Consider the following 72,089-nt stretch of genomic DNA (forward strand, 5'->3'; position numbering starts at 1 on the left):
GATATCAATTGCTTGGCTCCCAACTGACCGTAGCATAGTTAACACAAACCTTATGTCACTAACCAAGTCCATTGTTTTGTCCAGTATCATGAATAATTCCCATTGCACTGCATTACAGATGATTTTGCACAAAGCATGTTTCATTAATCTTTGCCTGAACATGAGGCCAATCTTGTCCTACACAGATCCATGAGAGACTGAATCACAGTATTAAGTGTAGGACTACACAGACGTTTTCGACACGATCCGGCACGCTGCAACAAAACACCAGCGTCAAATCGCATGCGACCAAAATAAGGTAAGTGAATGCATTGTCAGATGAAGCTGCAGCTTTGATCCGCTGCGACACGACTGTTGGATGCAGACACAACGTGTAGCGTCTGCATCCGACAGTCGCAACGCATTTCTATCTCTTACCTGATTTCCGTTGCATGCGATTTGACGCTGACGTTCTGTTGCTGGGCGTCGGATCACGCCGAAAACGTCTGTGTAGTCCAATATTCATAGAAAATCAGATGGCACACACAAAAGCATTCGTGCTAAATAGTTGTAGTTTTATTGAGATCCCCTCAACGTTTCGGAGGCACAGCCTACTTTCTTAAGTGCTCTCAAACAAGTAAATTGATACACAGGTATATATAGGTGCACCTGGAGGAAAGACTCCTCCCTTCAAACAAGTGACATCACTACAACAATTTTATACAAAACGTTAAAACATTTGCTATTGTGACATAATAAATATTATTATACTACCTGTGCAGTGACAAAGAGTGCTTATTGCTTTATTACACGATAGTATCAGTGTCCTAAAACACCCAGTGAGTATTATGTAATTTCTTTATTAAAACTGTGAAAAGATAAAAGTAAAAAATATATTATTATAAAATCACCACTAGGGGTCACACAATGTCACTTTACTTCCAATTTACTAAAAGAAAAAGTATCACTTTTCTAAAAAAAGCATGAGTAATTCAGGTACTCATTTAATCCCATAGGGTCCATGGTATTCAACCTGTCAATCCTCATAGTTTCCTTTTGTAATAATAACCGATTGAAATCCCCTCCTCTAGGGGGTGCATTGACTACCTGCAGTACCAGCCATCTCAATTGATTGCTATTATGGCCTTGCAAACGAAAATGCCTACTCACCGGGGTAACGTTTTTCTGCTTATCTAAGTCACAATTGGCAATTGACTGTGTAGTCCTACTCTAAAAAGGCAGTTATCCTACCCTAAAGAGGCAGGATAACCAGTGTTGTGGTTTTCGAAGTAAATGCTGACAGCTAGACATGGTGGGTCAGGGTGGACTTGCCCCAGACTTTCAGCAGAGGGAGTATGCACAAGCCTAAGGGTCAGGGCACATGTTCAGATTTGGGGATATTAGTCGCTCGGCGACAAATCTCCTCTTCTTTGGGGCGACTAACCTCCCCGAACTTCCTCCCGCCAGCTAGAACATAGCTGGCGGATTGGCACTCGGATCGCTTTGTTTTCCGAAGTTGTCTCACAAGAAGAGATTTGTCGCCGAGCCACTAATCTCCCCGAATCTGAGCGCTGTGTGCCCTGACCCTAAGGCTTTTGTTTTAATTACTATTGAAAATAAATGTGTAATCTTTTAAACATTAACCTTAACATTAAAGCCCCTGGTTTTCAACTACATGTGGTCCGTTATATGCCAGCCTGCATTGATGTTTTACTGTGCAGACTGAATAACAGCACCACTGGTATGTGTGGAGTATACACAGCAGAGATAAGGAATTAAAATAGAGTCAAGGTGCATAGGACAAGATAGTAAAGTGACGTTACGCTTAGCTCATAGCATCTTCTAACCCCAGATTTGCTCCTTCCCTAAATCTACAAATACCCTGGCCCATCCATTCACTGCATTTTCAGTGTAAAGTAATAGTTTCAAAGTCCCTTAAAGGGGAAGGAAACCCCCCACCCCCCTCCCGTTTGTTGCCCACCCTCCCTCCTCCCCCCTGGCCTACCCGTCCCGCTGGGCAAATGCCCCTAACTTGTTACTTACCCTTCTGCGCAGGTCCAGTCCAGGGAGTTCACAGACGACATCTTCTTCCACGCGATCTTCTTCCTGCTGTGACCGGCGCATGCATTTCGCCGGTACGATCTACTGCGCATGCGTGTGACTTTTGGCGCATGCGCAGTAGATCCGTACCGGCGAAATGCTCCTACTGCGCATGCGCCAAAACGCCGTTCACAGCAGGAAGAAGATCACGTGGAAGAAGATGTCGTCTGTGAACTCCCTGGACTGGACCTGCGCAGAAGGGTAAGTAACAAGTTAGGGGAATTTGCCCAGCGGGACGGGTAGGCCAGGGGGGAGGAGGGAGGGTGGGCAACACACGGGAGGGGGGGAGGGTTTTTGCACCACCTAGGTTTCCTTCCCCTTTAAGAATGGCACAATTCCCATTCCAGTAAACAGTTGATCTTGCAATCCCAAATCATCTACTTCTTCAAACCTTATTTATACTGTACCAGGTATTCATGAACCTTTATGTGCTTTTTATAATATGGAAGATACTCACCAGTCCATCCCATGCTGGAACTGACTAATATTGTTTGGGGTCAGGGGTGGGAGCAGATTCACATTTTCTGCAAATACTAAGGTGTGAAGTATAGGATGTATGAGGATAGGATTCTCACACTGGTGATTATTATGTCTAAGGGGGTGTTTACACAGACACAGGGGTTGCTGCAGGCAACCAGGGACCAGTTATCCAAAATGCCTGGGACCTGGGGTTTTCTAGATAAAGGATCTTTCCATACTAAATCTAAAAAAAAAAAAATTTAAACATTAATTAAACCCAATAGGATTGTTTTGCCTCCAATAAGCATTAATTATATCTCAGTTGGGATCAAGTACAAAGTACTGTTTTATTATTATAGAGAAAATGGAAATAAACATTTTGAATTATTACATTAAAATGGAGTCTATGGGAGATGGGCTTCCTGCAATTCATATAAAGGATATCTGCATAAAAATTAGATTTAAAATATTGGTATTATAAAGTAAAGGCAATGAAAGGACACAGGCTCAGAATCGTTTTTCGCAGATATGGTGGTAGAATATTTCTTACAGAACTGGATTGTAAAGAGCTCATTCAGGGGCAGAAAGTGGTCCATTAGCAGGAGATAAGATGACATTGTATACAAACAGCTATCATGTGAATTCTTTTTATGATAAGAATTAAATATGCAGGGCACGGGCATTGTAATTAGCACGTAGTAAATATATTATTCTGTTTTTATAACTGTAATTTAAAGCGGAACATTCACTTCATGTTTATAACGATCGTTTCTATGTCCCAACTCAGGAAGCTAATGATTGTGACTCAGTTCCATCTAAACATGATTAGGTAATTTAATGCTCACATTAAAATCGTTGTACATTAAAATGCATAGAAATCTCTGAAGATAATACACGGTATCATAACATGCAAACTCAAGACAAACACATTGATACAGGTAGTTCATCACAGATTTAGTGATATAACAACCAGCAAATCTTAATAAACTTTATTATATACTCTTAGGGCAGAGACACGCGTGGAGATTTGGGGAGATTTAGTCGCCTGGCCACAAATCGCACATATCACCTCTTCTTCAGGTGACTAATCTCCCCGAACTGCCTTCCCACCGGCTAGAATCTAAATCGCCAGTGGGATGGCACTCGGAGAGCTTTGATTTCCAAAGTCGCCCAAAGTTTCCTCGCCGGGCGACTAATCTCCCCGAATCTCCACATGTGTCTCTGCCTTTACTCTATTGAGCACATTATCTTGGCACAGAGATTATCATTGTCACCATTGACATTAAGTCCCTTTACTCATCTTGTTATGTTTTGGGTGGCCCAGGATGAGTAGAGTATAACAGTGCTTTATTAGCAGACTCATGCAGCCATCACACAACAGTAACTTTCACTTTTAAGTTGACAGGAAGTATGCACAGTATAAGTCTGGCACAACACCACATATTCCCCCTATAGTAGTAAAGCATTTGGACAACTATAATAAACATCAACAATTAAACAGTATGCATTTTAAAACAATATTATGTATCATTCACATCACATAGTCCTGGGTCCATGCAGGTAGTTTTCTGATTCTCTCAGTAGGCCTTATAGGTTCACTTTCTTCAGGCCTATTGCAGTTGACATCAGGACTAGTAAAATGTCCTTCATCAAATGGAGCCTCTCTAAAGTCATATCTAACAGGATCAAGACGACTTGCATTCCATATGCGACCATCAGACATATGTGTATGGTCCTCGCTGGCGTCTCACTTCAAGTGGTGTAGTAAATTTAGATTGTCCTTGTTTCAGTATTCCTGGTTTTTTAATTCAGACTAAAGATCCAGGCTGAAAGTGTACTTTTCTTGCACCATGTTTTCTGTCAGTATAAGCCTTGCATTTGGCTTGTTGACTTTTCACAATGTCAGCAGTAGATGATTTTGTAGGCACAGTATTTTGTGGAAGTTGTTTTGAGCTTTATCCACAATTAATACTGTGAAATTTGTAGTAGTGACTTCATGAACATCTTTAGCAGAACTACGGCAGATCTTAGCAAAATGTCCTACTTTTGTGCATTTGCGGCACCGTTTAGCTTTTGCAGGACATGTAACATGATTTGCAGTGTCTTGTGTTGAACCACAGCTGAAGCAGTATTTTCTATTTGTATTTGCTGCACGGTTTTGCAGTGTAGGTGAATCCCTTTTCTTAGCACTGTATTTTGCCTGTGACTGTGCATTATTAGGCCACAGTGCTGAATTCATAGTCTGTACATTCCCAGCAGTTCCCTGACTGAGAGTTTTAGCCTCTGCCACTGCTGTTTCAATTTGGCTAACAACTGTAATAGCCTTTGCAAGGGTTAAATCCTGCTCTAGGAGCAGTCTCTCTCTCTAATGCGAGGTGAGCACTTAGCAATGCAGGTGTTGAAGAGCAGTTATCTGGTCACCAGCCCATCATTCTGTTGCTAGGCTATGGAGGGAGAATGGGAGGGGGTAAACTCACTCCAACTTGCAATGCAGCAGTAAAGAGTAACTGGCATTTATTAGACCACAAGTCACATGACTGATAGCACCTGGGAAACTATGTCTAGCCACATGTCAGATTTCAAAATTAAATATTAAAAAATCTGGGTTTTTTTTATAAATGGATTTCAGTAAAGAATTATGCTGCTGCTGCACTATTAAATGATGCGTTTTGAAGAAAAACATGTTTTCCCATGGTAGAATCCCTTTAAGACCACTAGGTGGAGGGTCAAATGGGGATGAATGGTTTCTTTAAATACTATACTGAAAATGTAGGCTTCTAGGGCTTAAAGGGACATTTCTGCAACCTTTACAATACATTTTGTTGGTGAAATATATGGTAAGATATCTATAGTGAAGCAGTAGATAAAAACGAAACATTGTTTACAACTTTATGGATCAAATAATTAGAAATAGCTGAAATTAAATGCTCATCATTTTTGTCAGTACCTGGATTTGAAATGATACTTTCACTGGCCCTAGTCTGATTACATTATATTTTATTATATATTCCCTCATTGCAGATATTTGCTTGGCACAAGTCTGCTTTTGACACAATGCTCTGTGGGAACATTTAATATACCTCCATGATGTTCCCTAACATTCACAATTCCTCCCTGCATACTGGATGGGCGCAATGGTGCTCATCACAACCAGTGCAAGAAGTTTAGGTGCAAGCATCTTTTATGAATGGCATCAATACAAGCACATCTGTCTGCACATTTCTACTCTTTTAAGCCTTTATATGAATATGTATATTTATATGTAGAGTTTTTTATTTTCAACCCACTTGATTTGATATCCATCGTCACACTTATATGCTTTAACTAAACGTTTGTAGTTTCATGTTACTGAATGATCTCTTCAACTGGAGCAGGAGAAGCCCTAGTGATTAAATAAAGCTCCCCATAGACGCGATGATTCTTCTTGCCGAACTACCGATTTTAGTCCGACCAATCCTTTCGAAATTATTGTGCGGTTAGTGGGATTCGAACAATCGTACATCTTACGATTTTTCAGCTGACATCTGTCAGGAAATTGACCGGCCAGGTCAGAAAATCTTTGTCGGTCCCAGTGCAATCTATCTATGTTTGCAGGGCCAAACAGGCAGCTCCCCTTTGTTTTCCTGGCAAATTGGTCTTTTTAGTTGATGGACAATTCGTTCCGAGAAAATCGTGGTCTCACGATGAGGATTGGATCATTTAAAAATCTCAACATCTATGGCCAGCTTAAGAGTGGAAGTGCCAGGGAAAAGCAATGCGGGACACTATACAAGAGGTTAATTATGTTAAAGTGTAAATACAAAGGTTAGGGGCTTGATGCAAACAGGTTTTTACAGCATGAAAATACAGTAAATAGGTCTCTATAATAAAAATAGAAGATACTGAGATAGCTCTTGGCCAGTTACAGAACAGTTTTAGCTTGCACTTCTCAAAGTGATCCGAACAATCTGTATTTCTCTCTCCCTCAAAAAGGTTTATATCAAAAACGATATAAGTCCCAAGGCCTCTTCAAATAAAAAATATTAATTTATTGTAATTCACATTAAAACAGTAGCTAGTACATACAACCCCACATACCCCACCTTACGCGTTTCGCACCCTCCGGCTCTTAGTCATAGGTGTATCTGTCAGTAAGGGGTCAGGCACAGAATTTAAACCCAAGTAATCCCGCCCCTTTTTTGTTTAAAACCAATCAAGGGTCACAGGCAGTTATCCCTGCTTCGTATTTGTTAACCCATAAAGCTTTATACAGGGTGTATGTACCATTTCAGTTACATAATAGTTTAAAGTTATACATGTACATTGTATTCAAATTATTCACTAGCCACACAATCTATAAAATTAGTTATTGCACAACATTGTATTTTAGCAGTATATAAACGTTTACACATCAATTCGTTAATCTCTAACCTTGCACAAACTCCATTATTACCACAATTATCTCGAATGTATATACTGTCATTATTATCGCTGCATTCCGTTATTAGTATTATATAAGTATATTCCTTTGTCTTTATAAACATTCAGGTGTAACACGTCACGTCAAATTCATAGTTAAGTCCCAATGGCAATCGCGTTCCCAAATGAAAAATCCAATAAACCTCTCTCTTTTCTAGTAGTTTCTGATGATCCCCTCCCCTTATTCCTAATCTCACCCTCTCTATCCCCTGTATGGAGAATTGATTTACATCCCCTCCGCTACATATCGCAAAGTGCTTGGTGACATTACTTTTCTCCATCATTTTGGGGTTCTTAATTTGACTCAAATGTTCCCTCGCTCTCTCCTTCAGTTTTCTACCAGTACACCCGACATATTGCTTGCAGCACTTCAAGCAAGTGATCAAATAGATCACAAATGCAGTGTTGCAATTAATGTATCCTTTGATTACAAATTCTTTTCCTGTCACTGTGGATTTAAACTTCTTAGACACTTTCATATGCGTACAGGTAACACATCTGCGACTACCACATCTGTAATTACCCACAGACTTAAGTGGTCCCATATCCTGTTTCTTGACTTCCATTTTAAACAAACTAGGTGATAACATGTCCTTTAAGGTGGGAGCTCTTTTAGGGATAATGTTGATTCACGGGCTCAACACCTCAAAGAAGTGTTCATCACCATAGAGGATAGGCAGAAATCTCTTTATGATTTTAGATATCTCGAAAAATTGTTTACTATATCCAGTTGTAAGTGCCACCTTTTCCGACCAAACCTGGCTTTTCTCTTTAATCCCAGTCCCTTTAAGTAGGTCCCCCCTATCACTACTTCTTGCTCTCTGTAGGGCTTTTTGTACAATTTTCTGCTTATATCCTCTTTCCAAAAACCTCTTCTGCATATCCCGTGCCTGCCATCCAAATTCTCCATCTGTTGAGCAGTTCCTTCGGAGTCTCAGGAACTGGCCAACAGGTATACCTTCTATCAGTCTTTTAGGGTGGCATGATGAAGCATGCAGAAGAGTGTTTCCACTGCACGGTTTACGAAATATGCTTGTTGTTATTGCCTCACCCTCTATTCGCAGTGTCACATCCAAAAATTCTATTTTCTTTGAACTGAACTCACTAGTGAATCTTAGGTTCAGCTCATTTCTAATAATGTCCCTCACAAATTTGTCAAATTTCTCTAGAGAGCCTTGCCATATACACAACAGATCGTCAATATAGCGCAGGTACAGCCTTAGGAGCCTCCTTTGTTCCAAGGTGATGTATGTCTCCTCCCACCACCCCATATACAAATTTGCATATGAGGGGGCGAATTTGGCACCCATGGCTGTACCCCGCCTTTGCAGAAAAAAACAGGCATCAAATACAAAGTAATTGTGTTCCAAAAGGAACTTGACGGCACTCAAGAGAAATTGTATCATCTTCTCCGAGTAATCACTGTATTTGATCAAATGATACTGGATTGCATTTATACCCTCAGTATGAGGTATTGAGGAGTATAGGGAAACTACATCGAGCGTACCCCATGCACAATTCCTTGCCCATCCAGTGTCATTTAATCGCTGTAATACATGCGTGGTATCCCTAGTATAACTGTCCAGGCGTCCTACCAAGGGCTGTAAATGTGCATCAATCCATTCTGAGAGATGCTCATTTAGAGAGCCAATTCCAGAAATAATTGGCCTACCCACGGGAGGTCTCTCTTTTTTGTGAACCTTGGGTAGGTGATAGAAGGTGGGAATAGTAATCGACCGCGGGAGTAAATAATCTCGCAATAACGCATATATCACCCCATCTTCTACCCCTCTTTCGATCAAACCCTCTAGTTCCGACTGGAACCTTTTCGTAGGGTCCCCTTTTAGTCTCGCATATGCTTCTTTATCACTAAGTTGTCTAAGGGCTTCTGCTCTATACGTCATGGAGTCTTGTACAACCACCATGCCGCCCTTATCCGCATTTTTGATTGTTATGCTTTGATCTTTTTTTAAAACATTCAATGCTTGTTTCTCTTTCTCACTCAAGTTAGTTAACCTACCTCCCTGTCTCCTTACCCTGGTATCTAGTTCCCATAGGCTCTCCTCAACTTTTTTCTGAAATTGTTCTATCAGAGGGCCCCTCAGTTGAATTGGGTAAAAATCACTTTTATTTTTATTTATTTTTTTATTATACTGCTAAAATACAATGTTGTGCAATAACTAATTTTATAGATTGTGTGGCTAGTGAATAATTTGAATACAATGTATAACTTTAAACTATTATGTAACTGAAATGGTGCATACACCCTGTATAAAGCTTTATGGGTTAACAAATACGAAGCAGGGATAACTGCCTGTGACCCTTGATTGGTTTTAAACAAAAAAGGGGCAGGATTACTTGGGTTTAAATTCTGTGCCTGACCCCTTACTGACAGATACACCTATGACTAAGCGCCGGAGGGTGCGAAACGCGTAAGGTGGGGTATGTGGGGTTGTATGTACTAGCTACTGTTTTAATGTGAATTACAATAAATTAATATTTTTTATTTGAAGAGGCCTTGGGACTTATATCGTTTTTGATATAAACCTTTTTGTAGTTGAATGCCTTTCTGAACTGGGGCGAGTCCCTGGGGCCTGGCTGATTAACGATATGGACTCCTGATCTTGAATTGAAATTTCTCTCTCCCTCGCCATGCATTCGGGAGAAGGCAGCCCAGCAAATCCAGAATATTCTGCAGTTGTGCAAGGAACTGACTCACTAGTTATATGGAGTAGCTGCTTTGTTGTTCATTTCCAGGGGAAAGGGGAAATTTGGGTTATGGCAGGTCACAAGATGAACAGTAGAGGTACCCTAAGGACAACTTTTGTATGGATAGTTAGGGTTGACTTTATACCACTGCAAATGCCATATGTGTGCTTACAGCCTGTGCAGAGAGACACTATGAAGATATGGAAGCAATGCAAACTATCCCTTGTATTTAGCACAACCCAGCAGGAAATTATAAATGAATTCTCAGACAGACATCTCTTTAAAAATCCCACTGGGTCGAATGCCACATCGGCCTGTCAATGCAGTTTTCCCACAGCAGGTATCCATGGCTCTATTATAATCTGATCATTGGTTCAAATTAACTAATGCTCATTATTCACACCATGTGGGTGACCATATCAAGCACCCACCCATCTAGTGAACTCACCAAACAATGTTTTCATATACAGATATGCTATCCCTTATCCAGAAAACTCCAAATTATGGGAAGGCCATTTCTCATAGAGTCCATTATATAGTGAATAATGTACCCCCTCTTGTAAAATATGAGGATATTATAAGTTACCGAGGAGTTTCATGACCATATAAAAACACGAGGCCGAAGGCCGAGTGTTTTTATACAGGTCATGGAACTCCGAGGTAACTTATAATATCCTCATATTTTACAACTGGGGGCACTTTATTTATTATAATACACAAATTTTAGTGAGTCATTTGACAGAAATTACATCACTACTCACCGTTTATAACTGATGACATCACTACTCACCGTTTATAAGGATATCATTTACAGGATATTCATGGCTTTTGTGTATTATAAGTAAATAAGTGTAATGTTAGAAAATAAGTTCCTTTGTCTCTGTATGAATACAACAGTGCCTTTTAATTGATGGTACAGGTATGGGACCTGTTATCCAGAATGCTTGGGACCTGAGTATTTCTGAATAATGGATCTTTCCGTAATTTGGATCTCCATACCTTAAGTCTACTATAAAATCATGTAAACATTAAATAAACCCAATAGGCTGATTCTGCTTCCAATAAGGATTAATTATATCTTAGTTGGGATCAAATACAATTACAGAGAAAAGGAAATTTGGATTATTTGATTAGAATGGAGTCTATGGGAGACAACCTTTCTGTAATTGGGAGCTATCTGCATAATGGGCTTCCGTATAAAGGATCCCATTTCTGTAAATAAACTGCAGGGATCAAAATTGGTGACAAAACAATCCTATTGGGTTTATTTCATGATTTTTAGCAGAGCAGAAGGTATGAAGATCCAAATTATGGAGAGATTCCTAAACTAGGAAACCCCAGATCCCAAGCATTCTGGATGATAGATCCTATACCTATATATATTTATAGATTATTTATTTATATGAAGCCAACTTTACTACTACAGTTCTGTACAACTGTGGCCAAACAAGTTCCCTGATGCTGAAGCCTGTTATTCTTAAGTTGCAGATCTGCCACATCTGGAAAAAATTGACAGTGGCATCCTTTGAATGCAATAACCATTGCATCAGTAACCATTATGCTTTTAATAACTACAATTGTAGGTGTTTTCCATTTAAATGTGGCACTATTGAAATTGACTTAAATAGCAAGTAATGACTTCTAATAAAGTATGTGAACTCTGAACAGGGCAAAACTTGTTTTGCAGCCCTTGCTGCTCATTTCTCAGACCTATGAAGTATGTCAGTGATCCTGAGACTTAAAGAATAAATATTGACACAGCTAAAGATGAAAGTAATACCTGCCAAGTTATGATATACAATGACAAGGTCCAACACCTGTGCTGATTTGTTATTTACCTTGGGAGAAATGGTCTTATTCAGTTGTAACCGCAATATTTTACCTTTTCAGACTATAATATTTTATGGGCAGGGATAGCCCCCATCCAGTGTCATAAGCATATTCATAGTGGTGGACTAAAATGCCAATCAGATCATTAGAATCTTCACTTTTGTGGACAGTAATTTCAAGGTAAACATCAGACCTCTGAATCCTTGCAGTTGAATGGTTGAACAAAATCTTACAAGTGACCTTTAATACCATTGGAACCCCCTGCAACAGGTAATTTGACCCATAATTCATGTCATAACAAGTATTAATACTTTTAATTCACAATTATTTATTCATTTCAAACTGGGTAGGACAGAAAGGCCATTTGACTGAATAAGGCCACTTGGAGAGAATGTCTAAACAAAAGTACCAAGGACACATCATATTGTTTAATCAATTTTAAATACCATGTACAGCTGTCTGGGGGATGCTGTGAGTTGTATATCAACAACAGTTGGAGAGTCACAGCCTGGACATCTACGCATGTTTTATGTAAGCTCCCTACCCCCTAACGCAGTGTGCTTCCTGAATTGTTGGGGGGGGGGAACAAGGGGGCCCGGAATGCGGGGTCGGCTTCCTTTAAAGCTATGTGAAAATCTCCCTTCCCCAGGCACTATCCAAATCGAGGAAACGTCTTTAGCACAGAGGACCAGCAGGACGCAGTTTCTTAAAAATAATCCTTTATTGATTTCATTAAAATCAAGGAGAATTCAGGAACATATCAAAGCTTGACGTGTTTCATAGCTACCAGCCACTTTCTCAAAATCTGTCTTAATTGAGAGCTGGAAGGGAGCAATGAAAGCTGTCAGGTAGGTGGGAGGAGAGATGGTGGTTGCACATGTCGGGCCCCTATTAAGATTTTCAAGTGGGGGGCCCGTTGGCCCATTGTTATGCTACTAGTGATTGTTAATTAAACAGCATTAATGTGTGTTTCTTTAGGCACAAGTCTGTTGCTCCTCTTGATGGAGGCCACTGTGGTAAGCCTGGAAGTAACCCATATTCAGTGTGGCGGAAGCTCCAGGTTCCAGAAGCTCCAGGTTCCAGCATGGTGAACGGACAGACGCACGTTCAGTGCAAGTACGCTAAATGCAGGCAGAACTGAGGTCATGGTGGAAGCTCAGGTCTTGGCTCTGCAGGATAGGTGCTAATTGCCAGGCAGGGGTACAAATGTGTGTCCATTTTTTTGCCCTATGAATAAGCCCTCAAATATAATTTCCAACAGCCAGGTGGCATCTGTCCTTAAAGAAGAAGGAAAGTTTGTTTGCACTTGGGGTGCCAAATGTTAGGCAACCCCAAGTGAATGTATTTACTTACCTGAAACCAGCAGAAAACTGCACCGGCCTAGGGTTATACCAGCAATCACCACGGAGCGATCCACTTCCTGCTTCCTCTTACTTTGAGCGGATGCACAGTAGAATGCAAAGCTGAAATTTAACTAAAAAGTCGGCTATTTCGTTCTACTGCGTATTTGTTTGCTAGAGGAAATTTAAAGAAAGAAGAAGCCCCAGGGTTTTTTCTGCTGATAGGAGCACCGGCCCGGGGGTTTCAGGTAAGTATATACAATCACTTGGAGGTGCCTAACATTTGGCACCCCCAAGTGTCAACAGACTTTCCTTCTCCTTTAACCAAGAATCTAGTGCAACCATTGTGCTGTTCCCTTTCTCACTTCCTCCCCCTTCCCTCCCCGAGGGCCTGTCACTACCAGGAAGTCGTGTGTCAGAGCTCAGGCAGCTGTTGTAGTGCAAAGGTGTGTGGCAGCAACTCTCAGCAATGACTGACTGTCACACTGCAACTCATTCCGTGGGATGTTGCACGCATTTCTCAATTTTCTTTGAATGCCAGGCTTTTTTTCTAGAAAGTCTGTAGGTGGAAGAACTGGAACTTCTGCTTTTCTTTTCTTTCACTTTCACCGAGTGGAAAAGGCCACTGCAGCAGACACAGGCTGGGGAGGCGGCTGCCCTTCCTGCAATAGAAAACAGACTTTTTATACTCTTTGCTGTACTCGTTTTGCCAACCATCCACCCTCCCCGGGAGAGAGAGAGAATGAGCAACAGCGATGGCAGCAGGCGATCCACGTCCAATTGTTCATCAGGCAGTGGCTACTCTCTAAACCTGGAAGAAGATGTAAGCGTTCAGACTGCCAGTATCAGCAGTTCCCTGCAGTGTATCCCCTATCAGAAACTCACAGACCTGAAGTTCATTAATAAAGGAGCATATGGGACCGTACACAGTGCTTGCCATTCTGATTGGAGGGTCAGAGTCGCTGTGAAGTTCTTTCCAACAGAGCGCCACCTGGTGGAGAGGTGAGAGATTTTTAACAGGGAGCTTGTTGAGGGCACCAATATTCCCTTCACTTATCTTCTAGCGCTACACTGAAGTCGTCATGCCATATGGGCAGATTTATTAAGGGTCAAATAGTAAATTCAAATTTTCGAATTGTTTTTTTTTTATGTCAAAATTCACACATTCGAATGTTAATCCCCCAATTTGAATGTGAGATTTATCAGACCTCGACAATAGAAACTGTTCTAATTTGCATATTCGCCAAGTTCATTTACAAGTCAGAGGTCCGTTGAACCATTTGAATTTGTTAATTGCCATTACTGACATTCAAGTTTTTTTTCAGAGGGAAATTCTAATTAAAATTTTTAGGTCGGGACTATAAGACGTTTCAGTTTTTTCTTAATAACCTCCCGTTCGAGTTGTGAGTATATTCGAATTTGTTGTATTAAAGAAGAATTCACATAACTTCTAAATTTGACCTTTGATGAATCTGCCCAATAGGAAATCAAACCTATGTATGGAAATTTCACTCTTTGCAATGTCATTCTTTGGTTGTATGTGTGTGTGTGTTTAAGAGCCCACCAAGGCCCTTGCTGTTTATAAAGGGGTATATATTGCCAGAACACACAGAACAGTTAGACACTTGTAATCAGTGATGTATTCTGGTCCAGATGTGATGTCACAACATACAGCACATGCTCATGACATCACTCCAGCTACAAAATGGACCCAACACCCCCTACCCTCCACCTCTGCCTCCAGATTTCATGAAAATATATCAGGCGGCAGGGGAAAGAGTATTTTTTTCCAATATTTACCATATAAGCATCCAAGGGCAGCCTCCTTAAAGCTGTTCCCTGATCACAGGCCCTCAAGTGCTTATATGGTGAATACTGCCCTGCTTGTAATCACTTGTAATCACGTGTCTGGCCTAATGTAGCCTGCCCCCCCCTTGTGTGGCCCACCAGATGAAGGTCTGCCTGGTGTCTGTTTACCTTGTATAAAATTTAATATGTATCACTACAGAGGGATTGTTTGCATTGTTTAAACCTCAAATTCAGATTTTAATCCCTTGTATTGTTCACACATGTAATCCTCCCTGCATTGTTCACACCTGTGACACCTCTAAAACCCTGTATTGTTCACACCTGAGACCCAGACTGAAACTGCCCACACTGTTCACCTGTTAACACTCATACAAACTGCTGAAGGGGCACCAGCACTGTGTCACTGTATGTAGTACATGTTTGAGTGGTCCTGATAAGTTTTCCTGTCTCTTGCTCTGTTCTGCCCTATGCTCCCTGTGTTTCCATACTCTGTCTTCCCCATGCTCCCTGTGTGTGCCATGCTCTGCCTGCCCTATACTCCCTGTGTGTGGCATGCTTTGCCTGCCCTATGATCCCTATGTGTGTCTGCCCTATGCTCCCTGTGTGTGCCATACTCTGTCTGCCCTATGCTCCCTGTGTGTGCCATACTCTGTCTGCCCCATTCTCTATGCGTGTGTGCCATACTCTGCCTGCCCTATGCTCCTTGTGTGTGCCATACTCTGCCTGCCCTATGCTCCTTGTGTGTGCCATGTTCTGCCTGCAACATGCTCCCTGGGTATGCCATAATTTTCCTGCCCTATTTTCCTTGGGAGTGCCAAACTCTGTCTGTGTGTGCCCTGCTCTGCCTGTTACACAAGCCTGGTATTTCTTCTGGGGGTTTGTTAGCATTCGAAAATTATTGTTAGGGGCCCCTAAGGTGTTTAATCATGCTGGGGGTGCTGTGTTATCCACAGGGGAGGAGGAGCATATGGATTTAAGTGTATGTGTTAATATGACTTCGCAAATGAGTGATATCTGTGCAGTGAGCACCAACCATTTGTTTTTTTGGTGTGCTTTTAATGTGGACATGGTTTTGTGGTAACGTGCGTGTGTGGTTTAAAATGAGTGTGGTCGTGTGGTCTAAAACAGGGAGTGGCTAACACTGTCTTCATTATCGGCCCTCCATCACGTATACCAGAAAAAATCCGGCCCTCGGTAGCACAGAAGTTGGGCAGCACTGACTTATCTGATACCCTGGGCTGGTGCTTTTGTTAGGAAAAAACTTCACTGGCCTTGGGTACTTTTCAGTGAGAACCAGTGATCTTGTACCTGCTTGTTTTTTTTCCTTTGTGCGGGTGCATATGCACAGTACAGCAAAACTGAAAAAAACATGGCTTTCTCACTGTATTGTGCATGCTTTAGCCTGGGAGCATTGAGGGAAGAAGAGGTGGAAGAGGAGGATCTCTCTGTGATGCCTACCTGCAGTATCAGGTATCACCCCAAATTTTGGACTGTCACTCAACAACCATGGGCTCTTTTAAGTGAAGATCTGAAATTGAAGCTGATGGCCAGAAAGCTGGGAGAGGCTATAAAAAGATTGTGAAAGAATTCCATCTCACAATTTCCACTGTCCGGAGTGTCATGAATGCAGAATTTGGGGATTAAGTACACAAACTAAATATAAACTACGGTAAACATAATATAAACTGAAAAGGGATTTTCCAGCATTTGGCAACTTAAAATATTTTAATGCTATATTTTCACTTGCTTTTCTGTCTTCTGTCTTTTCTGTCACGGTCTAGTCTAAAAGACATTGGGGCAGCAGGATTGTTTGTTTTCCCCACACTGGTGACAACAGTGATTGTATGGAAACAGTTCTCTTTATGTGTCAATCTTCATTGCTTAGCACAACATTCCTTTAGGCTGGTTATCACCAGTCTTGTTTTGTGAAACGCTGACTGTCACATTTCTGTGCCTTGCCCACGTGTTCAACCACAGGTTCAAGGAAATCTGTTGAAATCTGTAGGGAGCAGGTCCAAGTGATATATCCCCCCCACTAGCTATTTAAAGGGGACCCATCACCAAAAAAAATTATTCAAAATCCTATTTTATCACATTAGTCAAGCAATATGAACTTTAATTACACTATATAAATTATTTGAATCTTGTTTCCTTCAGTCTGGGATTTCAAAATTATAGCAAGCAGGCAGGAGCCATTTTGTGGGCATTGTTATTAAGACAAGCCTTGCATAATCTCAGAATCTTGTTTATGCACCAGAATGGGGGACCTTATGTCCATCCCCATGCCCTGGCTACAGATTTAAACGGTAAAGAGAACGGGGGAATATGTGGAGAGCAGTGACATCTAGGAAGTGCTGAATGGAAAGTGAAAGTAATTGTTTGCCCCGCCTCTATGCCCGTGGCATAGAGGAGTGGCAGACAATATTTGATTGACAGCTGAGATTTTTAAATGAGCTTATAACAGCTATGAATGCTTTAATAAAAAATAGAAATTGGATTTCATGTTTAATTTGAAAAGGACTTTTATTATACAGATTTTTGTGGCTGGGTGACAGGTCCACTTTAAATACTTGGATGGAAAAATAGATTGTCTAAATATCTTTTGCATGGCCCACTGCACAACACATTCAAGATGTCTAGACATCCATGCAGTTTACTAAAGGCAGCATAGTTTATTTTCATGGAGAAAAGCTGTATTGGGGAAACATGGTTAATTGTATCTTGCTCTCCCCCTCTGTAGTTAAAGAGGTTGCTCACCTTTAAATTAGCTTTTAGTATAATGTAGAGAGTGATAATTAGAGACAATTTGCAATTGGTTTTGATTTTTTATTAGTTGTGTTTTTTTTTAGTTATTTAACTTTATATTCAGCAGGTCTCCAGTTTGCAGTTTCAGAAATCTGGTGACTAGGGTCCAAATTACCCTAGCAACCATGCATTGATTTGAATAAGAAACTGGAATATGAATAGGAGAGGCCTGAATAAAAAGATTAATAGTAAAAAGTAGCAAAAACAATAAATCTGTAGTCTTACAGGGCATTTGTTGTTTAGATGGGGTCAGTGAACCCCATAAGAAACATAACAAGGTGGCAGCACACTCTGCTAATTGAAGTTTACCGTGCCTTATTATTCAGGCGGTGCGTGAGATTGTCTTAAATTACTAGAAACAATAAATTAGGAATCTCTTCTATCGCACACAGTAAATTACTTCTTATTATTATATGATTCAATAATTAATTATCGGGGTAAACTAATTATAGTAGATTAATTGAGGTTTTTTATTCATCATAGGAAAAATATTAAAAACGTATGTGCAATCATTAATCAAATTTCATGTAAATAGTTAATAAATAATATACGTTACCACCACAGCATCAGTTCATGTAGCGGCAGTATCGGTTAGTGATGGGCGAATTTATTTGCCAGGCATGAATTTGTGGCGAATTCCCGTGATTTGCGGCCGGCGTCGGTTTTTTTGGACACCGCCGCAATTTCACCAAAAACGGATGCCGGCGCCCAAAAAAACAGATGCCGGCGTCAAAAACGGACGCCAGCGCAAAAAAATAGAAGCCTGCGCAGTTTTGCGAATTTCGCAGGAAATTTTCGCATTTTCCGGAGAAACATCCGAAATTTGCCCATTACTAGTGTCGGTAGGACAGTTTAGCGGTTCTCTGGAACGTCCATGTTTCCTTGCTTTCTCATCGCCAAAACAAATGCTGAATCTCCAGAGCTTTTTTTCTTCCACATGGCCTGGCTAACGCACGTTTCCCCTCGAGCGGCTTCATCAGGGCTTGAAAGCTGGAAAGCGCCAGAAGAAGATAAAAACACTAAAAATTAAAAAATAAATTTCAGATAAGGTTGCTTAGAATAAGCCATTTTGTAACATACTAAAAGTTAACTGAAAGTGAATCACCCCTGACTGACATATGGAATGATTGGACAAGAGTGAGTGCATATATGAGCATGGAGTTGAAGTATGGGTGCATTAATATGTATGTACTTTCTTTCAGCCATTCCGGACACTTATACTAATAACCTGTGGGTAATGAGTGAAATACTTTTGCATTTTTTGTATATCTGGCGTGCATTTAGGCATAGCGTGTTTACTATTTACAGGGCCGACATCAGGGGGCACAGGGGGTATTGTTTGTGCTCCATTTTTCAAAATAGTCGGGCCCCCTTGACAGCGCAAAAGTCGTGCTGAACCGATAAAGTCCCGAATAGCTGAAGTCCCGAAAAGCCAAAGTCCCGAAAAGCCGGAGTGCCGAAATCCTGAAGTCCCGAAGTGCTGATGACCCGAAGCCATGAACGGAGCTGAAGCCGTGAAAAAACAGAAGTTGAAGTGCTGAAGCCACCATTGTGCCATCAGTCATGCCATCAATAGTACTGATGAAAGGAAGAGATGGGCTAGGTTTGGGTGGAAAGACCATGAGCTCAGTCTTGGCCAAGTTGAGCTTGAGGTGGCGTTGGTTCATCCAGAAGGAGATAGCTATCAGGCAGTCTGCGATGAGGGTTTGAACATCAGAGGCTGGGACAAAAAGTGAGGGAAAGAGGTGTCAAAAGATGGCAGGGATGATCGGGCGACGGCAAGTCTAAGGGGAACAGATTCTTTCCTTATTCCACAAAAGGGTTGAATAAGGTAACAAATCTTCCCCTGTGAGTTTGTGCTGAACAAGGAAGAGATAATAACAAATTAGGCGTGGTTCACTTTATTAGAAAATGAGTTTCCCAACAGTAATTAAAGAAATTTCTCTGTTATTGCTTTGTTACATGCAAAAAAAAAAAAAATATATATATATAGTGGATAATGCACCCCCTACTGTAATTTATACAGATATTATAAGTTACCGAAGAGTTACATGCTTTTATACAGGTCACGTAACTCTGAGGTAACTTCCAATATTTGTATAAATTTTGGGAGGGGGTGCATTATTCATTATAATCTATAATTATAATTCAACTGCGCAACATTGCTCGAATACGACACTATCTCAGTTCAGAATCAACTAAAACACTGATTCAGTCTCTCATCATCTCCCGCCTTGATTACTGCAACTTACTCCTCCTCTCCAAATACACTCCTTCACGAAACCTACGCTCTGCTTCTGATCTTCGCCTCACTTCTCCTCTGGTCACTTCTGCCCATTCTCGTCTACAAGACTTCTCTCGGGCTTCTGCTTTTCTCTGGAACTCTCTGCCACAAGCTGTCAGACTTTCTCCTTCCTTCCAAACTTTCAAGCTCTCCTTAAAGACCCATCTGTTTAAAGAGGCTTATTCAATGTACCTTAATTAATCATTGCTGTATCAAAAATGACAAAGTGTTTATACAATCCTAATGTCTCAATTGTACCCTAACCTTTTAGTTTGTAAACCCTATTGTACTCTGTAATCCTTGTCTGTTATCCACCATTTATTCCCTGTTTGCTATAACTGCAGTAAAGCACTGCGTATCTTGACAGCGCTATATAAATAAATGATGATGATAATCTACAGTGTGCATGCAGTGTCTTCAAGGAGCTATCTTTCCTTATTCCACAAAAGGGTTGAATAAGGTAACAAATCTTCCCCTGTGAGTTTGTGCTGAACAAGGAAGAGATAATAACAAATTAGGCGTGGTTCACTTTATTAGAAAATGAGTTTCCCAACAGTAATTAAAGAAATTTCTCTGTTATTGCTTTGTTACATGCAAAAAAAAATTATTATATATATATATATATATATATATATATATATATATATATATATATATATATATATATAATACTGTAATTTATACAGATATTATAAGTTACCGAAGAGTTACATGCTTTTATACAGGTCACGTAACTCTGAGGTAACTTCCAATATTTGTATAAATTTCGGGAGGAGGTGCATTATTCATTATAATCTATAGTGTGCATGCAGTGTCTTCAAGGAGCTATCTGCCTTGCTCTATTTTAATATGCACAATGACAAAATTCTGTCTGTGCCCCTGTAGTTTCACTTTTTTTCACTTTAAATTTTGTGCTGGGGGTACAGAAACTATTGTACGAGAGGCAGGCGAGGGGTTAAGGATGAGGGTAGAGGGCTGACAGGGGAGGGGGGAGATCATTAAAGTAGCAATGCAGCTGAGACGTAAAGGCTAAGTAATGTGACAAGGGTAGATCTGAGCTAAGTATACGGCCAGGATGGAGTATTAAATAGAGCCTGTTTGGATGGGTGAGCAACATACCGGGAGAGGCGGCTGCATTCGGTTTTTCCATATTGGAGCAACAGACTAAGTAAGACCGAAGAGAGAACAAGGGTGGGAGGGGCAGAAAGAGATTGATTGATGGAGGCTGAAGCTGACGTTAGATCAGAGAGGCACTGAGGGAGCGAGACGGATGGAGGGTGGGAGCGGAAGACTGAGCAGGACCAGAGAGTGACACAGGGTTTGGGAAAAACCAACAACTGAGAGGGTATGAGGGCGCGAGATTGGGGAAGGAGGAGCGAGTGAGATCACCATTTGAAATAAGGAAGTGGGGGGAAGTCCGACACGAGGGCGACAGACTGGAGGAAGAGCTCCGGTGAAAGTGCAGCAATGACAATTGCTGACTTTTTAGCTATAAACGTCATGTTCTGACGTCAGAAGGGCCGTTTATAAGGATATATTTTACAGTTTGGTCCCATAGGGACATGACCAAACTGTAGATTATATAGTGAATAAAGTACCTCCTCTTGTAAAATATAAGGATATTATAAGTTACCGAGGAATTTCATGACCATATAAAACACGAGGGCGAAGGCCGAGTGTTTTTATACAGGTCATGGAACTCCGAGGTAACTTCTTATATCCTCATATTTTGCAACTGGGGGTACTTTATTTATTATAATACACAAGTTTCAGTGAGTCATGTGACAGAAATCAGAAGTCACAGTTTATATGTATATAATTTACAAGATATTCATGGCTTTTGTGTATTTTTCTGCACTGCACTCTGCTTTATTACACCTAGAAAAACCTAACACCTACATACGCATGCTGTTCCTAGATTACAGTTCTGCTTTACCATAAACCCTCAAAAACTCATCAACAAACTTGCAACTCTTACTCTACCTCAGCACCTCTGTAACTGGATCCCTGATATTCTCACTAACAGACCTCAATTTGTTAAGATTGGGAATTGCACGTCTACTACAATTCTAACCAGCACAGGTACACCACAAGGATGCTGTCTCAGCCCCAAGCTTTTCTCCCTCATGCTCATCTTCTATAAACAACTGCAAAGTCTATAAGCAGAATTTCCTGCTGATGCTGATTCCTCCAATCTGGACTCCTCTCACACTCTCTGTCTCTCCAGGCACAGTATCTTCCTTCCCAGCTTTTGGTGGGACCTTCCAGCTCTCTGATCCCCCCGGCAGTGTGCTGATGTCTCACCACCGCATGGTTCTCTCTGCCAGGCTGTCTTCTGCCAGCAGGCTTGCCAGATTTACATTTTAAAACCAGCCTATCAAATCAATCAATATGACAATCAATATGACAACAGCATATAGAAGCAGCTAACTATAATTTGTCTGGTATCAAATACCAGATGAAGTGGGCTGCAGGCTGCACTACAGACAGGTTGGGACTGATATAATAGAACTGCAGCAAATAGAAATAGAAAAGGGAGTTGCTTTCTAAACCTTTCTACTCCCATTGCCTTCTGGGCATTGTAGTTTCACATTAACCTTGGCTGTAGGCATTTGCTAAATAAAAACTATATAACCCAACATGCACTGGGATGGCACACTAAGTACAAACCTGCCAAGGCTCCACTAACTAGCCCAAATCCATACCTTGGCAAATTTGTACTTTGGTAACCCGCTTGGGCTTGAAATTGGTAGCCCAATTTGGCGGAAAAAGCACCAACCTGGCAACCCTGTCTGCCAGACTCTACTGCTTCCTCTTCCTGCCTACTACTCCCATGCTGCTGTGTCACTTCCTGCAGTCCTAAGGCATACAGGCTCTGTGCCTGCTCCATTACAGGGAACTGCTGCAGAAGTGCAATGATTCTGTACTGCCTCCCTAAATTACATAAAGCAAAGACTCTTTTTGCATATAGGTTGTTAATTATATAAGTAGAATGAAAGTGTACTGTATGGAAACATTGGCATCATGACTATACTTTAGCTCTTAGCTTTAGTTCTTTCATACAGGTGAGACAATGCAACGGTGATATTATGAATAGTGATGGGCTAATTTATTCCCCAGGCGCGAATTCACAGTGAATTTCGCGTTTCGATGCTGGCGAATAAATTTGCTAAATCGCTGCTAAAATTCACCAGTGTCAAAGTTTTTTTTGTCGCCTGAGACAATTCCGATGCCATCGACAAGTAAACAGGTGACCATTGACTTTAATGCTCGTCAAATTGACGCCCACGAATTGATGCTAGGGTCAATATTCGCGTTTTGCAATTTTTTCGCCCGTTTTGCAAATTTCACGGGAAATTTGTGAATTTCTAGGCGAATCAAAACGGGACAAATTCGCCCATCGCTAAATATGAATATGGTTAATGTGCTTTGCTTTGAAGCTATGGTGAGGACAGTTCGATGATGACATTTCATGACATTTCAGGAATGTCCCCAGATATACATGGCATGGGAATCACACAGCCACAGAGAGGAAACAGCAGTTTCATTCAGTACAGGTTGAGGATGAAACTACAAAATTACAAGAAATACCAACACATCCTCACCTCTTCAATTACTCATTTGGTGCCCAGTACAGAGGGTCCAATAACTTCCTAAAAAACACTCCCTAAAAGTCCCAAATAAAAGTAGTTACTAGTAGCTTCTGTGAGTGGGAAACTCCCTGCTAATTTTATAAAGTGAACTGCACTCCCCTGAAACTTTGTACTTCGCTTAATAAATTTACAGGGGTTTTTCCCACTTGCAGAAGCAATGAAGTCTCATTGACAGTTTCTCAACGTATATCAAGCTAATTATATTGATATTAATTTATCAATTTCATACTAAGTTCTAGTACTTTTTTGGATTGGGAAAAAATTGTGATTTTTTTTTTCTCATTTGCTAATTTATTTAGGAAAACCTTGAATTGGCAAAGCTCAATTGTATTAAGCCACAGAAAAACCTAAATTGTTACCTTTCCAAAAGAAATAAAAAATAATATGTTATAGCATTTCTTAGCAACTTTGGAATTGGTATTCATCATTTATTTTTTTATAGCTTTTTAAATTAGTTTATTACTATGCCTTCCTTTGCTTCTTTACAGCTTTCAAACGGGGGTCACAGCAGCCAATAATCTATTGCTCTGTGAGGCTACCATCTTTTGGTATTGATTATTTTTATTATTTTGGGTCATTTTTGACCGCAATCGCAGTTGTGTCCAGTCCTTCCTGCCCCCTGTTCCGAATTGTGTCGGACTGGCCCATCGGGATACCAGGAAAAGTCCCGTTGGGCCCAGGTGTCAGTGGGCCCTCATGCTGCTAAATATTTGGCCTATTTCATGGCCATTCCCTATTTTTATGAGAACAAAGTGGCCAAATAGATGGAGTATGTAAAGAAAAGAGATTAGGAGAATAGAGGTTGAGTGAGGAGAGTAAGAATAATAGTACTGAGAGTGGGCCCCTGCTCTAAGATTACTTGGTGGGCCCCTAGTCAAAGATTTTTGGATGGGCCCCTGGTGTCCCAGCCCGACACTGTCTAGTTGCATCTATTGACATACGGAACCCTGGAGCTACTGCCATCTCTAAACAAGGTGCAATGCACTTGCATATAAGGAATTGAGTGCAGACATCACACTCACCCCAAATATTGGAAATTATGGTAAACGCACTTGGAAGCAGAATTGTGTTCGATCCATGCTAAAGTGCACAAACGCTATTGATAAATTAATTAATATAATATAATGTTTGCTAATTCCACAATGTATAGTCAGAAAATACATTTTCCTTTTTTTATGATTCAGTCAACTGCCATATATTTAAATGGGAACAATTCATTTTATTTTATATTCCAAATTGTGTGTTTTCTCTGTTATGTTGATTTAAAATAATGATTATACCTGGATAATATTTTATCATGCGTCTGCATGGTGCCTGACTCGGATGTACTGGCATAGGCTGTGTGCCTGATTCCCAGTGATTTTTAAAAAAAAATTCCAATCTGAATACAACATTTGTTTCTGGAAATGACTGAAATAACATTTTTTCTTTGCAGTGAAAGAAACAAAATTCTGAAAGAAGCAGAGATTTTACACAAAGCGAGATTTAGTTACATTCTGCCAATTTTGGGAATCTGCAATGAGCCCGAGTGCCTGGGGATCGTGACTGAGTACATGACCAATGGCTCTCTAAACCAGCTGTTACATGAGGTATTCATATTATCAACTGAATATATTGTCATTACATGAAACCCCAGTAATACCGTCTGTTTTCATTGTGGTTCTATGAGTCTCTCGGTAGTAATTCAAACACACCGGCTACATATAAGCAAGGGGTTTATTACATAAGGGTGTGTGTATAGATGCTGGGTTTTCATTTGGAGGGGTTGAACTTGATGGACTTTGTCTTTTTTCAACCCAATTTAACTATGTAACTATGTAACTATATTACATACAATAGATGAAGAAGATACATTACCGAATGAGTATAAGAGCAAAGCATGGTCAATCTGCAACCAAGGCTGGGAGATCCCTAACAGCCCGCAGATCGAGTCTCTCAAACGGAGCATGGAAGGTTCTGTGGCAGCACACGTAAACCCCACAAGCGAGATCTTAACTCACCGAATGGAAACCCCCAGTTTATATAGGCTTAGCAAACAATGAGCTCATATAGTAATTTAGTTAGAAGATATTGATTTGGTAAATAACAGATCTTGCTTCCCATGCGCTCATCAGGATCTGGCCTGACTCCCAACAAGCACATCCGAAACAGAGATCTTATCTAGCTAACTGGTAGCTGAATATCATATTGTGTCCCCAGCTACAATAAAGAAGAGTCTGATAACGACTTCAGAAATCAAACACATATTAGAGAATACATATGAAAATATCCAGAATAAGAAAAAAGAACAAGTATTAAGTCATCGAGTTGATTAGTTCCCATGATTTCTCTTGCACGAGCTTCATTCTGCAGGATTATAGATTATAAAGCCACCTTGTATACTATGATCAGGGCAGCCATCAGGGGGGGACAGGGGGGAGATTAGTAGGGGGCCCGAGGGTAAGGGGGGCCCGGCCACGACACACTTACTTGATTAGCCGGGCCCCCCATCTTTGTGAGAGCTGCTGACTTCGGGAAGGCATGGGCGTTTAAGGGGCCCTGGCCACCAATTTTCTTATAAAGTGGGGGGGGGGACCTGGCCACCAATTTTTTTTTCTCATATGGGGTCCTAGCCACCAATATTTTTTAATGGGGGGGGCTGGCCACAAATGTTTTTTATGGGGGGCCCTGACCACCAATATATTTTTATTAACATGTGGGAACCCTAGCCACCAATATTTTTTTTGTTTTTTTATTGTGTGGTGGGGGGCGGACCTGTGGGTTGGGGCGGGCGGACCTGTAGGTGGGGGCTTGCGGTGGGCGCAGCCCAGGGGGTCCAGGAAATTTTGTCGTATGGGGCCCTGCGATTTCTGATGGCTGACTATGATACAAAGCTTTGTTATACACAATTATACTTTATAAAGCTATAGTCTTTTTACACTATATTGGGCTCAACATATGTCATCGGGTTCAACAGTAGAACAGTTCTTTGTGTTATATTTTTATGCAGTTCTTTATCAAAGTATTGCGATGAGTAATTACGACGAGCCCTTCTTCAAACTCTTTGCTGTGCAGGAAAAGGACTTTAGCCAGTCATTAATTCATTACCCATGGGGTATCTTTTATTCAAAATTAAAAGGAAGGTTCCGACTTATATTGATTAAAAATGCCCAGTGGTTTAAATGCAATTGCAAGGTAAAACCGTTTTTGTGTATTACTTTCATGGCAGTGGTTTTGATACTTAAAACAAGTTCTCCAGCCAGAACTTCATTCTTGGAATGCTTTGAACACTTTTTTATGGGTCTGTTAAGCTGCTGGCATCCACTACATTGTTGTAGAAGCAGATGGAGAAAAAAACGGGAAAGGATAATCAAATATTATTTTCAATTATATCTATATTGGAGAGTTGATTGAATTACACTTTCAATTTTCTTTTAGTATGAATACAATTTATTACTAATTGTATTAAGAATTGTGGGGAATTCCCTTTCAATATTCTGTATATTTTATGTTTATGGATTTACATTTTTATCAGTCCAACAGAGCATTCAATCTAGACTTCCTAACGCAGGCATTCAAACACAGATAATATTATTTTTAGAATTATTTATCTACTACTTAGTGATTGTGCTTAAAATAGCACAGCTCTTTCTGAATGAAGTCGCATGGGCAGGAGGTGACCTTGCAAGGGATTTTTTTTATCACTCCCAGTCTGTTCATGGGTGCCATAGAGTTCACTGCAGAAAATGGATAATGGATGAAATGGATTAGGAGAATGTAAACCCAGTGTCAGACTGGCCCAGCGGGACACCGGGAAAAAACCCGGTGGGCCCCGACCCTCGTGGCCCCCTCCCGGGCCAGACCCCCTCTCCAATATTTAAATTTTTGAAAAAAAAAGTTTTCGGCATTGCACAACGCCGTCTGCGCATGCGCGCCGAGCAACGCTGCTCGCGCATGGCATGGCGCCTTTCATGTATGCGCACTGAGTGGAGCCTTCACACAGTCGTGCATCACAGTAGGGGGCAGGGGGGCCCTGGACAAGCAGTTCTGGTGGGCCCCGAGCCCCCCAGTCCGACCCTGTGTAGACCCCATGTCAGGAAGCTCACTGCAGAAAATGGGTAATAAGCATATTAACCCCACATAAGCCAATAAGATAACTGCATAAAATGGATAGTGAACTCTGCATTAACCATAAATATGATCGAACAGTCACTGCAGAAAAGGAATACAGTACAGTACAGTATTTCCTCACCCACACTTGCACAAGCAGAATACCAACCAACTTTTTTTCATATATTTTGCTCTATCTTTAAAGTTATGTCAAATTCTTCCAAGAGAGAAAAAGTTGCATATGGGTAGCCAGGTAGCTAAGCTGTGTAACAATATTATAGAGCTACGACAAGAAGTTAAGCAGTTCTACTCCAGCACGTTATACTCTGCGATTGTTAATTGTTTGTATTTGTCTATTTATTGGTCTCATTATCTTGGAGTCATATCCAGTCATTGACTCTAAGACGTAGCATTGCTTGAAATAGTATGAATTATCTTACAGTCACACCTTAAACAGTGTAACTCTGGGTTAAGTGGCTTTCCCTTCTTCAGATAGCGACAATTCCTGTCTATAATGAGTACTAAGCACTTAGCAAACCACTCACTCTTCCTCTGACACTCAATATGACACCCCACCATTAAAGACAGCTGTCCACACACTGCCCAATTAACAAAAGTAAAGTTATTCTCCTTAATTCTTCCCTCATTTTCTAGTCATATAACCACCTTTAAGACTGATGTAGAGCTGCACCAATTCACTGGCATTTGCTTCCGCATTCCTCCAATTGTTTCAATCATTAAGTAGTCTCTTCCGATAACAGAACCCAGAGAAACAAAATAAAAAAAGGGAAACCCAAAATCCACATCTGTCATTGCAAGATACCAATATAAGGTCATAATCAAAGGCCAGAGTTAATTATTAGTCACAATATGGAAAGACAACTCCAGATCTTATATTGCAATTTTGAGATATAGATTTTGGGTTTAGACAAAAGAATAAACAAAAACAAATTAAAGATGGAACTGTCTTGGCACCCTCTGCCTGAAACCCCCCTTGTGAATTAGTATTTTACAGATTATCCCACTTTGTTTTTCTTGTTTTTAAAAGTACCTACAGCAATGTATTCTTAATTTATTGTATTTTGTGTTATTGTTTTCTTATAAATATCTTGTAAACTATATCCTTATAAAAGGTGCTTAGTGATGTCTTGGAAATTGTAGAGAGGACTCGAAGAGCATATTAAATGCTGTGAATATTTTTTTATTGCCGACTACTGAAACATGTCATGTATCGGTAGTCGGCAATAAAAAAATATTCACAGCATTTAATATTCACTTTGAGTCCTCTCCTCAATTTCCAAAATTCAAATTTTTATATATCGGGATAGTGGTGACCTGATGTAGGATTGGATTAGCAGTGGGTTTGGATCTCCTACAACTTTGTGCTTAGTGATGTCATCAGTTATAATGAGTGCTTAATAGCTTTGAGGCCACTGAGAGCAACATCCAAGGGGTTAGTGATCAACATGTTGCTCGTAAACCACTGGTTAGGGGTAACTGCTCTAATGGTTTGAGGTTTCTAAAGACATTTATGAATAGGTGGTGTTTATGAAGAAAGGTTGGGGGTACCTCATGCTATATGACTACATTTTAGTTGACTTTAAAATGCCGAGAACTCCTTGCTAGTTTCACAAAAAATACTAACTGATCAGTATAATGTATGGATTAAGTCAGTAAATGTTTTTGCCATTAGGAATTTAAGAAAAGAAAGCTAAATAATGACAAATAGATAATGATGTCTTCATGGCAGGTTTATTCACTCTTCTGTATCACTGCAGCCTGAAAACTCAGCCCCAGAATATTGATCTCTTTAACCCACTGCACTTTGTTGATGATTTATATTGGACAGTTAATAGGGTCACTGGCCCTCATACAGTATGTCCCCTCTTAGGGAATGCAGTTTTTTTTTTCTTTTCTTAGTATATGGAAATATACTTTGAGTTTTATTTGGTAGCTAAGCAGCCCAAATGTAATGAATGAGAATAGAAATGTTTTTGAATCTTGACAAAAGCACACACAATGCTTGTTTAAGTAGAGGAACTCGTTTTTGGAAATCAAGAAGACGTATTTTATAAGATTCATGGTATCCACTGGATTACAATATTATATTTGTTTTTGTCTCCCTCTTACTAATCACACTCAAATGAACTCTTTCATTGGCTGTGCTTTCAGCTTCTGCAAAATGATCTGCCGACTGCGGTAATTGAGGAACACGTACAGGGCAAGTGTACCCAGTGAAGAATTTTAAGGCATGTTTGCACGAATGGACACACTCCAGTTGGGGTTGCTTCCTGACTTGTATTGGACTGACTCAGCCAGTATAACTGGTTCTTGCAGCTAAACTTTCTAAAAAGGTGGAAGTCATATTTCGGTAGACTTTGTGATTCTAAATAGAAGTACACACTGAACTGTTGGAATGTTGTGAAGCTCATTTGTTTGCTTTTACAAATGGTAGCTATTGTAGCAGTTGATCAGCCAATGGACGGCCACTGCTTTCAACAATACAGAGCAGGTCATGATATCTGCATGTGTTGGAAACAGTATAGTATTACTGTTATCCTTTAGAAAAATAGGTCCAATGCTTTCATTAGTGAATAGTGATGAGCGAATTTTTAAGTATGGATTTGCCGTTTTGTAAGTTTCTTGTGCGAAAAATGTTGCACGGTAGACAAAAATGTTGCAGTAGAGAAAAAGTCGCCGCTAGACTTGAATGTATCTTGCTACAAAGAAGTTGCTGCAACGAAAATGTTGTCCATTGACTTTAATATGTTGAGAAAATGTTTTGATGTTTCGCAAAATTTTCTCGTGGTTTCACACTGTAGTGTAGTGGGTATTTTCTAATTTAAGTTTATGATTTTCAACATATATTTCTGATCTGAGACTTATTGCTTTAGTCAGTGAAGCACATTTAAGAGAGCTATTGTAAAGATAAGAAGTAAGGTGTCCTTGTTCTACATATATTGCTGGGTAAACATGCCATAGTAAACACAGGTATGGTTACCCAGCAGATGTCTTTAAAGGGGAAGGAAACCTAGTCGGCGCAAACACCCCACCCCCCACCCGTTTGTTGCCCACCCTCCTTCCACGCGATCTTCTTCCTGCTGTGAACGGCGTTTTGGTGCATGCGCAGTAGGATCATTTCGCCGGTACGGATCTACTGCGCATGCGCCAAAAGTCACGCGCATGCGCAGTCGATTGTACCGGCGAAATGATCCTACTGCGCATGCGCCGTTCAAAGCAGGAAGAAGATTGCGTGGAAGAAGATGTCGTCTGTGAACTCCCTGGACTGGACTTGCGCAGAAGGGTAAGTAACAAGTTAGGGGCATTTGCCCAGCGGGACGGGTAGGCCAGGGGGAGGAGGGAGGGTGGGCAACAAACGGGTGGGGGGGTGGGGGGTTTGCGCCGACTAGGTTTCCTCCCCCTTTAAAAATAAATAAACAGACAGCAGACAGACAAAACTCAGATTGAGTAATAAACTAAAGTCTTGCTGATCTTTTAGGACAATAAAAAGCTAACAATGTTGCCTAGGTCAGCATTTGGGGTTAAAGATCTCTGTAGCTGCTTAGTATAAAGGACACCTTTTACTTTTCAATGGGAGCTTCGCCTCGGACCCATGAGTGGGTGCCAGGCTTTGGATAATCGTTTGATTATCGGGAACCTGAGGGTGATGAACCAGGTTGTGGGGCTCCCCGATTTGTGCTGATTTGATGCAGAACTGGCTATTCTTGTAATTACCATCATATGAAGTTAAGTAAACGTTTTTAAATTCTACCTTTACTACTTTTACTTGTGTGTGTAAGTTATTGCTCACAAGCAGTATATCAAAAGGTTTAATCATTGATCCTGTATATTTGTATTAATATATTTATTTTAATTAATACAAGTATTATTGATAAAGGTTCACTCCTTTATTACACACACACATTTTTTCAGCAAAGTGAAGGGGACAGATTCGCTCATCACTTGCTTTTACACATATTTTCTGTGATTGTTCATCATTCACATCAATCCCTGCCTTGGTGTAATTTATAATCTAGAGACACTATTACATAAACATTCCCACTAGCACCAGTTTCATCAGGAGACAATTTACTGCACTGGATGATTTTGAGTACTAGAAGTCACATTTTTAGAAGACACATTCCAGTTACAGAACCTTATTAGTACTGTTCTTTTCTGTCATCATGACTATGTATTGGGCTCATATAGATAAATTACACTTGAAGGGGTGCAAGGAAAGCTACCCAGGCAATTTATTGCCAATAGATTAGCCAGAATAGTGCAAGCTAGAACACAATATTTATATTGTAGAATGCTTTACCAAACCTGAGTAAGCAGCTCTAGAAGATCTCTCTGTTTGTTTAGGATAGCAGCTGCCATATTGACTCAGATTACAGCAGGGAGGAGGGAGAAGGGAAAGAGGGACAAACTGAGCATGCTCAAGTCGTGCCCTGTAAGTTTTAATAAGAACTCAACCCCCCGAATAAGAAAAGCCCCTACCTACTAATCTAAATGGTCCCCCACCCCTGCATACTTCAAAAGCCCTGAAAATGTTCCTTAAATAATTCTCACCTATCACTGTAGAGTTAACGCAACAGAGCACATGGGCGCCATCTCTTTTGGACCGTGTAATAACCAATAATACCAAATTTATCTCTAGCATTTATGTGGGTAAGCATTTCCAGAATAGTGATCACAACATGGTCTAATCTTTGAGATAATGTTGCAGAGGTAACTCTATAAGGGAGAAAGTGCAAACGTTGACAGTATAAGGGCATCTCTGGGACATATTAGGTTTCAATCATTTTTATTGAAAAATTTTTCCAGGAAAATAACAATCATCATAATGACATATCATCAATATTAGTAAGATTTTTACATCAACATACAGTATAAACTTGACTGTTTTAATCAGAGACCTTAACAAATATCATTTGCTAACATATAAAGATACATAGATAAAAATATAAAGTTGTCTTCTGTTGAGAGCAATCTATGTTTAACTATCTATTGTAGTTTCTTAAACTTTTCTAATGCGTACTTTGCGTATTCTTACGCGTAATACTAAATTGAATCAAAGAGTGAGAGTTGAAGTAACTTACGCGTTACTCGTTAATTATGCGAAACATTTTATTTTTACACGTATGTTGTTGATGCGTAATGCGTATTTATCATATGCTCCATTCTCGTATATCAATTTCTTGATTCTTTTATTTCTCTTGCGGAATTTAACTTAGTTTTAATACACATTACGTATGCTGTAATTTACGCGTTAAATCCGTTTATGCGGATGAACATGCGTATAAATCACCAAGCTGGTGCAATTGATAGAGTTGATGCAATAAACGCGGATTTCCATGCGTACTTTCAACGACATACGCGTAAATGTCTAATTAGACCCAATTGAACTCAAACCTAAACAGGTTAATCAATGCTAATTAAGTCTTTAGAACCAACATCAGAATTGGATGTTTTACCTACGACAATGTTTCTTTTTGGTTGTATTTCAAGGAGCTGAGTTTCTGGAAAATGGGGATTGGGACCTCTTTACTGAGACTCCAGAAGTCGTTTTCTCTTGATTTATTAAAACATTGCAGTAATATAACAAACCATAGTGTGATATATCATCTGGGACATATTAAATGGGAAATGCTTTTCACCGGGTTAAACACAGAACAAAAATGGGAAGTCTTTAAAGGAGAACTAAACCCTAAAGTTAAAAAAACCCTACAACCCTACCCTACATAGACCCCCCCCCAGCTTAAGTGTTATCCAGGGCCAAATGCCCTAAACATTTTAATTACCCCTCCGTGCAGATTCAGGTATCGGAGTTCACAGGCACCATCTTCAGCCGCTTCGGTAATCTTCGGAATGAGACCAGCAATTTAGCAATTTTCGTGAGTTTCGGTGCATGTGCAGTTGTTGTGAAACAGAATATTGCTCCAACTGCGCATGTGCCCCCATGCCGGTCTCATTACGAAGATTAACGAAGCGGCTGAAGATGGCGCCCGTGAACTCCGATGCCTGAATCTGCATGGAGGGGTAAGTAAAACAGCGTAAGACACAGGCTGGAGGGAGGAGGGGAGTCTATGTATGGTAGAGGGTAGGGTTTTTTAACTTTAGGGTTGAATTCTCCTTTAAAATGCTGCTTAATAAATATACATGTAAGTATATTCATCTTGTAAGCAAGGAACGTTGTCGCAAAACAAAACCTTTGTATTTTTCGATAGAAGTGTTGGGGTTGAGGTGGGTAAGAAAAGACGTGCTTTTAAGGCATTCAAGTTAGCTGGGACAGCTGAATCATTTATAAGGTACAAAGAGGCAACTAAATCAGACAAGCTACAATTGATATGAAAAAGGTGTAAAAAGATTCCAAAATAATTTTTTAAATATGTAAATAGTAGGGGTCAGCTGGTTGATGAGAATATACAAAAAGCAGAGATTCTGGACCTTTCTGATAAAGCCTACTTAGTTTTTACCTTTCGTTCTCCTTTAATTCTGTTAATGTCATAGATGGTAATTTAATGTTCATAATAAAACAGAATTTTCCCTTCCTTGATTTTACTTTCCCCCCTTCCTCAGTCTCAGAGGCAGAATACTAAAAATAAATATTTTTAAATGTTGCCATTAATCAACCTTTCTGTTTGCTGTTTGCGTTAGAACAATCCACGTGTGGAAATTGTGTGGCCGCTGGCATTCCGGATATTGTACGAGATTGCTCTAGGAGTGAATTTTCTTCACAATTTGACCCCTTCTTTGCTGCACCATGACTTAAAGACACAGAATATTTTGCTGGACATGGATTTTCATGCAAAGGTAAGCTATTTTAACCCAAACACTATAATACACACAATTGTTAATATCTTTACATTCTCTTATGGGTTACAACAAACGTATCCAAAGCCTCGAGGCATTAATGTTTCAGGTTGTATATAACTTGATTTCTATGGTTATTTTGCTCTTTATTTTTTCATAAATAATTAGTAAACATATCAGCATATATAATTCGGGACAGTGAGAGTTACTTATCTATATAGTTGTATTTTGTGAGATCAGCCATGGTGGTTCTCATAAAATAACTATTTAAAAAAATAGCCAGAGAAATGCAAGAGACCAATGGAGTGGTATTAAAGTGGTATTTTTGGTGATAGTTTGTGCGTAGGCCAGAGCAGGTAGTCATAAACAATCCAGGAGATAATAGAATGAAATATCAGTTAATGTAGAGAACAAGTAAAGCCTACAATGGGGCACTGAACCCGGGATGAGATGACCTTTAACACTTAACACTCTGTCTTCCTTTTACAGGTATGGGACCTGTTATCCAGAATGCTCGGGACCTGGGGTTTTCTGGATAATGGATCTTTCCGTAATTTGGGTCTTCATGCCTTAAGTCTACTAGAAATTAATTTAAACATTGAATAAAACCAATAGGCTGGTTTTGCTTCCAATAAGGATTAATTATATCTCAGTTGGGATCAAGTACAAGCTACTGTTTTATTATTACAGAGAAAAAGGAAAAATTTGGTTTATTTGGATAAAATGGAGTCTATGGGAGACAGCCATTCCGTAATTCGGAGCTTTCTGGATATCTGGTTTCCGGATAAGGGATCCTATACCTGTATGCACTTTTCTACATTCATGCATACATTGGCAGTTATAAACAGACAAGCACTCATTCGCCAACCTGCTTTTGGTAAACATCAATTATTTTCATTGGGAGGAATGTGTATGTCTCTATAAGAAAATGTCAGTAAAGTAGGGTGGTCAGCATATAGTATATAATACAGTGGACTTTATTAGCAAATTTTCAACTTGTTTGTTTTTTATAGTTTTTGAATTATTGGCCTTTCCATTGCATCTCTCAACTTTGGGTCACTGACCCCAGCAAAACATTATCCCTCTGTGAAGCTGCAGTTTTATTTATTTTTTGTCACTTTTTAATCTTCAACTTTCTATTTAGACCTTCTCTAGTTCGTCTTCCAGTCTCACATTCAAACCAATGCCTAGTTGCTAGGATATATGCCATTTGTATGCAGATTAGTCGATGTGTAGAAGAGTTATAAAATGCTTACCTCTGTGGTGTTTGTGAGCAAATTGCCCCTTTAGAGGCTAGTGTTAGAGCATTAGAGCAACAGCTTGCAACACTGTGGTTGATTGACAATCTTGAGAGGAGTCTCTTGCTCACTGAGCAGGACCTAGCAGGTTCAGATTGTGTGTGGGGAGGATAACAGCTGCAGGATGATGAGGCAGTCAGCTGGGTGACAGTTAGAAAATCTGGTGTGGGCAAAAGGAAAAGGGAGGCTGCTCCAAGGTTTATACATCTTAATAGATTTGCTAGATTGTGTGAAGAAAATGGGAGCATTCAGCTGCCAGATCAATTTCTCAAGTAGTCGTGGGCAGGAGAACAGAGTCAGGCCTAAACAGATTGTGGTTGTAGGGGATTCAATTATTAGGAAATTGGCTATGGTAATCTGTCTTCCTGGTGCCAGGGTTCGGCATGTGGTTGATCAGGTAGACAAATTATTGGGTGGAGCTGGACATAACCCAACTGCCTGAGTACATATCGGTACTAACAACAAAATTAATGACAGATGGAGGACCTTAAAGGAGAAGGAAAGGTTAAAACTAAGTAAGCCTTATCCGAAAGGTCCCCCTAAATATACCACTAAATCCTCAAAGTAATGCTGCTCTCCTCTGTCAAAAGAAACACTGCATTTCTTTCTATTGTCTATACATGTCTGTATCAGACTTCCTTGTTTGAGTTCGAACCTCCTTGCCCAGGCGTGAGCATGCTCAGTTTGCTCTTCTTCCTCCCCCCCCCTTCTCTGCTGTAATTTGAGCCCAGAGCCAGGGCCGGATTTACATAGCAGGTGCCCCTAGGCCTGCTGCTATTTGTGGCCCCTGTCCCCACCCCTCCCTTTTATTTGTGCAAACTTTCATCATTGCGACCTGAGCTATGGGGACAGCTATTGTATCTCCTGGAAATTCTGTAAATTCTGAACCAATGTGGGTGTGGTTGGGCAGCATGCTGCCCCCTTAAAATCCTGCCACCCTAGGCCCGGGCCTATATGGCCTTTCCACAAATCCAGGCCTGCCCAGAGCTATAAGTGAGCAGGGAGAGACTCAGGTAGGAAGTGATGTTACACCAAGCTAATACTGCAGCTGCTATCCTAAACAAACAGAGAGCTTTTAGAGCTTTTTACTCAGGTAAGGTAAAACATTCTACAAAATAAATATAGCATTCTAGCTTGAAATATTACAGTTAATATGTTGGCTATAAAATGCGCCGTAGCTTTCCTTCTCTTGTTCAGGCACAAGCCTCTAAGATTAAGGGAAGGTGTTCCAATGTAATTTTTTCTGAAATTTTCTTAAAATGTAGCAAGCAAGGGTTTGGGTTCCTAGGGCACTGGGCTGATTTCTCCTTGGGGTACAACCTATATAGTTGTGATGGATTGCACCTCAGTGGAAGGTGGTCCACTGTGGTAGGGGAAAGAATGGCTAAGAATTTGGAGGAGTTAGCGATGAGATATTATTTCCCATTTTGCTTCCCTGAAAAATGTGTGAAACGGCAAAAAATTAGCGAAACTCATTGTAGTCAATGGGCGTCAATTTTTGAGAAGCGACATATTTTATCCAAATGCATTAAAGTCAATGGGCGTTTTTCCTTATGGCAACTTTTTAGACTAAATTTTGTCACGGCCACTGTTTTACAGTCTTATATTTGCAGGTTGTGTTGGAATTTTGGAACAAATCCTTGTCTGGCGAATAAATTCGCTCATCACTATGAGGAGTGTTTAAACTATGAAAGGGGTGTAAATTTCAAGGGAAAAGTAGTGACTTCCGGTGTACGCTAGCAAATGCACAAAGTTTGTCAGGTAAAATGGGAGAAATAGAGTTAATTGCATGCTGTAACAAATTTGATTTAATTGGTATTGCGGAGACCTGGTGAGATGAAACATGTGACTAGGCTTTGAATTGAAATGGTTACACCCTTGTAACAGGACCACTCATGGCTACCAAACACCTATCACACTAAGATGTTTCTAGGTTAGGCCTTTGCTGCTAGAAGAATCCACAATAAATGTGAACTAAAACACTTTTATTGATGTAGCATGATGTAGCAGCCTTTTGCAGAGAAACAGCCAGGCCAGAATTTGTGGCCAGGCCACAAAGGCCTGAGCCTAATTTGGCGAAGTTTTAGGGGCGGCATGCCGCCCAACTGCATTAGGAACAAATCGTTCCAGCACCGTTCCTGTCCTGCGCTTGTGTAGGGGGTGCGCGCGATCCGCGAGTGCTAGGACCGCAAAGCCTCTGGATGGTGGGCGATAGAACCACGCGGCCTCAGAGTGCAGCAGACGCAAATCCGGCCCTGGAAACAGCTTACAGTCAGACCGGGCACTGGTTGCAGACAAAGACCTTAGTCACACAAAATTGGTTACTCACGCACACACACAGCATTCTCCCTTCTGAAACCTCCAGGGCACTTGTCATGTAAGACACATTAGCTGTACAGGGGCCCCCTTTTGCTAAGGAACTCTTAACCCTCGATTCTCTGCCCCAACTTTATGTGTAATACCCATGCTTCTCCCGTAGTCTCTCTACAAGTCTCTGGTGCACAATCACCTCAGGGCTCTTGTCCAACTGTTACTCTTTGTCTGGACAACAGGCTGTCCATGCTCATTAATCCTCTCTAACTTTCACTCCTACAGTGAACCCACTTGCCACTGCAAATAAATAGGTAGCCCTTATGGTACAACCCTTCCCAAGTGTCTGGCCACTTTAGTCTGCTGCTTCTGCTAGATCTTCAAGGCCAAAAAAGGAAGTGCCCCAGCAAGGTACTGTCTTATATAGGCTTTTAGATGGACTTGGCACCACCTACTGGCTACACTGTAGCATATCTTAACTAATAACACTATAAAAAAAAGCTCTTTATTTTTACCGCTTTAAATTATTTTTAAAAAGGGACAAAGAGATTAAAAAGGGCAGAGGAGTATGTTTGAATGTAAAGCCTAAATTTAAGTCATGCTCCAAAGAAATAACCATTGTTAGCACTGGAGAGGATGTGGAACCCCTCTAGGTTGAGTTTTCGACTGGGCAAAAGGTAACAAAGAAAATTATCATTGGTGTATACCACTTTGTATTAGTGACAAGAATGCAGCCCAGCTACTTTTACAAATAGAAGCGGCTTCACAACTAGGTCAAGTTATTATTATGGGTGACTTCAATTATCTAGACATTGACTGGGGCTATTGGGGTTGCCATTAAGAAAAAGCTAGTAGGTTTGTAAATATGCTAAATGACGACTTTTTATTCCAGCTCGTTCAAGAACCTACTAGGAATGATTCTCTTTTAGCTCTTGTAATAACTGATAATACCGAATTTATCTCTATCATTAGTGTTTGTGAGCATTTAGGGAATAGAGATCATAACATGGTCTCCTTTGAGATTCTGTTGCAGAGGTAACTCTATAAGGGAGTAGCTAAAACATAAAATTTTAGACATGCAAACTTTGACAGTATAAGCACATCTCTATAACATATTAACTGGGAAAGGCGTTTCACAGGGTTAAATACAGAACAAAAATGGGATGTCTTTAAAATGCTGTTTAATAAATATACATATTAATATTGTTCTCCTTGTAAGCAAGGAACGTTGTCGCAGTATACTGTGCAGTTTTGGGCTCCAGTCCTTACACATGAGCAGGGGAGCAGGGAAGCGCAGGAGTAAACGCAAGCCATTACTGTCAAATATTTGCTTATGTCTGCTGGGGAAATAATCTACTGGGAAAGTTATGGGGATTTCCCAAAGCAGGTGTAATTACTTTTAAATCTTCCAGGATCACCCTCATTGAAAAATACCTTTATGTAGAACTTGTATTTCATCAAATCTTTGTTATAGCAAACTGAATTGTTTGTGAGATTTGCATAGTGTCAGAGCCCTGTTCTTCATTATCTCACTTGGAAACACAAGCATTTATTTGCAGCCGAGACTCAGCAGGATCTAATTGAGCTAATATTTATCAAATGTGACTTTTAATTCAAATAAACAAAGGTTTATTGTACCAGCTGTTACTAATCTGAATTTTAAAAGAAATCACATGAAGCAAACGTATGCAGCATGTATGGGATATATTATCTGGAAACCCCTTATCCACAAAGCTCTGACATACAGAAGGCAATGTTGCATTATAGGTAAGCAATTCATCTGATTTAATGATTTATTCTGTAATAAATAAACCAGTATCTTGTACTTGATGGTTTCTAAGCTACATCAATCCATATTGGTGGCAAAACAATCCTACTAGGTTTATTTAATATTTTAATTATTTTTAACAGAGTTAAGGTACGGAGATTCAAAATACAGAACGATCCTCTATTCAGAAACCCCCAGGTCCCAAGCATTCTGCATAATAGATCCCATAACTGTAGAGCCAATTCTAATATGTACATAACTGTACTGAACCCTAATCAACCATATAGCACAAATGCAGGTTTCATTTTATCATGTAGCATTGTCAAATCACTATTTAGAACTGTATTAAGTATTGATCCTGCCCACTACATGACTTCAGATTTGCAGCATGACCTGATTACCAATTAGGGATTCCAATATGTGTGTTTTATTAGAAAGATGACTAAATCAGCCCACTGAACAGGGCAGGGCCGGGCCCCTAGTCAACCCGGCTGGCCACCCGGAGGGGTGGGAAGGAGAACGCAGGGAGGGGAGGAGAACGTGGGGAAGGAGGAGAACATGGGGGAGAGGAGGGAGAATGTGACGGAGGGAAGAGAGGAGAACGTGGGGAGGGGAGGAGTGGGGAGGGGAGTAGAACGTGGGGAAGGGGAAGGAGGAGAACATGGGGGAGGGAGAACGCGATGGAGGGAAGAGAGGAGAATGTGGGGAGGGGAGGAGAAAGTGGGGAAGGGGAAGGAGGAAAACATGGGGGAGGGGATGGAGAACGCGACAGAGAGAAGAGAGAACTTGGGGAGGGGAGGAGAACGTGGGGAAGGGGAAGGAGGAGAAGGTGGCGGAGGGAGGGGAGGGAGAACGCGACGGAGGAGAGGAGGACGCGACAGAGGGTGACAGGAGGGAGGGGAGAGCGACGGAGGAGTAGGTGAGGGGGAGTAACCCGACTAGGGGTAGGCCGCCCCTCCTATCATTTTGCCTGAGGTATCTGCCACTTCTGCCTACCCCTAGTTCCGGCCCTGGAACAGGGTTATGTATAGTATCAACAGATGTCACAGCACCATCCGTAGAATCAATTTAAAAAGCCTTTATTGGTTTACATGGCATGGATCTACAACCAGCAACAACGTTTCAGGCCCAAACACAGCCCTTTCTCAAGTTATTAATCTCTTTAGATCATACAGTTTTATACTAATATACAAAATGCCATCTACAGGGTTACATATACAAATACAGGGCACATTATCTTTTTTAAACTCATCCAAATGCAGATTCAGCTTTGCTCCTTAGAAATAATAATCCAACTTGTGGACACATAGGCAAGAAACATCCGTAACAGATGCTTGAAGTATAGTGTATTCCACTTGAACACATACCACATGGTCACTGAATCCCAATATGCTGGGTAAACTGAGTTTTTGCTTGTAAATAATGTGCTTGGTTTATTGATTGAGATTAATGTTGTAAGGTCTGATTTAGCATAATGAATCTATTATTCACATTGTTTTGTCCTCACTACGTGTTACCCTGGGGTTGTGTTTAGCTTGACACGCAGCTAAACTCCTTCATTAACTGACTAAAACCAGATTAGCAAGATTCAGTTTTATTGACAAGGGAAAGGTGTGTAACTGAGGAAACAGAAATAATAGTGCTTAGCAGTGCCGGAACTAGGGGTAGGCAGAAGAGGCAGCTGCCAAGGGGGTGAGGGGCGCTGAGCAGCTGCCTCTTCTGCCTACCTGTAGACGGGACACACCTTATACCCAGCTTGCCCGCTCCCCTTTCCATCACTCGCGCAACGTCAATGCGCACAAGCGCGTGTGACGTCACTGCACATGCGCATAAAATTTTACAGCCCATACGTGCGCAATGTCACCGAGCCACAGTAGAAGGAATCGGTAAATGTCACCGCGACACTAATCCACAGGAGAAGAAGGGGGCGAGCTGGCCGGCTGGGTTGCCTAGGGCGCCCGGCCGGCATGGCCCGTCTCTGGTGCAAAGTATTCTCTAACAACATGTACAAATGCGTTGGAATACAATGAGAGAGGCATCTGTAAGGCCTAGATGCCTGGGCAGGAACAGATATGGCAGTGCCATGAGGTGGCTGCATGTATAAAGTTATAAACATGTATAGAAATGTACAAATTGGAAAGTAATTTATATTGCTAACCAGAGCTGAGGATAAGTAATATCTACCAACGATGCTACCATGAGGTTGCATGCAGTACGATTACTGTAGATAGAATACTTACGGGAGAATGTAATAAAAGTCGCAAATAGAAATAGACGATTACTGTAGATAGAATACTTACGGGAGAATGTAATAAAAGTCGCAAATAGAAAACAAGAATAAAAAATCGCATTTCGCAATGTAATATTCTTCCTTAAACTGTTATTAGATTGCAAATTTGAATTGCTTTTAAGAAGTGCTTGAAAGTGTCATAATCTTTTGGAGCAAATATATCTTTTTCAATAACTTTTGTTACATTCACTGCGCAATGGCGAAAACTATGACATTTGCAATATTCCTTCCACTGTTGGAAGAGGTCACAAAACAGTTTGGGTTTGCAAAATCTATATTAAATTCGTGCAAAGGGCAATTTGTTCACGCAAAGGCATAACTTGCTAATATATATTTCCGTTACTGACTTTTATTACATTCCAACGCTTAGGCTGTTAACAGTATGAAGATGGCAGCAATACTAATAATTTCCTGGCTTAGGCGTGGTCACGTGATAAGGGTATGGAAAGCAAAGAAAGACAATTTTCACAACAATGCATGTAAACCATCAACTAAACCAGTAGGTGGTGCGATACAATGGGTTTGACCATGGGTTTATTGGACTCAAAACTGAAATCTTTTATTAACAGATTGCAGATTTTGGACTTTCAAAATGGCGCATGTTGTCTTCATCACACTCCTACAGTGATCAGAGTGCTCCGGGTGGAACAATAATATACATGCCCCCCGAGGAGTATGAGCCCAGCAGTGCCAAAAACAGAAGAGGCAGTGTTAAACACGATATGTACAGGTATTTTTTTCTATCATCTATCTATTTATCTATCTATCTATCTATTAGTCTGTCTGTCTATCATCTATCTATCTATCTATCTATCTATCTATCTAGCTATGTATCTATGTATCTATCTATATCTATCTATCTATCTATCTATCTATCTATCTATCTATCTAGCTATGTATCTATCTATCTATCTATCTATCTATCTATCTATCTATCTATCTATCTATCTATCTATCTATCTTCTATCTATCTTCTATCTATCTATCTATCTATCTATCTATCTATCTATCTATCTATCTATCTATCATATATCTATCTATCTATCTATCTATCTATCTATCTATCTATCTATCTATCTATCTATCTATCTATCTATCTATCTGTCATCTAGTTCTAATGCTCGTCAGATATGCCTAAAAGAAATCTACTCATCATTTGTCCTGGAAATGTTGTACCTCTAACTTTACATTTGTTATACTTTTTATGCATCTCTAAAGCAAAAGGGAAAGACTTTTGTGTAGGAGTGGGGGCGAAGATGAGTTGAAATTTCAAAAGTAATTAATGGGATCTGAGCTTTCCAATGTTTAATAAGAGCACATTTCTAATTTACTTTGCTTTTTAACCGGCTGCTTTGTATAGCCCTTACCTTTTTAAGCCGATAATACTGTTTTGTTCAGTGCCTTGCAAAAACTATGTGGACACTTGACCAATTTTCTTTTAAAGCTGCCACAAACTTAGTTTATTGAACAATAAAGCTGCCACAAACTTAGTTTATTGAACAATAAAGCTGCCACAAACTTAGTTCAGAAGACTTAAACTTGATATTGCAGAAAATGGCTCTCCAAACAGCAAACTTTATTTAGTATTTTGTAGAAAAACAATCAGACAGTGAGGTCCTCAGAGATGAGTATTTTTAACTATCTCTCTAACTTTTAACCCTTCTAACCCCTCCCCTTAAAGTTATTATTTTTATTCACCTCCAGAATACAGAACACACAAGAACCAAACGCCCTCAGGGTTCAGGTCTACTCCCATAATGGTAGGGTGAGAGAGCTCTGAACATAACCCGATATATATATATATATATATATATATATATATATATATATATATATATATATATATATATATATATATACACATATACACAGTAGGACTGCTGACATCATTAATAAAGCTTAGCAACATCTAGCCCAAATACAATCTATGTATAATATATAAATATATATACATCTAACCACACTCTTTTACTGCATTCCTTAGTATTTTCTAATCTGTTCTGCTCACAAACATTTCTTTTGATTTTGTTTGTTTTAGTTATGCAATTATTATGTGGGAAGTTCTGGCAAGAAAACAGCCATTTGAAGGTAAACATTAAACTCAAACATATGAACAGCAGTTTTATGGTTGCATTTCGATGAATGCCAAGAGAAAGTTTTATGTGTCTTTGTCTGAAAATGTGCATGTCTGCTTCTTTCTATATGTGTAGGTTAATTATAACCTATATTTTAGTATGAGGGCGAGAAGAGGTAACTTTACTGCTTCTGTAATCTCTCAGGTTATACACAATAACATTCCACTTGCCAGACTGAACAAAACAATGTCTAGTAAAGTATAAGGAGCAGCTATTCTACATTTGGAACATAAGCAATTACAAAAATGTCATTTTTTACACTGAGAGCTGTGAAGATGTGGAATTTTCTCCCTGGCTGGTACATTAGATTAGAAAGGGCTGGGCAGCTTTTTAACAAGTGAGGACTGGTCCGATTGCCATCTTGGAGTCTGGAACACATTTTTCCCCCTCTGAGGCAAATCAGAGTTTTTTGCCTTCCTCTGGATCAACTAGCAGTTAGGCAGGTTATATATATATATATGTATGTGTATATAGACTTAAAAGGTTGAACTTGATGGGCATGTGTGTTTTTTCGACCTAACTTACTATTTAATAATGTGGCTTAAATCAGTGTTTTCTATAAGTCTCTATAAGTACCCCTAGTGGTGCAAATACTTAAGGCATTCATTGGCTGAACTATAATAAAATATAAATTCAATACACAGTATTCTTTGAAACCTTTGAGTAGGGTGGGGTCATAAAAATCATATACAGTACAGCCAGTGGGTTTCTTTTGCACATCCCTGCCTTACCTGCATTTTAACACCACAAATGTTGCCTATTCCCTGTAAAGAAAAGAAAAAACAAGCTCCAGGTGATAAAAAGTTGTGGAGGAGCAGCTAATGCCCTTAAAGGAGAAACAAACTCTTAATAAAAAAACCTACCCCCCTACCCTACATAGACCTCCTCCCTCCGCTCCCCAGCCTAGCTGCCCCCCCCAGGCAAATGCCCCTAACTTTTCCCTTACCCCTCCATGCAAAGTTCATGGGCACCATCTTCAGCCGCTTCGGTAATTTTTGGAATGAGACCGGCGCTTCGCCAATTTTTGTGAGTTTCGGCGCATACGCAGCTGACGCGCAATAGAAAATTGCTCCAATGGAGAATGCGCCTCTTTGCCGTTCTCATTCCAAAGATTACTGGAGCAGCTAAAGATGGTGCCCGTGAACTCCACTGGACAGAATCTGCACGGAGGGGTGAGTAAAGAGTTAGGGGCATTTGCAGCTAGGCTGGGGGGGGAGGAGGGAGGGGGGTCTATGCAGGGTAGGGGAGTAGGGTTTTTTATTAAGTGTTTGTTTCTACTTTAAGCTTATTTTCATTTTTTAACCAAGCTTCTATGAGTGCTTCCATATTTATACATATGAGACAAACAACATGGTGGGTTTTATCTGCTGCACATCAGTAAATTGGCTGAAAAATGTTTTTTTGTGACTAGTGACTGTTTTAAATGTTTTAAAATATGTTTTACAGGAGCCACAACCCCTATGCAGATTATGTTTAGTGTCTGCAAAGGAAACCGACCAGACCTTAGTGAAGACAGCTTGCCCTCTGACATCCCTCATCGAGACCTCTTTACTTCTTTAATGCAAAATGGGTGGGCAACCGATCCAAACCAACGGCCAGCGTTTATAAGTAGGTTTTTCATGCAGAACTGTTAAACACCTCAGTAACACAACCTTATTCAATTGGATAGTACTCCTACAAGCGGGGCAGGTGCACAGTTTTTTTTTATAGCACCTGGGCTCTTCAGACATTTTTGTATGATATAATTGTCATATAGTTAAAACCTTCATATTTCAGATAATTAGCTGGGGGATATTTTGATAGCACTGATAATTGTAGAGCTGTTCAATTAATGAGAAAATTAGATTAGACCTATGGTGTGATGCTGGGGAGCCTATAGTTTGGACTTTACTGATGTTTGTATATACTCAGAATAAACCAAAATGTGTAACATTTATAAAACCAATTAAACCATTCCACTGATAGTTATAAGGCCACTATCAAACATTGCATAAGACAATACTTCCCTTTCCCATAAAATATTTGATCAGGAGGATGCAAAGGGGGCCCCTCCCCACTGTTAACAATGTGCTACTGATTAGTAGTAATAAATAAGTAATAGGATATTACTCAAACATAGTTTTCAACCACAGTAACATTATAGTTCAACAATGCATGCACTGGGAGTGCAGCCCATAATTCAAAAGGTCTTAATAATCTTCTAACTGGTGTCCAAAGGTCCGTATGACCCCTGTGAGGGAAGCTTATTTAGTCATTTATCCCAGACTTACTCATATCTTACTTCCATTGTGACGTTGTATAAATAAATAGCACCCAAATTTCCACAGCTCGACCAATACAAAAATTATACTTATCCAGTTCTTTTTTGCTGCCAAATGGTGATGGCGAATTTATTCGCCAGGCGCGAATTGGCGGAGAATTCCCGCGATTCGCCACTGGTGAATAAATTTGGGAAACCGACGCGAAAAATTTGCCGGCATCAAAAAAAATGGACGCCGGCGTCTCATCTTTTAGGCCGGCGTCCATTTTTTTTTGACGCCGGCAAATTTTCACTGCGATTTCCCAAATTTTTTCCGTGAATTTCGCTGGAAATTTGTGAATTTTTCAGCAAAGCAAAATGCCCCAAATTCGCCCATCACTACTGCCAAATCTTCCAGGACATCAGTTATGGTATCGCTGTGTATTTGCTGTGTCACGTGATAAATTGAACAATATGCACAGTTCTGTACCATCCTCCTTCTTCGGTAACAAACTCCCCGACAGCTGTTTCTCTACCAAAAAAGAGCTCTCTCAAGGGGTTGTGTGTCACAGGGAGTGACTGATCAGTTCTCTAGGTCCTGCTTCTGACCATCCCATTATAACTTATCTATATGCACATTTCAGAAATCAAGTTTGCCGTAGATCCAAATGTCCAGCCATATTAAACTCCTATTATGCGCATACTGTGTTGTGGCTTGAGAACTATTAAATAGCAGAGTTCAAAATCAACAATAATAATTTGTGATAAAAAAAATGATATCATTCTTTCCTATAAATAATATACATATGTGAATGTACATGTTGTTTAAAGAAGAATTCAACCCCCCACTGTGATAAGTCCCCAGTGGCTTCCCTCCCTGCCTCCCCCCTGCACAGTCTTACCCCTGAATTCTATGAGTGAGCATAGTGGAGCTCATGGGTGCCATATTCTTCTCTTCGGTAATCTCCCTGTTTTATTCCCCCCCTTCTGGAATTTTCCGTTCTCTTTTGGCGCATGTGTCGCAAACCAGAATATTGCTCCAACTGCGCATGCTCCAATGCGCTGCTCACTTTGCAAAGATTACCAAAAAGAAGAAGATGGTGCCCGTGAGCAGAATTCAGGGGTAAAACTGTGCAGGCAGAGGTAGGGAGGGGGGTCAGTGGGGACTTATCACAGTCGGGGGGTTGAGTTCTCTTTTAAAGGACAATTCAACCCTAACATTAAAAAAACCCTACCCTACATAGACCCCCCTCCCTACTCCCCCCCAGCCTAAGTGTTCCCCCGGGCAAATGGCCCTAACGTTTTACTTAGCCCTCAGTGCAGATTCAGGCATGGGAGTTCACAGGTGCCAACTTCTGCCGCTTTGGTAATCTTCGTAATGTGACCCGCGCTTCAGCAATTTTTGTGAATTTCGGGGCGCATGTGCAGTTGTCTTGAAACAGTATTGCTCCAACTGTGCATGTGCCGCCATACCGGTCTCATTGCTCAAGAGCAGAAGATGGCGCCCGTGAACTCCGATGCCTGAATCTGCAACGAGGGGTAAGTAAAAGGTTAGGGGCATTTGCCCGGGGGAACACTTAGGCTGGGGGGAGGAGGGAGGGGGTCTATGTAGGGTAGGGGGGTAGGGTCTTTTTAACATTCGGGCTGAATTCTCCTTTAAACAGTCAAACAAGCAAGCTGCCACTTAGGAGTCTGTTTTTTTACATACACATAAACGTATACTCAAAATATCTAACAGTTGTTACACAGTATAAAAAGTTTGCTTTTGTATAATTTACCTTTTTCTAATGCTGTGATTTTTACCCTAAAACAGACACTAATTAACTTAAACACTAATTTAAGTTGGAACCAGTTAAGAGTGTGACTATTTCTTGCCCTTATATACATTATAAGACATTTTGCTATGAAAGTAGAATGGGTAAAGGACTCTATATGGGTCTCTATATCCACCTAACCTGTGTCGCATGAATCTATAAGGAATATAACTATTTTTGATCTTTAATATTAGTATTTATGTTGCACTTGGCAATAAAGTAAACAAAAAAACAATAATACAGTATATTTCTGTTTACATTCTGTTAGTATTAAGAAAAATTAAAGTAGAGATTAAAACAAACACAAACCAAGTAACAGAACAGAAAACAAAAGTTTGGGTATTACCTCCCAAATACAAAAAGACTTTCATCTGTATTCTTATTCTCTTTCTTCTGATAGAATGCTTGTTGGACCTTGAACCAGTGATCCGAAATGATGATGAGATCTTAATACTTGAAGGCATATTACAGATAAAAAAGGTAATTACAGTTTTCTGTACCAATATGTAAAATATTTCTAGTCCATATTTGAAGGCCATGAGAATAATAAACAGAAAAAAAGGGATTGCTTGTATTCACAGGAATTGTGTGTAAATGTCTGGGAAAGCTAAAGTAATTAATTACCTACTGTACAATATGTAGAACTTATACAGGTCATAGATCAAGTATATTGAAGGCGCATGTATTTTTTTTACAAGCAAGCAGGGAATTTAGGAGCTTGTCTCCATTTTGTGGTTCCTTCTTAGAGATTCATGTAACAGTGCATACTCAAAACGAGTGGATCTGACATTTCTCAGCTTGTGTATCTAACACCATTTGAACAACAAAATAATGTGACACTGCTCTTATTAGTGAGTGCCATGCACAGTAACTTATAGTGGCCATACACGGAGAGATCGCCAAACGAGCGGATCTCTCTCCGATATGCCGGCCGTGAGGTGGGCAATATCGGGCTGATCCAATCGTGGGCCCTAGGGCCCAACGATCGAATCCTAACGAATGGGAACAGGCGGTCGGATCGCGGGACCGCATCAACGAACAGATGCGGCCACGATCCAACGGGATTTTTAGTCCCATCCAATCGAGATCTGCCCGACTTTCAGCCAGATCTAGATCGGGGAAGCCCGTCGGGGGGGGCCCCATACACGGCCAATAAGCTGCCGACTCGGTCTGTCGGCAGCTTTTATCGGCCCGTGTATGGCCACCTTTAGAATCAAAGTGTTTTAATCCTGTACTTTCCAGAATCTGATAGAAAGCTTTGTATTTGTAACTCTCTTCTTTAAGTAATCAACAAAATAATTGTCTATGGATCCTATTAAAACTGCATTACAGCTCCATCTGATATAATGAGCTTGTCGCTCTGTATTAAAGTGTTCCCACCAGAAATAGAAAAAATACTGGGCACTCCTTTCGATTTTAAAGGCCAAAAAGCCCTGACTTTCCTTTAGAACATGCCCAATGTCAGACTGTATACAGGGTGTGGTGCCTCTCACTTTGCTGTTTTAAAAAGCTTAGAGAAGAGGCACAAGCTTGTGAAATATTGTATATAACAACTAGATGTGTATACAGCATGAGGTGCTATTCATATTATTACACTTGTCCAACATACTGTATATCTGCCATAGGAATGGTCGGCATTAAGACTTGTGGAAAGAGATTGGGTGAATTTGGTTAATACTTGATTGAGACATTCACAGGTTCTACGAGTCTACTCCATTCCCACCTTAAATTTAAAACTATGCATTGAAAACAATATTTAAAGGAGGGTTTCCTCTTATGTGACTAAACCCAGAAGATGTACAATAGTACAGGGTTGAAGTGCTCCTTAGACTGCGCACACTCTTCATTTAAAATAATATCTCAGCTTCTCGGTTATCATCAGGTATAATAACAAGGGTTCCAGAAATAGCTAAGAATAAGTATTTTTAGCATTACTAGTCTTAGTAGGATGACACATATGCAATAACATTATAAATGTGTTCCACTGAATGTACAAAAGCTTTTCTCCAAAGCAATGTATGACCTTGAAATTATATTTTCTTTTTTTTCCCAGATGAAAAGCAATTTTCTTCATAATTCTATATCAAGCTCGCCAACAATACCTTGTGTCAGCCCTTTAGAACAACCACCAGTTTATTCATCAAACGAGAACGCGAACATCAGTGTATGTAGTGTATGTAAAATATATATATATATATAGTAAATCGCTTTATATAAATCGACTATTGATAAAAACACTTGGGGGCAGATTCACTAACTTCGAGTGAAGGATTCGAATGAAAAAAATTCGAATTTCGAAGTATTTTTTAGGTACTTCGACCATCGAATTGGTTAAATTCGTTCGAATTCGAACGATTCGAAGTAAAAATCGTTCGACTATTCGACCATTCGATAGTCGAAGTACTTTCCCTTTAAAAAAAACTTCGACCCCCTACTTCGGCAGATAAAACCTACCGAAGTCAATGTTAGCCTATGGGGAAGGTCCCCATAGGCTTGCTAACCTTTTTTTGATCGAAGGATTTTCCTTCGATCATTGGATTAAAATCGTTCGAATCGTTCGATTCGAAGGATTTAATCGTTCGATCGAACGAAAAATCCTTCGATCGATCGATCGCAGGATTAGCGCTAAATCCTTCGACTTCGATATTCGAAGTCGAAGGATTTCAATTCGAGGGTCGAATTTCGAAGTATTTTTAACTTCGAAATTCGACCCTTAGTGAATCTGCCCCATAAAGTACAAAATATCTTCTTGTGTATCTATATTTATTATATTTTTTCTATGCTCTTTTTTAGGAGGGATTTTGCATTCCCCAGTGTTCTCCGGGTATGTCCTTCATTACATTATGTGATTATTGGTAAAAAAAAAAAAGAGTGTGTTATCTGTCGCTGATAGTGTCCCTGTTACCGTTCTTCTGCCTATGTCTGATCTAATCCAGCTTGTTATCCTAATACAAGTATGGGACCTGTTATCCAGAATGCTCGGGACCTGGAGTTTTCCGGATAACAGATCTTTCCGTAATTTGTCTTAAATCTACTAGAAATTCATGTAAACATTAAGGGGCCGATTCACTAACTTCGAGTGAAGGATTTGAAGTAAAAAAACTTAGAATTTCGAAGGTTTTTTTTGGGCTACTTCGACCATCGAATGGGCTACTTCGACTACGACTTCGAATTGAAGGATTCGAAGTAAAAATCGTTCGACTATTCGACCATTCGATAGTCAAAGTACTGTCTCTTTAAAAAAAACTTCGACCCCCTAGTTCGGCATCTAAAAGCTACCGAAGTCAATGTTAGCCTATGGGGAAGGTCCCCATAGGCTTGGCTAACTTTTTTTGATCGAAGGATATTCCTTCGATCGTTGGATTTAAATCCTTCGAATCGTTCGATTCGAAGGATTTAATCGTTCGATCGAAGGAATTATCCTACGATCGTACTATCTGCGCTAAATCCTTCGACTTCGATATTCGAAGTCGAAGGATTTTAGTTCCTAGTCGAATATCGAGGGTTAATTAACCCTCGATATTCGACCCTTAGTGAATCAGCCCCTTAATAAACCCAATAGGCTGGTTTTGCTTCCAATAAGGATTAATTATATCTTAGTTGGGATCAAGTACAAGCTACTGTTTTATTATTGCAGAAAAAAGGAAATCATTTTTAAAATTTTGGATTATTTGGATATAATGGAGTCTATGGGAGACAGCCATTCCGTAATTCGGAGCTTTCTGGATATCGGGTTTCCGGATAAGGGATCCTATACCTGTAACCTCAAAATACATAAAGCACAGTAAAACTTCACTTTAAATTTTTTAAACCATGTTATTCCTCCCTAGGGATGGGCGAATTTGACCCGTTTCGCCAAAAATGTGCCACTGGCGAAATGTCGCCGACGCCCATTTAAGTCTATGGGCCTTAAAAATAGCGAATTTTCTTTGACGCGCATCTTTTTTATATTTGTCGCACAACGCCATACAAGTCTATGGGCGTCATTTTCTCGGCGAAACAAGGCGAAAAAAATCGCCCATCCCTACTCCCTATTCAGCAGTGACATTTCCAAGGGAAAACCTATCCAATTCTCTGACAGTGGCAGTGCTTGTCGGTGTTGCTAATTCTATTGAATACAAAACATTATGTGACTTGATTGTTTTCTCAGTTTTGATATCAACTTAATGCCCCATCTCTGGCATGTCTTGCTAACATGTAATGTCTTTTTGTAAAGTGGGCCGTAAAGCCTGAATGGCAATAATATTTATACAGGTTTGGGATCCCTTATGCAAAAACTCATTATCCACAAAGCTCTCAGTTATAGGAAGGCCATCACTCTTAGGGGCACATTTACTTACGGTCGAATATCGAGGGTTAATTAACCCTCGATATTCGACCGTCGAAGTAAAATCCTTCGACTTCGAATATTGAAAAGTCGAAGGATTTACCGCATTTCCTTCGTTCGTGCGATCAAAGGAAAAATCATTCGATCGAACGATTAAATCCTTCGAATCGAACGATTCGAAGGATTTTAATCCATCGATCGAACGTTTTTTCTTCGATCAAAAAAAGCTAGGAAAGCCTATGGAGACCTTCCCCATAGGCTAACATTGATGCTCGGTAGGTTTTAGGTGGCGAAGTAGGTGGTCGAAGTTTTTTTAAAGAGACAGTACTTCGAATATCGAATGGTCGAATAGTCGAATGATTTTTAGTTCGAATCGTTCGATTCAAAGTCGTAGTTGAAGGTCGAAGTAGCCAATTCGATGGTCGAAGTAGCCAAAAAAATACTTTGAAATTCCTACACTTGAGCTAAGCAAATGTGCCCCATAGTGTCAATTTAAGCAGATTTTTTGTTAATGATTTCTTTTCCTCTGTATTAATAAACCAATATCATGAATCTGATCCAAACAACCCTATTGGTTATTGTTTAAATATTTTTTAGTAGATTTAAGGTATGTAGTTTCATATTACTAGAAGACCTCTTATACGGAATATCCCAGGTCCCAAGTGTCCCATACCTGTAGCTAGAAATGCAGGAGGATTATAGAATACTCTACCAAGCATAGTGGGTTGATGGATTTATTATTTGGACTTAAAATGTGTTCTTGCAAAAAAAGGCATTTATATTGTATTTTCCCCTAATGCACACCAGTGATACTTGGAGAATAATGGAAGGGTTGAACTTAATAGACAGCTATAAGTATGTAAGAGACTGATCTATATAGTACTGCAACTTTTACTTTGAAAAGGAATCTCTCTACTTACAGTAAATTGACTAAGGGAATGATTTTCTCTTAGAACCTTGAATTATTCAATATACTAAACATTTGTCTTTTTTTTAGATTTTAATTACATATGCTTCTTTTCAGATTTAAACCAACAGTGGAGCTTATTTCCCAAGACTGAGCCAATGCCCAATGTAGACAGTGAAGAAATGAACGGTGAGTAGACAACTCTATACAGGAGCTGGAACTCTTTAATGGTTTTAGGTATCAAACCAATTGGCTGCCAAAGTGATCAGCATGGTGTTTACCAGCACCACAATGTATAAGACAGCACCACCGAAGGAATATATTAAAAAGCCTTTATTTACATCACATGCATCACATGCACCCTTTGGAAAATTTCAAGTTTGGTGAGTGATGACTGTTTGCTTCTAGTTTACCAGCACCAATCCACCCTGCACCTCAGTTAGTATCTGTCTTTAATCAACTCATTATGCAGGAAAACCCTGATATTTACAGTCCCTTATGGGCAATGGCACACAGAAAGATCTGATACCCAGGGTAAAAATGTGGCACCACAGACGCCAAATCTCCCAAAAATGCCATCAACTTCGCTAATCTTGAATTGGCACAAGCAAATTACATTGTGGTGTTTCAGCTTAATCACAGACAAACACCTTCCTTCATAGCCAAAATGCAGAGAGTAATGTGACAATTCTAATGTTAGTGAAGGGAATGACATTTTTTGGAGATTTGTCACCCCACGGTAGAGAAAGTAGAGAACTGTGAACATCGCAATCTCCCTTTGTGCTATCACCCTAAAACCCTACTCAGTCTAGTAGCAAATTATTTTGTTAGCTACTAGGGACATATTGTGCTTCAGATACAATTTCATTGGACCAGCCAAAGGATTCCTGATTTTTAAAGGAGAAGGAAAGGCTTAGTGCACTTGGGGGTGCCAAATGTTAGGCACATCCAAGTGATTGTATTTACTTACCTGCAGTGTCGGACTGGGCCGGCGGGACACCGGGAAAAAACCCGGTGGGCCCCGGGCTCTTGTGGGCCTCGCCGGCCCAGATCCGCTACTTAGTTTGGCGTTGCGACCCCACTTTGTCGGGGGTCACGGCAGAATAGAAGATCTGCGCATGCACACAAAGGTATTGCTGCACGCTTGCGCGCATGCGCACTAGCCCAATGAAGCACGCCGGAGCAGGGGCCGGAGCGGGGCCCTGGGGCAGTAGCCCCAGTGGGCCCGAAGCCCCCCAGTCTGGCTTCTTCTTTCTTCAAATTTCCTGGGTCAAACGCATGTGCAGTTGAACAAAATAACCAACTTTTTAGTTAAAGTTCGACTTATCGTTCTACTGCGCATGCACAACCACGCGAAGGAGAGAGGAACATGGAAGAGGATCACTCTGTGGTGCTCACTGGTATTATCCCGGGCCAGTGCAGTTTTCTGCTGATAGGAACACCGGCCCAGGGTTTCAGGTAAGTCAATACAATCACTGGGGGTGCCTAACATTTGTCACTCCCAAGTGTACAAAGTCTTTCTTTCTCCTTTAAAGCATAGAAGCATTTTTTTTTCTGTGGGTGACAGTTTGCCTTTAAAGAAAAGGAAAATTTCTGGTTAGAGAGCTAAACATAAAAAATAATAATAGACCAAATTGTTTAAGAATATCATCAGAATTTCAATATGTCTACATTGTAATAAAAACAAAGGCTTCATTAATCTTTCCACTTTTAACCTTTATCCCTTTATTGCATTCTCCGAAGGGCCAGTTAACTCTTTAGACATCTGGATAACATTATGTGTCATTTTGAATCAGTTACTGAGCAGAAATATTCTGACATTATCAGTCAGTTTTGCAGATTTTTAACAGCCGATTGCGGTTTGTTGAGAATTTCGATCTGGCCCTTTATTGCTGATATGTTAGTTTTTGCAAGGGGGGGGGGGGGTAATGTAGATGGATTTTGATGCAACCCTGACAACCATTTAGTTACACATGTTGAGCTGTAAAGAGTTGTTAGCTCCCCTTTGGCATCTCAGTCAGACCAATTGTGTAAGTTTGTTAGAAACACTTTGCAGACCTACCTTAAGAGTTCATTCTCAGGGCTTAATATCCAATGGGTCGGGGAGCATCATGTTGCTCACGAGCTACTGGTTGGGGATCACTGGTATAAAGCCTCAACATAGCAGAACAGGAACACTTCAAGTTATTGGTACATCATAATCTGAAGTACCATTCGTAAGGCCAAAGTCATGACAAAGAGGACTGAGCTTAAGGCACACACGGCTACTGCCTTAGAATTTTGAGTATCGCCATTTCTCAAGCAATCATGATAACAAAACACAAGGATCATTGTGTGATTATAAAAGGCGGCTCATATTCATCTGTTATATATATTGCCCAACAAGCTGAATAGAAAAAAATCTTCACACACAAAAAACTTTGATCATAAAAATTGGGTCACTTTGATCCCACACAAAGACCAGTGGCATGAATGCTGCTTGAACACCAAAAAGGATGAAGTGCATTCAGTGCTTTCCTCTTCCAGGTCAGGGAAAATATTCAGTATTGAAGTTTTACTTGCGTCGGTGGTCACCACTTGACTTAAAATTCTATTTTCCTGGTAATACAATGTGCACTGACTGTTGTATTATTAATAATGACAAATTTGGGATTATTATAGGGGAACCATGGATTAAATACGCAGGTAAAGATGTATATTGCACCACACTCGATCATTCCAATTCCAGGACAGTGGTTTAAAAAAAAATCCATGTCATTTGTTTGAAACAGATCGTTTATATTAAAAACACACAGATCTAGCCCTCAAAAACAGAACAAAGTGTTGCTGTTGGTTACCTAATTACACCCCCCCCCATTCCTTGGAATTAGTTTACAAAGAGATAATTAACTTATATAAATGAGCACCTCCCTTTCCTAGTTGCTCAGTGCTGCCTTGGTTGTCGGTTTACAGTCTAGTTTCTGTACATACAGTATTAGTTTTCACATAAACTATGTTGAGGAAACCCTACTGCCATACTCATTGACAAAGCCCAATAGCTGTCTGTCAAGTGAATGGCACCCCTGGCTGCCTAGATGAGGTTCTAGGTCTGTTGAGAGAAAATTACCTCTTTATTTACACAAAATTACTAGAGATGCTTCTTTTCCAGTATGTCAGGCAGAGGAGAAGATTGGAAGGGTCATACCCCATGCCTGGAGAAGCTCTAGTAACAAGAATATATCAACCACTCAGCTCAGCATTGATGAAGGTTCATGTTTAGGCAAATCCATTTGTTGACTGGCAGTATATCAATGCAACTCTTTTCCCCCATTATTTCACACAATTGGGATTGGGATTTGTCCCTCAAACTCAGTTTCTGGTCAATATTTTTGTACAGGGCAAAGGACTCAATTTTCCAAAAAAGCACCATCATAAAGTATTAAGATTTTGGTATATTTGTTTACACTTTTTAAAAATGTGTATATATATATATATATATATATATATATATATATATATATATATATATATATATATATGTGTGTACTTATCTATGCCCGACGTTTTGGTCCCTATTGGGACCTTTTTCAAGGTCCTTGAAAAAGGTCCCAATAGGGACCGAAACATCGGGCATAGATACTATGTAACAATAAATAATTGCATTTTTACAATAGGGAGTGCTGGTCTGAGAATAATTGGTATATATATATATAGATAGATATCATTACATATTAATGTCTTTCTTCTTCTTACAGTCACAAGTCCAAAATCTGTCATTTCCCCCAGCTGCGTGAGTTTTATATCAGGTGGGATAATGCAACCAGAATTTACTGAAAGGCAGAGTGCGAGGTCTACATGGGAAATGTCAGGTATGCCTCGCTCATCAAAAGTCTCAAAGAGGTGCACCCTGAAGCACTGGGTAATTAACATCAGTGACCATTGTAGTCAAATGTCAGGATCTTATTTTGCATGGCAAAATATTCAAAGGTATATGGATGCCTATCTTAAAAATCATGATATTCCAGCATGTTGTCTTAAGTCATGATATGGACAGACCATGCATTCAGCTATGATTTGGAAAACAAATTAGAGTAACAGAGTTATAGGATAACTTTGGTAGAACATTTCCAGTTTACACCAGAAATAAAGAGATCTTCAAAAGACAATCGATTGCTCTAACCTTTAATTTGGAGACGACACAAGCATGCTTGTAGGTTGAAATTATTAGGCAGGGGAATTATTATTAGAGGATTTGGGAACCCACCACTTTTATTTCATGGTGAAGACTATCCCCGAAAAATGCCAATCCAGTTTACCAAAAGTAGACCATGACTATGATTCCATGTTCTGCATCATTTATTTATCACATGGCCAGCAGTTGCTTGTTGGAATATTGTTATAAATACTGTTGATCAGTTCTGTGCCATACAGTACTCAAGCAAAAACATGTAGAACCACAGGTTGGTTTCCGGTAAGCTCCTGGTTAGTTTTATTCACCACTGGACAGCTCTGCATTTTGACCAGTAAGGGGAACTATTTCCTTTTTTCACAGTCAAGTTGAAGCATCCGGGGAGGGGACTGTGCAGTGATGTTATTAACTAATAAGACTGTAGGTACATATAGTTTGCCTTTTATTATGAATCAGAATAAAGGAGATGTATTATTCAGGGTGGTGTAAATGTAAGAGGTGATCTGAAGGGTAAAATGCAAATGCAGAAAAAAATGCAGGAAATAAAAAATAGGCAAGAGTATAATTTTGTATTAGCCCCCTCTAAATGAATGTATGTCTTTCAGAAAAAATTATTTCAGTTATTGAATCTCCTTATGCTTTTCACAGGTCCAGTTCAGGAGACCCAACCCTCTGCTCATCAGTGGATAATGGTCAAAAGGCATCAGATTATAAATCAAATGACGGAGGCATGCCTGAACCAGTGCCTGGATGCCCTCATCTCACGAATGGTGATCCTGAAGGAAGACTATGAACTGATCAAATCAATGCAGACGAGGAGTTCAAAAGTTAGGCAACTGATTGACACTTGTGATTCACAAGGAGAGATATTTGCCAAAGTTATTGTGCAAAAGTTGAGGGATAACCGGCAGAATGATCTGCAGCCTTTTCCACAAATATAGATGGGTAATAGGTATCAAATGCCATAAGTGTCTGGATGCATTATTATAAGCTGACTAAACTCTTTCATACAAAATGACTGAAAGGCAAAAACCTTATTCATATAAACATATCGGCCTATGAGTGTTAAGATACATTTTCATGTAGATTTCATGTAGCTTATTAGCTTATTGCTAATATCCATTGCCATATTTCCATCAGTGATTGGTTTTATAAAAAACATATGGTAGATTTTGTTTTTTATTTGATTTTTTTTTTTAGTTTTTTAAGCTACATTAAAAAACTATTCAGTGTAAAATTGAAACTGGGTAAATTTATAGGCTGTGCAAAATAAAAAAAATGTTTCTAATATAGTTAGTTAGCAAAAAATGTAATGTATAAAAGCTGGAGTGACTGATGTCTAATATAATAGCCAGAACTCTACTTCCTGCTTTTGTCAATTAACTATAGTAAAAACATTTCGCACAGCCAACTATTTACCCATTTTACCTAGTTTTAACTTACACTGAACTAGAATAAAGGTACCAGCAATTTAAAAAAAAACCTCTTTGTATTTTGACTAATGAAAATATGAAGAGGTGATTGTATTAATGGAGAACCAAACCCTTAAAGGAGAAGGAAAGTCTTTGTGTACTTGGGGGTGACAGAAAACTGCACCGGCCCAGGGTTATTCCAGCGAGCACCACTGAGCGATCGGCTTCCGGCTTCTTCTTTCTTCGTGCGGCTGTGCATGTGCAGTAGAGTGAAAAGCCGAACTTTAACAAAAAAATCGTCTATTTCGTTCAACTGCACATGCATCTACCCTGGGAAATTTGAAGAAAGAAGAAGCCAGAAGAGGATCGCTCCATGGTGCTCGCTTAGAAATCACTTAGGGGTGCCTAACATTTGGCACCCCCAAGTGCAAGATGACTTTCCTTCTCCTTTAATTATAAAAACCCCTACCCCCCTACCCTACATAGACCCCCTCCCTGCCCCCCCCAGCCTGTTACCTTCGATAAATGCCCCTAACTCAGGAGTGCCCATACTTTACAAATGCGAGGTCTACTTTTATTGATGGTGTCCCATTATGATCTACATCCATAAAAGTTTTATTAGCATTCTGTTCCATGGAAAACATTGCTTAAATATTTATGTATGAGAAAAGAATGAAATAGGAGGGTGATTTAGACAAGGTGTTTGTTGACTTGAGATCCACTGATAACCATCTAAAGATCTACTGGTAGATTCTGATCTACCTTTTGGGCACTCCTGCCCTAACTCTTTACTTACCTTTCTCTGCAGAATGAGCGTACGGGCGCCATCTTCTGGCTATTCGGTAATCTTTGGCTCTTCTTCCGGCACTTTGTGAATGTCTGTCAATTTCGGCACATGCGCAGTTGTCAAAAACCCGAAGACTGCTCAAACTGCGCATGAGCCGATATGGCACTTACTTCCTGAAAAGAATAAGATGGTGCCTGTGAGCTCCGCTGCACTGAATCTGCAAAGAGAGGTAAGTAAAGAGTGAGTTTCATTTACTGAAGGTAACAGCTAGGTTGGCGGGGGGAAGGGAGGGAGGTCTATGTAGGGTAGGGTTTTTTATAATTAAGGGTTTGGTTTTCCTTTAAGCCGCCATTGTCTCAAGTCAACTGGACACAGCCTCCCCTATTGCCTTCTATAGTCTTTCTTTGTTATAGAGGCTAAAGGAGGCATAACCTACCTAGAAGCACAATGAGGCATGGTCCTTTGTAACTGGGCCAAATATAGGCCTCCATAAATGGATGAACCTGAACAAAGACTTAACCTTAGTGATGGGCGAATGTGACCCGTTTAGCGTCTCCAAAAATTTGAGAAACAGTGAAAATTCGTCAAAATGCATTGAAGTCTATGGGCGTCAAATCTTTTTTTGTCCCACGACAACTTTTTTCTCCCATTGGAATCTATGGGCGTCATTTTTGAGACATAACTTTTTGCTCATCACTGGTTAATAAAATAAATCTATAGCAATGCATTCATTTCAATGGACTAAAAACAACCAATGTTATCGCACGTTAGTCATTTGAACAAATCATAATACTCTGAGCTACTGGGGGAAATGTTGAGAAATCACAGAAACTGCAGTCGTATTATTTCCAATGGAAATACATCCTTGTGAATTTTACAAGGAATTTTGTAGTTGTATATTTTATGTTAATGTTTCAGTCAATATCATATCCTATTGGGAAAAAAGTATAAACATGTGTAGATGGAAGAGATAAATTAATATAAAAAATGCCTTTTTGTGATTTTTTTTCTCCTGTTACATTATTTATTCTTTAAAATACCTCAGTAGCATTTATGCAGTTATTAAACATTAATTACAAATATGTAAATAAGTGAAATCCCAGAGGAAGCTAAATAAATGTCCTATACATGAGCCCACCCTATAACAAATGTGGCATGCCCCTCAAATGGTTAAAACAAATGTTAAAACGAACATTTTTAACAGTTACAACTTTAAAAGTTTTCTGATATTCTCTGTCAACAAGACAGGACTTGAGGAGGAGCTTAATAGAAAGTAATATAAAACAAAAAATAAGAGTAGTTTAGATGACTTTCTTTTATAACATGATGATCAACTTCCCCTTTAAGGGCATGCGTGTGAATGTGATTGGATGCCAAAAGATTTTTTTCAAAAATGATTCTCAGAAATCAGAGTATCAGCCTAAAGTGCAGTGCAATTAATCCGGTTCATAATGTAATAATTAATTAGAAGGATCGATCAATTTTTTCATAAAGTGTTAATTAGAAAGTGATTCATTCATTCAAAATTCATAGACTGGCTGGAATAGTAACAATATTAAAGTGCAGTGCAATGAATATCAATACAGTACTTAAAAAAAGGGAGTAAAAACAAAAATATTTGTGAATACAATTGTAAGGAATCCTTACCCTGGTGGTCTAGTGGTGGTGCGGCGGGGACGCCCGCCGCACCATCCTTCCCCTTCACTGCCGGCTTCCTAATCGACTTCCGGTTTTTATAGGCGCATGCGCGCTTGCGTGATTACGTCAGTGCGCAATGGCGCGAAATTCACATGGATTTAAAGAGACATTTTCTTTTATGTCATTGCCTGTGATAGGATTTGTTCCTGGTGCTATTAGCTGTTGCTATTCTGTTTGAATCTGATTATCTGTTTTGACCCCTGCCTGGCTGTTTGACTACTCTGATCTCTGGAACCTGACCCTTGCCTGAAACCGACCTTAATTCTGCTAACCCTCCTGTTTGACGTTCTGGTTTGAACTCTGCCTGTTATTTGACTCCGATTCTGCCTCAGCCCATCTGATTGATTACCCGGTTTGACCCTGCCTGCCTCGACCCGGCCTGTCTGACCACAAATCTGACTCACGTTACCACGACCTTCGGCCTAACTGACTTTAACAACAGTCGTGCCCCTTTGCTTGCCAGAACTCTTCGCCTTGCTCCTCTCGAAAAGTCCAGGTGGCATCTGAGTACGCTGAGGGCTCCTCCCTCAGCGTACTCAGCCAAAGGCGGTCACACTACTGGTGAAGCTGAGACCAGGGAGCCTGGCACTAGTTCTGGTTTAGGGTGCCGACCGTGACAACAATTAATTAACTAAGGTTTTTCCATTATGTGACCGATGATTTGGATAAATTGTGTAACCAATATGCTCAAATTCATAGAATAGTTAAGAGAAATTGGAAAACGCAGATGGTGGAGTTGTCCCAAAAGCTTACTACCTATGATTTTTCTGGACCTGAAGCACCACAAAGTTGAATAAAGGACAGGGTTACCGGGACTGTGGTCTTGTATTTTAATTTGCCCTGATCTTGATTGAGGCTAAATTATACCAGAAAACCACAAACCCTCGGCCCCTTAGAAATGAAGGAAGTTTTGAAGAACCAGAGGAATTGAATAGAGCAAATCGTCTCTAAACCCCCACCCACATATGACCCAAACCAAATTTATAGTTAAAAAGTTGAGTAGGTTTAAAACCAATTGAAGCAGTAAATCACCAACGCGCGTTTCGCTTATTAGCTTTCTCAAGGCCCTTAAAAGTAATTTATTGACATTAATTGCACTGCACTTTAATCTTGTTACTATTCAAGCCAGTCTATGAATTTCAATTGAATCTATATCTAGGACTGTTTTATACTAATTAATTAATCGCGTTCTGTTAACTTAAACAATTGATTGATCCTTCTAATTCATCATTAAATTATTAACCGGATTAATTGCACTGATACTTTGATTTGTGAGAATCATTTTTTAAAAAAATCTTTTGGTATATAGATAAGTTGTATACTTTGTCAACCACTGAGTGGTGAAAAACTATTTTCTAAGTGACCTTTGTTACCTGATATGTTACTTTTTTCTTAAAAAAACTCTTTTTCAATGAATTCATTCTGACAGCAGTCAGACCCCTGCAGTAACTAACAGGATAATAGTATTTTGGAAGTAAGTAAATAAGGGTATCTATTCATTCATCTTTGTACATTACTCTGTCATTATGGGCTAGAGTCCACCCGAGGAGAAATCATATCACATGGTTTCTTTTTTTATAAACTTTAATGTAGGCTTCACAAAATAGAGGAAATTCAATAAACACAGTCTAGTAGGTCTGTTAGAGGCCCAGAATCAGTGTTGGGTTATCAGGGTCTCTTGCTAACGATGTTTTTTTGATATTCTCCTTCCCATATGTTGTTTGCAGTGGTGTTATTACACTGGAGAATCTACATTGGGACACTTGGGGGCACATTTACTTAGCTCGAGTGAAGGAATAGAATAAAAAATACTTCGACCATCGAATTGGCTACTTCGACCTTCGACTACAACTTCGAATCGAACGATTCGAACTAAAAATCGTTCGACTATTCGACCATTCGATAGTCGAAGTACTGTCTCTTTAAAAAAAACTTCGACCCCCTACTTCGCCACCTAAAACCTACCGAGCATCAATGATAGCCTATGGGGAAGGTCCCCATAGGCTTTCCTAGCTTTTTTTGATCGAAGGAAAATCGTTCGATTCAAAGGATTTAATCATTAGATCGAACGATTTTTCCTTCGATCTTGCGAACGAAGGAAATGCGGTAAATCCTTCTACTTCGATATTCGAAGTCGAAGGATTTTACTTAGACGGTCGAATATCGAGGGTTAATTAACCCTCGATATTCGACCCATAGTAAATGTGCCCCTAGCTGTCCATAGGAATTTTTATTCTTCAACCTGTGGCCTTCGCGATTTTTCATCCAAAGTCTTATAATTCAGATCCCTATCTTAGCAGTAGCCTCTCCCTCAAAACTGCATTTGCCATTTAGATTGGCCTCTTAAAACTACTTTGCCTAGAATGTACAGTGTAGCCATGTAAATAATGATATATTGCCACTCTTGCTCTTCTGTGCAATCTAAACCAATTGTAGACTTCTATCTAGATTATAATATGACTGAACCTGTCTATATAATCTTTATGGTTTATTGCACTGATCTATTGTGTCCACTCGTCAGACAATAGAGTGCATGATGATACTGCTCCTTCTGTTTTCTGTTAGCTCACATGCACTGACAGGGGTCGTCAACTGACAATATCTGGAGAAAAACATTCCAACCTTCAATTCAACCAATGTCTTGCAGAATATAGAAGCGTACAATCACTTCTCCATTGCTGCAGGCCTGTTCATTGCAGAGGATTCTAGGCAGCCACAGGAATCTATCCTCACTTACTATACAATAATACATAATAATAATACATAAGCAGACTCACTCACCTAGAAACATAAAGCCACCAGTCAGAGGTTTCCTTCCATGTTTCACCTAAAATACACACCCATTGCTGATTGGTTGCCATGCAGAACTGCACTGAAGCAAATTTGCAGATCAATTTGGTAGATGAGCCCCAGTCTATTTGCAAACAAAGTACTGGTACCTCTGAATAAAGCTAGATCACTTATGCGGACAACCCTGTACTACAGCAAAAAACTGGTTACAATGAAATGGATATATAAAAACTCCCCAACAATCACTCAATGGGTAAACTTAATTAACAAAGCGCTTCCCTCTATCAAGCTAACGAACATGGCCCGAGGGTGCCCAGAAAAGTTTAATAGGATATGGGGTCCATGACTCGATGTTAATCTCATAGAGTTGTGTTTAATAGATAATTAGGGGAATGTAATAAAAGTCGGTAACGGAAAAACTATTCACAATGTGGAAAGTTATGCAAATTTTGCTTTGCTCGAATTTAATGTAGCTTTTGCGAACCCGGAAACTGTTTTGCCACCACTTCCGACAGTGGAAGACCGTTTGCGAATTTTATAGTTTCAATGCGCAGTCGATGTAATAAAACTTCTTACTGAAAAACTCATTATGTTCGCTCCAAAAGATTACGACGCCTTCAAGCACTTCTTAAGAGTGCGCAATTACAATTCGTAATGTAATAGCAGTTTAAGGAACAATATGACATTGCGTGATGTGGGTTTTTATTCTTATTGGTGCAAATAGTTTTTCTCTTTGTGACTTTAATTACATTCCCCCTAAAGTGTCTACGGTTGTAAGGAGGGAAGATGAGACCTATATTTCCACATGCTTGTAAACTGTTATACAAACCTGCCTAACTGTGTATCCGCCCTAATATATATCCTCAGATGTTTTGCTGGAGACACCACATGTCGATATTTACTTACTACTGTAAGCCATGTTTGTTTGTTTGTTTCATTTTTACTTTATTTTGTCACATGTTCCCCCATTCCCTTTCCTAAAACTAAAATAAAGACTTTAAAAAAAAAAAAGAAACAAAGTACTGCATTTGGTTACTTGCTGCCCAGACAAGAAACTCAAGTTAGAGGTTCAAACTCTGAAACACTATTGTGGGACTTAGGAACCTGCACGAGGAGAAAACTTTGGATGCATCTGCAGACCCCTTTACAAATAGGTATTATAGAATTCCTTTTGTGTTTCTTCAAACTTGCCATTAAACCCAATATTTTATCCCAACTGTCATTATTGTAAGTTGTAAGTAAATCACATTATACTCTGCACTGCTGTACAATAATTTGGGGGAGGATGCGACCAATCCTAGGGGCAGATTTACTAAAGATCGAATTGTCGCCAGCGAACGCTTTGCACACACCACTTCGCCAGGCTCAAATTCTCTACCACTACGCTAATTCACTAATATGCGAAGTTGCGTCCTAGGAGCCGAACGATGGCGACTTTTCGCTAGAGTTACTTTGGCAGTGGAGCATTTCATAGCGAAGGTGCGATATCATTCTTTTGTGCCTGAAAATTTGCTAGTGATCTTTCGCTTAGGTCAATTTGCGTACGTCGGGTCATTTAAAGTTGTATGGACGTCTTTATTCTAAATGTTAATGCAAATGCTTGAAGTTACCACTTTTTCTTATACATGTCCAGGTAAACTTAAAGGGGAGGTTCACCTTCAAACAAGTAGTTGTTTTCAGATAGATCACCAGAAATAATGTCTTTTTCCAATGACTTTCTATTTTCTACGTGTGACCCTTTTTCTAATATTGAAGTGCAAAGTGTAATTTTTCACCTTCTAAAGCAGCTCTGTGAGGGGGGTCACCGACCCTGTAAACTGTTCTAAATGGATACATTAAGGGCAGGGACACATAGGCAGATTCGGGGAGATTTAGTCACCTGGCGACTAATCGCCTCTTCTGCGGGGAGACAATCTCCCCGAACTGACTTCCCCCTGCCTTCCACCTGCTATAATGAGAAAACACCAGTGCAATGTCCGAACTTGCCTCACAATGAAACTTCGGGCGACTTCAGAAATTGAATCGACGCAAGTGCATTGTCGCAGGTGATTTTTCATTTTAGCAGGTGGAAGGGAGGAGGAAGGAAATTTGGGGAGATTGTCCGCACCTGAATTACTGAGCTGTCAGACTCAAACACCAGAGACACCGACATTCAACTTTATACTTTGATTTTGGAAAAACAGTAAAAAATAAATAATGTAAGCTAATTGAAAACAGTCTTTATTTCTGGGGAACAATCTAAAAACAACTGAATTGAAAAAAGTGTTTGGAAGGTGAACAACCCCTAACTTTTTGCTGTCTCTGCCTGAAATGTCCTGGCATATTTAACATCTGCAATACTGTGGATTTGTGAGTATTAACCCTGTGGATCATTTGCCTCTATTGTTTGCTGCAAGAACCTTCTGGCATCCTTTCTTTACTTTAATGCACAGTAGCCTATGTGAGTTGTAGTTTCACTATACCTTTCCTTCCTACCTTCCAAATAGCGACAGTCCTGCCTTGTGTGTGAGAGTCAAGTGCAACCCTTGTTCTTGTGGTGCCAGCCGCAGCTCATTATACTGTAGCTGTCAAACTAAATATATGTAGAGCGTAAGTACAAATATGACACGACTGGTTATTGGGTAGAGCTTGATTGTAATTATAAAGGTGTTGACAGTCATAAGGGCCCATTTACTAAGATAGCTGCATAACCATAGCAACCACTGCCCGATCTAGTGCAAGTTAGACAATTAAAGAAACTCTCCGATTGCTACGGGTTCCTGCAGTGGAACAGTTTACCCCCTGACACATTAATTAGCTCCAGTAGTTGTTTGTGGGAGTCTCTAGCATCTTAGAAAACGAGACGAGATGTTCATGACTTGGGTCAATTCCACACCACCATTTGTTTTATAGAAGAATGCTATTTTTTTTTGGTTTACACCACTGAGAAACCATTTAATGATGGCTTCATTTTTAATGGACTCAAAGAGATTTAAGTATTGGTGATAGAACATGTGTAAATATACAAAGCACTTGGTCCTGATGCTGTTTACCCCTCAGCTCTGTGGTTACCCAATCACTTTATTTAAAGCCCATGTAAAGTCTTCATTTTCCTACCATGTATATAAGTCGGGCACATCTCCCCCAACCAAATAGCATTATTTGTACTGCATACACCCCGTCCGTTAGCCAGCGTCATTACATTTCCCTAAAAAAATGGCTGCTTTCACCGGGGGCCATTTTCCCTCTGACACATCATCAGTGCATTAATATCTGCAAACAGCACATATGCGATGTTAAGTGAAGAATGCAGGCTAACACAGGCAATCTGAGTTGCAGAAGAACTGAGCATGCTCAGTAGCCAACAGCCAAAAGAAATTCCCAAGGGAATGAGGCTGAGTGGGTTAGTGGAGCAGAAGGAATCCTAAGTGATTAAGGGGATGCTGCATCCTTACTATTAACCTTTCAACAACCAGAGTGGCAGGTATTTAGAGATTTCAAAGAGTGAAAATCTCAGTCAAAGTGATTACATTTTTGTGTGTGTGTGTGTGTGTGTGTGTGGGGGGGGGTACATGTCCTCTAAAGGAACAGTAACACCAACAAAATAAAAGTATTTTAAAGTAATTAATATATAATATACTGTTACCGTGCACTGGTAAAACTGACCTGTTTCCTTCAGAAGCACTACTATAGTTTATATAAAAAGCTGTTGTGTAGCCATAGGGGCAGCCATTCAAGCTGGGAAAAAAGGAGAAAAGGCACAGGTTACATAGCAGATAACAGATAAACCTTGTAAAATAAAATGGTGTTTTATCTACAGTATTGTCTGCTATGTGACCTGTTCCTTTTCTCCTTTTTACAGCTTGAAACACTGCCCCAGTGGCTATTAAACAGCTTTGTTTATATAAACCATACTAGTGTTTCTAAAGCAAATACACAACTTTTACCAGCGCGGGTCAACACTACATTATATTTTAATTACCGTGATAAACTTTCAGTTTTTGGTGTTACTGTTCCTTTAATCTTTCATGGGTTTTGCCAATCAAAGCTCCAGCGGCTTTTGTCAACCTGCATCTGCTCCTAGTACTATTGATTGTAAAAGAAACAAAATATTTACATTTTCCTCCCATGTTATTTTTATCTAGCGTGCTTTTTTACAGTATGTCAACGGCTGTGCAATCAGTTCTGTTCTCTACAGGCTTAAGTAGGGTAAGCCCAGTATTTCAGATCGTGACATCTATGAAGGATTTATTACACCTGTGATTCATGTTCTGTTAAAAAGATAAATCATGGACTGGAAGGACTGTTGCTTTTAAAGGGCATGTAAAGTCTAAAATAGAATAAGGCTAGAAATGCTGTATTTTGTATACTAAATATAAACATGAACTTACTGCACCACAAGCCTAATCAAACAAATAATTTATGCTTTCAAAGTTGGCTACAGGGGGTCACCATCTTGTAACTTTGTTATACATCTTTGCAAGACTAAGACTGTGCACATGCTCAGTGTGGTCTGGGCTGCTTAGGGATCGTCATAAACAAAGCTGCTTGAGTTCTGCATGGCTGGGAAGTAAGGCGGGGGCTCCCCCTGCTGTTCATAAGTATGATTGTTTCCCTGCTCAGCAGTTAGGGACCGTCTGACAATTCCTATCCACAGCAGTAAATGAAGGGAGAATTTCACTGCATACAGTCAGGTTTCTTAGAAAAACGGTAAACATTTTTTAGTTAAAGTATATTGGAGATAGGTTTCTTTTTCATTAAAGAAAGTAAAAATGGGATTTTATTTTTTTACCTTTACATGCCCTTTAACCCAAAATTAATGATTCTGGAACCTGTGGCATTTCACATGTATCATTGCCCTCACCTTGGAGGTCCTCTAATAGCAATGTTGTGCATATCTCTTCAAAATTAAAATTAGTACCACTTGGTATCCCAAATCTACCTGATACCTGAGATTTAGTTTCATGCAACAGAGTAACGTCCCGTCAATCTCCACCGTCAAAGAAATGTATTCTAATGAAAACTAATAAACCTATTATGCGATTAGAATCAACATTTGTCTCACACCCCAGACGTTTATCGTGGGACACCAGAAATGTGCTGATATGGCTGATAAAGGAACAAGTAAAGTGGTACATCAATGACTAAAGCATATCTCCCAACTGTCCCGTTTTTCAGATTTTGACAGCAAAACCCGCAGTCCCAGATTGTTACTGAAATGTCCTGACTTTCTCTTTGATCTCCTGCACTGAACAGCCAGAAACAGATACAAAGTTTCTAACTTAATTGGCTTTTGGCAGAGAGCCTAAAATTTGTGGCAGGTGCACTTAGATACATTTTGGAATAATTTAAGATAAGCAGGTCGCTTGAGGAGACTAGCAGCTTAAAGGGCAATTCACCTTCATTAGTGAAACTGTTATAACACATAAAACCACAGATCCAAATGATCTGTTGTTTGGAAAAGCTCCAGGTCCCGAGCATTCTGGATGACAGGTCCCATGCCTGTATTAACATAGCAACCACTTGACACTAAACAGATATATGTTTCATTACCAAAAAAATACATTGAATTACCAGCAGGCTAAATCATAAATCATTTCAGTGTAATAATAAATTGTGTAAATCTGCAACAAACAAGATGATTACAGTTGTTCCACTATTATATCTGTACAAAAAACATATTGCATATTATAAAGAAGTGTTTATCGTTACCACAAGGTGGTGCTACAACCTAAAAAGAGGAAAAAATAACTATAGAACTAGAGCCCTTATTTGCTAAAAATGATTTTAACTGATAGAGGGTTGACTACTAGTGATGGGTAAGGTTGCCACCTGGCCGGTATTTTACTGGCTTGGCCGGTAAAAATGATGGTTGATTCCAATGTTATTAATAGGGAAAAAAGCTAAATATATAGGAAGGCCGGTATTTTTTTTTTGCAACCCCTATGGGCGAATTTGGGCCGACAAATTCGCAAAACCGCGCCGGCGTCTCGTTTTTGATGCCGGCATCCATTTTTTTTTTTACGCCGGCGAATTTTCGCTGAGGTTTCGCAAATTTAAACTATGTATAAATATATAAGGGGATCATATAATAATCTCTCTAATGCTTTATTTACCAGTAGATCTTTCCAGCTGACACAAGGTCACCCATTCCGATTAGAAGAAAGGAGGTTCCACCTAAATATATGGAAGGGTCCCCCTCCTGATTTCCCTCTCCCACTTCCAATAATTAAAAACTTTTTCAGATATGGCAGGCAACACACGCACTACTAGAAATTCATTTAAACATTAAATAAACCCAATAGGCTGGTTCTGCTTTCAATAAGGATTAATTATATCTTAGTTGGGATCAAGTACAAGATACTGTTTTATTATAACAGAGAAAAAGGAAATCATTTTTAAAAATTTCGATTATTTGGATAAAATGGAGTCTATGGGAGACAGCCATTCCGTAATTCTGAGCTTTCTGGATATCGGGTTTCCATATAAGGGATCCTAGACGTGTATTATGAAAATGGTTTATTTACACAAAGCAGGGTTTTACATTATGAGCTGTTTTATGCAATATATTTTTATAGAGATCTACATTGTTCGGAGGGTATAGTTTTCCTATAAGGGCCTAAAATGCCTCTATAAAGAACAGATAGAAAAAAACTATAAATAATATAAAGGCATTAGTATTTAAATGGTGATAAACAGGAGTCTCAAAGAATGTATAACTCTTCACATACTTGTCAACAGAAAAAGAACTGCTCTACTATACCAGTCTCTCTTTTTAGCTTCAGGTGCAGGCTGCTTACCCCACTACTATGCTGACCATGTGATTCAGAATTAACCCTGCAGCACTCCAAACCAGGCCTGTTTTTTGACATAAATAAACACTCTTCACATCCTTGTAGGACAGAAAGCATAATTTATAACACCACTGCAAATATTGCATAGTAAATGTTATGTACCATCATCTAAGGCAGTATTTGATAGTGTTCTGCACTTATGTTTTTGTGCAGTTCAGTGGGGAGGGCTGCCAGTGTAGATATATTTGTAATTTTGGATTATGATTCACTACCACATTATGTGGAATGATATATAAAGGGGTTGGAAGACATAACCAGGCAGAAAGTGCAGGCTGTAACTTTGGTTTAAGGAATACTATTCAAAATGTTACTAGTGCCGCTCCAGCAGCATTCTGCACTGATATTGCTTTGTCAAAAAAACAAACAGATTTTAATATTTAATTTTGTAATCTGACATAGGGCTATACATTTTGTTCATTTTCCAAGGGGCTTACAGTCATGTGATTTGTGCTGTGATTTGTGATTTTGAACTTCAGTCACTGTTTACTTTTGCACTTCAAGTTGGAGAGATATCGCCCCTACCACCCCCCCCCCACACACACAAACAAATATAAAGGGATGACATCCTATAATATTTGTTATTCAGTTACAACATTCTAAGGACACTGAAGCATTGGGGAAAATTCACTAACATTCGTAGTTGCGCCAGGCGCAACTTCGCCGCGCTTCGCCAGGCGTAGTTTCACCAGCGCTCCGCAAATTCACTAAAATCCGAAGTTGCGCACAGGGGTAGCGTAAGGTTGCGAAGTTGCGCTAGCGTTGATTCGCTAAGTGAAGCGAAGTTACGCTAGCGAAGGCTAATTTGCATACGGCGCCAAATTCAAATTTCAATGGAGGAATACGTATCAGCACTACAAATGGCTAGAAAAGCTTCAAATCATCAAATAAAAATTTTATTTTGCCCTACACATGTGCCCACTGTATAGGTAAGTTGCCATGAGTCAGGAAATGTAGGGGGGAAGGAGGTGAGCCCCAAAAATTT

At 39.8% G+C, this 72,089-nt stretch overlaps 1 protein-coding gene across 2 annotated transcripts; it reads left to right on the forward strand.

Annotated features, from left to right (window-relative positions):
* The first annotated feature begins 13,530 nt into the window (after positions 1-13,530).
* On the forward strand, positions 13,531-58,757 carry ripk2.S (receptor interacting serine/threonine kinase 2 S homeolog). 2 transcript variants are annotated; one of them, XM_018223850.2, is made up of 12 exons: positions 13,531-13,877; positions 24,862-25,015; positions 34,176-34,331; positions 42,567-42,727; positions 44,036-44,085; positions 45,579-45,740; positions 48,586-48,665; positions 50,239-50,358; positions 50,979-51,009; positions 53,537-53,608; positions 57,154-57,267; positions 58,236-58,757. In XM_018223850.2, the coding sequence occupies exons 1-12, from the start codon at positions 13,618-13,620 to the stop codon at positions 58,526-58,528; spliced, it is 1,653 nt and encodes a 550-aa protein (XP_018079339.1). In that variant the 5' UTR covers positions 13,531-13,617; the 3' UTR covers positions 58,529-58,757. The 2 variants fall into 2 exon arrangements, with proteins under 2 accessions (XP_018079339.1, XP_018079340.1); XM_018223851.2 differs by having other exon boundaries at positions 50,239-50,349.
* Positions 58,758-72,089: the final 13,332 nt, after the last annotated feature.

The sequence above is a fragment of the Xenopus laevis genome, chromosome 6S, assembly GCF_017654675.1.
Source record: "Xenopus laevis strain J_2021 chromosome 6S, Xenopus_laevis_v10.1, whole genome shotgun sequence".
NCBI classification, from domain to species: domain Eukaryota; kingdom Metazoa; phylum Chordata; class Amphibia; order Anura; family Pipidae; genus Xenopus; species Xenopus laevis.

Coding starts and splice junctions, on each gene's coding strand:
- ripk2.S (XM_018223850.2), top strand. CDS start 13,618: ATGAGCAACAGCGATGGCAGCAGGCGATCCACGTCCAATTGTTCATCA. Junction 13,878..24,861: donor GAGCGCCACCTGGTGGAGAG/GTGAGAGATTTT, acceptor TTTTCTTTGCAG/TGAAAGAAACAAAATTCTGA. Junction 53,609..57,153: donor AGACAGTGAAGAAATGAACG/GTGAGTAGACAA, acceptor TTCTTCTTACAG/TCACAAGTCCAAAATCTGTC.